We start from the raw sequence: 60948 nt of genomic DNA on the forward strand, positions 1-60948 counted from the left end.
CAAAACATATCCACAAGCAGTAAAAAAAACTTCAAAACAATTTGCACTTCGTTTGTTTAGCTGAAAATGGAGCACAAACATCGTTAAAAGCTCCACAAGTTTCGGTTTTATTTTGTTCCAATACTATTCACCGGAAGTTATTCTAGCTGCAAATCTAGGCTCTCCAATCATCTTCTTTGTTTTTCCTTCAATATAAAACCAACAATGATAAAGAATACCGTCGCATTGGCATGTCAAAGAACTGGGTCTTATATAAAAAAGCATCACGAATCCAAACTCTCGTTCAACATTATTAAAGGAAAACAAGTAATGAAAATAAGCATTCATTCATCACAAAAACGATTCTAAGAATTCCGAAAATAAAACATTTCATCTCCAAGAAATCCATACAAGCGAATCGCACGTGGAGCAAGAGCAACCGATTACCTGCGCGAGCATCTGGGACTGCAGATTCAGATGGGCAGCGGTCTGCCCGGGCAGCATTGGCAGCTGGCCGGCCTGCCCCAATGTCCCGGCCCTCGACAGTCCGGCAGCAGCCATCTGCTGCTGCTGCGGTTGTTGCTGTTGCTGCTGAATCTGCGCCGCGCCAAAGTTCACCTGCCCGCCATACATCCCGGTGTGCTGCCGCATCGCGCTGGCCGCTGCCGCCGCGCCGTACTGCTGCTGAAGCTGGCTTATCCTCGGCATCGGCCCCGATCTCAGGAGGTTCTGCTGGAGCTGGAAGGTCGTGGAACCTGGCATCAGGCTCTGCTGCTGGCTCGGAAGCTGTTGTTGCTGGGCTTGGAGCTGCTGCTGCTGTTGGGATTGGGGCTGCAGGGATTGCTTGGAAGCATAATCCAGGGCGGCGGCGGCGGCGGCGGCGGCGGCGGGGTTGATTTGGGTCTGGTGTTGGGGGATGTGGGGGGAGGAGATCTGCGATAGCTCGTTGATGGAAGGGGATGGGGTGATCTGGGGGGAGGGGAGATTAGGGTTTTGGGTGTTTGGGGTGGGGATGGGGTCTCCACCGCCACCGCTCGGGGTGCCGAGGGGCTTCTGAGGGGAGGAGGAGGTGGAGTTCTCGGCCATTGCCGTCAAGGTGGAGTGCGATCGATGAAGGGCATCACAGAGGATGGGGAAGAGAAGGAAAGGGGACCGTCCCTCGGCCGGTGGTTTTGAGTTACTCGTTCGCGAACAAAAATCACGAGGGCCGGGCACCGGACGGAAATATGGTACGCGCTTGACACGCCTCCTCCAGTGTGTAAATATTTAAAAAGTGTTTTATTAATGTAATCATTAATTTTACAATTAAAAATGTAATATTTTTTATTTTTAAAATATATTTTTTAGCTATTTACATTTCTGATAAAAATATATATCAAATAAATTAATATATATTTTTATATTAAAATGATAAACAATTGATATAACATAGGAATTACCGGTGCATAACAGATGATATAGACCAAGCAAATTAATTATCAAGTAAGCTAATAAGTTCTTTAGATAAATAGTCGGACGATATACATTTAGTATTAATCACAATATAATGTACATATTCAAATAAATTGATACATAATTTTTAAAATATTATATTCACTGATATGCACTATATAAATGGATGATACACACTCATCTATATATTGTAAGCTTCTCTGATACACATTCAGCAATGATTCAATGTATATCTTAAGGTAAAAAGCAAGTTCTGAAAACTGTGTATTGATTTTTTGAACATGTGTATTAAATTACTACGGTGGACGTGCATCAAAAAAATTTATAATATATATCAAAAAATCGATAAATTTGTATCACTAGATTAGGTAGTATGTATTGATGAATATAATATTCAAAAATTTATATATAAATTTATTTAAAAATATATATTAGATTGCTAGATGATTGTTCTGTTAAATATATAACACATGATTATATATTATGTATTGTTGAATTTTATATTTTTAAAATTATATATCAATTCACTTAAAGATATGTATGACTTATTTGATAATAAATTTGATTGATGTATATCACTTAACAATGTATTATGTATCGATAAAAAATATGTTTTGAAAATAAAGAAAAACGAGAGTGTCATGCTTATTATTTTTAATCACGTAACTGACTATTTTGTTAGTAGAAGGGTCCTTTGATTTTTAAATTTTTTTTAATATTGGTATTGGGAGAAAAATAGGAAGCCCACTTTTTTTTTTTTTTTTTTTCCTCTGGTCCCCGCCCGTTTGACGTTTCACCATTCAGCAAGAATCCGGGCTTGTGTCGTGGGAGTAATTTTTTCTTTTATTGATGAGGATGTTGCTCTCTTACCTATGATGATTTATTATTCACTAATAGTCATCGTGTATTCCTTTATTAGACCTTGAGTTTAAAGGACAAGCCTCCCTCTTATCAAAAAGAAAGAGAGAGAGAGAGAGCAAGCAGTAGCACCATCCGAGCAATTGCTTGATGGTTTGAAGCATGGGTGTCGAGCTTAGAGTTTTTAAGCCCTTGATCTAGAAAATTAGTTTTGTCCTCTTTTGATCCAAACACTACTAAACCAGATATTGTTAACAAACCTTAAAATCCATTCGAAGCTACAATTGGCTCCAAAAAAAAAAAAAAGGGATGGAGCTGATAAACAAAGGAACCAATATACGTGCTAAATTTTGCTAGGATAATTCATGATAAAACAAGTTTGCTAGATCCAGTGGTCTGGATTGCTCTGTCAAAGCTCACCTTGATCACTTAGTTGCAATGTACATGTTACATGATTAACTAGTTTGTTACATCAGAAAATATACGAAAAAAAAGGAGAACTTAGGAATTATGTTTGTACTATTAGCAACCATGTAAGTTTTTTTAAAGAGTGAAACTTATTTGAAGAGTTCATGAGAATGAAGATGTTGCCCTTGAAGCAATTTGAGGTTTTCTTCCTTTCATAACTTCCATATTACTCAAGCTGAAGTAGAGCATCGTTTCACTTGAGTTGGCTTTCAAACTTCACTACAACATTGAGACAGTTTATCTAGCCTTGAATTTCTTAAGGAATCAAATAAAGATATAAATTAAACAATTCTGCTACATTATCATCCACATACTGCATCATCAACGTAAAAATTTTAAATCGTTATATCATATTATCGTCTATATGCTGATATTGGTATTAGCAAGAAAAAGAGTGCCATCTATGCATTTTTCAACATCAAAAAGTGATCGGAAATAACTACATTCAATCACATTTGAAAGTTGAAAAAATTAACTAAAATTTATAAATATAAATTTATTTAAAAATATTTATGAAAATTTAGAGAATTAAAAATATAATTTAACAAAAAAATATATGAGAATTTGGACACATTTATTAATTGAGCATCAAAATTGCTGTACATCAACCCTGGCACTTTCTACAATTTACAACAAGAAAAATTTTTTCTACATAATTTATATATATATATATATATGATCAGAAGCATGATATATTTCGTTGCTACTCAAAATCTGGTCTGCTACTCAAAATCTGACCCGACGAGATGGATGGGTAAGTGGTGATGCTTGATGGAGATGGAGAAGCATAGCTCGTTGTTGGATTGAATTTGTAACCATAGATAATAATTAGGGGTAAGAATTCTCCGATGTCTAAATCAAACAAATTTTCAAAAAAAAAACAAAAATTATGAAAGTAAAAGAAGTATTATGTATGAATTTTTTTTGTTATATCTAATAATCCATTGTACTTGATATTTATAGAGATAAGATTGAGAATCTTCGTGATTGAGATCATAAGGTTATCAGATGAGTAGTTGAGCTCTTTCTTTATTTATTATTGGAATGACGAAGATATATCTTATCACATGAATTATCATTCAATTGCTTGTTTTATCTATTAGTTAGTTAATAGTTACGATATGTCTTTCTGAGCAAATTGAGATCACGTTGGGATATAATTGTTCGTTGATGGTTCAGAGATCTACTTGATTGCTGATTTCATTAGATATATATCATTGTCTGATTCAACGAGCTAAGCTGTGAGAGCAAAAATTTTGGGGCAGCAAATCCCAACAACCTCATTCTCATATTCCTTGCAGCACATGAAGCGCAAATCATCGCTGGAGTACAAACTGGCGAGAGCACGTCCGTTTAATCAACATTGCCGACACACGATCTAAGAGTGATTTTACCGTTTCTGGATCGGGTCACCACCGCACTTACCTGCCTTTCGGGAGCCAAAACCGCGTCCGCCGTTTAGTGGCCTTCTCCCTCCCGCACTCGCTCGCTGGCTCTCATAAGGCTGAGAGTGAAGAAAGGGTACCCTCTCTCAGATCTCAGATCTGGCGCTAAGACCTCCTAGATCTCGCATTCCGGCTCTCCAATCCTGAGGTGTTCTTCTTGTCGATTATTCGACTCCGTACCCTCGATCTATATTTTTTTTTTGTCAAAATCCAGCATCTCTCGCTTAAATCTTCGATTTTCTGTTTTCCTATCTTTTTGAGCAAGTGGTGCTTTTTGTCGAGTGATTGTCTACGTATAAAGTAGACGTGCTCGTCTGAAGGAGCTTTTCGATGAATTCCATGGAAGGATTTTTTTTCCCCCTCTCTCTGCTAAAATTCAAGCTTTTACACGTTTTCTTATGGATTTATGGTTCTTACACCGTTTTGGCTTGTACTTTTTAAAGATTGCCTGCAATTGATTGCGTTTTTTAGATACTACTTCTTTACTGCTAGCTTGTCTCGATTTATGGGCTTTGATCGAGACCATAGAGCAATTAATGAGCTTTTGATATGTTTCTTTTGTTTCGATCAGTGTAAGTGCTTGTAATATTGTCGGTGCATAGACTGATGGCGGCAAGGAGAGCAATAAATCCCTCTCGACGATTGGCTGATAGCGGAAGTGTTCCACTCGTCAGCTCACTACATCAGAAGTCACGAACATCTCCTTTACTATCGATTGGTTTGGTTCTCGTGGTATGTTAAATTCATATGCAATCATGTTTTGCTTTTGAATGGAATTGCGTCCGCTGCAAGGGATTAAAAAAGCTTGCAACTTGACTTGCTTGCTTGGTTTTGTACTTTCAGGGCGCTTTTCTTCTCATTGGTTACTCCTATAGAGGCTCAGGTCCGTTCAGATCCCCTGTCAAATATAGATATCGGAAAGGAACTCGTCTTATTTTAAGATGGAATATTGCTGAATTTTTTTTCCCTCATTTAACTGCTTGTTCTGCATAGATCAATTCCTCAGATCTGCTGTATGTGAGCTGAAGTTATAATTTTTCAATGACCAGGTGGATTTGTCAGCGACAAGGAAGCTATAAGCAGGGGTGGAGGTAGATGTCTTTATTTTCTCATCACTATTGATTATTGTCCATTGAGTTACTATTTCCTAGCTCAATGGTTCTCAAGGGTGTTACTGTTGTCCAGCACACTATATGGAATTTGTTTCTTATAGCTACATTGGAGTTCATCTTGATTTCATTCTTACAACATTAATTATAATGTTTGGGGCTAAAAGCAAATTTTCGCTTCCTTTTGTGTCAGCGATATCAACTTTAGTCAAGTTTACCTCAGAGACTCCAAAGTAATGCTAGAGTGTTCCTATTGTAAGAAGTAACAGGTGTCACTTATTTAGGTTGGCTGAGATATCCAATCATCCTTGCATGTGTATTCCCTGTTGCGGTCAAAGACTTAGATGGCTCTTATGGGTGGCTCTTTACGCCCGCGTGTGTGAGCTATTGTCCACTTTAGCCCATATCAGGTACCGCACGGTTTTGTCCCATATAAAAGATGCTGTCCTTCCACAACAGTAGCTCCTCCAATCAAGGGGACTCTATGTGCGTGGGCAGGAGATGGTTCCTCAAGGGCTCGGATGGTTTGTATTGGTCGAATGGCTCAATCTCTGCACCTGCGTGCGTGAGATATTGTCTACTTTAGTTCATATTAGGTATCGTACGGTTTTGTCCCATACAAAAGGTGCTTCCTGGGGGGAGAGAATGCCCCATCCCATATAAACCAGAGTTTCCTTTGATTCACAATCGATGTGGGACTAAAGATGCTGTCCTCCCACAACATTCCCAAACTTAAAGCTCCTACTTCTTCTACCTCCTTTTTCTGCAAAGCATAAGTTCACAAGGATTAAATTTTACCAAAATCAATCTCTTTTTCAATGCTTAATGCACAATTATTTACTTTTCATTCTTTCAAGAGGCAAACTATCTGTTGTGTAAATGGAGGTTCTTTGCATTTGCTGTCACTCATGTTATGTACATTTGACACTTTTATTCTACCTCTCTGATCCATATTCCCCAACCAAATCTAATTTGCAATAAAAGGATACACACTTGTGATGTAATTCTGTACAATACACAAATCTTTTAAAGCATCTTCAACCCTATAAAAGACTTGCCATGCTTAGCAAATGCACAACTCTTTCTTATTTATCCTTAAGATAATTCCTCATCATTGTTTATTGACTTTCACCTGTACAAATATTATGAATCAACACCATACACTGAAAATTGGCTTGCCAACTATCTATGATTTTCTCATTTAGAAAGTATAGACAATATTTATGGGTTTAAAGCTGAAGCAAACTGCAGGCCAACTATAATATGGGCTCAAGAGAATCATTATCAGTAGCTATAACAGCTTGCCACAAACACGTATGTTCCATTGAAGGTAGAAATGCTGACTGTACTGCCCCATACCTTATGTTGTACTGCCTTGTATTGCATGCTATATCGAGCCGTGCAATCTTATTGATATAGGTGTATTGTTTGTGCCAGTGAATTGTGAGTAGATATGAGGGGCATTCCATTTTTGCCCGGGTTATTGGTACTTGATTGGCATGCCCCCACACCACAGAATTTTAAACATTGGTTTCATCAATGTTGCCACTAAGTTTATGAAGGATGTCCTTTTTACCCCTAATACCTACAAGATTTCCTATGCTGTTGCTTGTCATCAAGCTATTTACAATGCAAGACAATGTACATTACTGCATTCTTTCCATTTTATTATTAAATCATATATCCTAGTAAAAAATTGGTTCAGTTGTAAGTTGTAACCTTCCTCATCTTATATCCAACATGTTCTTCACATCCTTTTATTGGCTTGTTTTCTGTATGATGGGTTTCTTTAGTGGCTTCACATATTTTTAAACTAAGCAGTGCTGAAACTTTTGAACATGCTGTGGCATGTCAAGATGCTTATTAGGATGTTCTGCTCTTAAACGTATTGCAACTTTAGCAACTATTATGTTAGCAATACAGATTATTTAATCAACTAACTTTCTAAAAGAAATTGATGCCTGAAGTGCTTCTCAGCATGCAACAATCTTTCATACGACTTAAACAAGTATTAAGCACATTGTACCTGGAGTCAAGATATTTTTTGTGGTGTGAGAAACTCTGAAATATACATGATCTGATATTTCTATGACATGCTGATATGCAAATGCTGATTACAATATGAAAGGATGCAATTTGACATTCTCCAAATTTTAGGACTAGGATATACTGATGTGTAAAATGGATGAACAATATATAATCACAGACATGTCAACAAGTTAATGATTTAAGACATGATCAAATGGTTGTAAGTAACTTTTTTCCAGAGAAGTTGACATGTGTATGTTTATATCTTATCATGGATAAAGTACTTCAATTTGCCATTTTCAAGGATTTCTGTATATGCAATGGCTTTAGATATTTGGTCACTGCACATGCTGAATCATTTTGAACACTGAATCTTATAAAGTTTAACATGTAACCAATGATACAGTGAACTCAGGTACAACCTATGTTACTTGATTGGGTGGTGGTTGCAGGTGCCTAAGTGTTGGACCTTTCCAAAGAATTTTCTCTTCCAAAGTCGTGTCCAAGTGTCATGCCAGTGTCTGTGTTCAATTGCCAGGTGTGGCTACTTTAGGCGAGATTGAAGGGTCTAAGTAAGATAGGGTGCAATGTGCGGTGCAAGTGTCTAAGTATCTGGTAGGTCACATTGGGTGTGTCATGATAACTGGCAGCATAACCCTTTCTGAGTGCCCTTATGGCCTAGGTACAAGGCCAGGACCCTAGACTGCAATTCATAATTATCTGTTACCAATTTATCAGTGTTCAAACATTTAGAAAAATGTGGAGCTTACTCCTTGGTTCCTTTTATCGCATGTGGATAGTTAATGGTCTATAGTGGCACAGCAAAACTACTACAGATTGTCCAATTCCAAAATTTTTCCAACATTTATGTATACTGGTGTAAAGTTTGCTATATTGTTATTCTGCAGCACCATTATCATTGTTTTGATCGGTCACCTGCTGGCTACATAAGCCTGATGTTGTGGGTTATGGATTATGGATTCAATCTGTTTTTCTAAGTTCTCTACATTTACAATTATCTGTTAAAAATTCATGGACATGTTATACTATTCTATATTCTGGCTGGATCTAGGGACGTAATTTTTGGTGCTACAGCATCTTTCATTATGTTACAGATGTATTAGTTCTGTTCAAATGGATTGACCTTCTTTTCCTTACAAGTTTTCAATAAATTTCTCTATATCTGCAGGTGGTTCCTGTACATTAGAAGTTCTACAAGCAATTCCTATTCTGAAGAAAGCATATGGAGAAAGTATGCGTAAAGTTTTGCATGTAGGCCCTGACACTTGTAAAGTGGTTTCTAAGTTGTTGAAAGAAGATGGCGTTGAAGGCTGGGGTGTGGAACCTTATGACTTGGAGGATATTGATGCAAGCTGCAAGACCCTTGTGCGCAAAGGCTTTGTCCGTTTAGCTGATATCAAGTTTCCTCTACCATACAGGCCAAAATCATTTTCCCTTGTCATAGTGTCAGATGCACTGGATTACTTATCTCCAAAGTATCTTAACAAGACCCTTCCAGATTTGGCAAGGGTATCCTCAGATGGTCTTGTTATATTTGCTGGTAGTATTCAGTTCATTGGCATCTTTATTCATCCATTCATATTTCTCTAACATTGTCAAAGTTAATGTACAGCTAATCACATAAGAAGACATTACACTTTTGGTATAAAACCAATTTGAGCAAGTGATTAAAATAAGAGATCTAAAAACTGCCCAATTTTGGGGGATTTGGCTTGCAATGGAATTGATGGCAAAGTGGAATTGATTAAAGTTTAAGAAAAAGCTGCTTTTTATTTATATTTCAAGCATCAATCTGACTCCTATAAGTGTTGCATGGTTTCCTTATTTCAAGCATGAAGTTACCTTTGGTGCTTCGAATTTCCATGTTTTGAATTGGTAAACGGAGGTAAATTATCTTTGGATCATTATTTCGAGTTTATAATGTAGGGCTACCAGCCTTGGTTATGTTGCCCTTCACACCAGAAAGTAACATAGTGGAGAACTTGTGGTGAGGAAAAGGGTTGCTTTGACTGAGGTTTCTTGCTCATGTAGTAATCAGGATAGAGAAAGATTCATTAAACAGATTCTGCATGAATGGGGCTTACTATTTTTTGGGTTCTGGTCATGGTTGTGGTCCATTTACAGGAAAAATTACTACCTTGATGGAAGGATTAGACATGCCTTATCGTTCATGTTACAGTTCAAAAAATGGGTCTTTTATGATTGTCAGGTTCATATATGCCTTATTTTTCATGTTACACTTCACTACTACATGTTTGTGGGTGGGCTGGCATGTTGGGCATTCAACTGGTGAAGTTATGACTGACTTTTATTGCTTCCAAGATGCATTAGATGCATCAGGACATGTGTATGTATCACATGCATATGTGTGCCTTTGGGCTAAAATATAAGATGGGCTAAATTGAAAAATCTACATCATTAAAATGTGATTTTCGATATTTATAATTTCTGGAAACCAAAAAATCATTGTTTTTTATAGTTTCCAACTTCTGCATCAGCTGGATGCATATTGCCCATATCCTTAATTGGAAACAAATCGTGAAGCCCTGCTTTATGTTGGTGTATTAGTTGTAGGCAGTTTGCTGGGGTCTGTCAGCTCCCACAAGGGTAGCATATTTGCTAGTTAGAAAGAGTGAATGAGCTTTATGATCTGCCATGATTTTCTATTTGTATGTCATAGGCATGATGGTGGCCTATGTTCATGGTTGCAGAGTATTTTTTGTTGCACATACTTTATTGAGATGTATTACCATGCTTGGGAGCAGGGTTCTAAAAACCGTCAGAGCAGGATGATACGGCGGTACCATACTGTTCTGGTAGAAAACTGGCCTTGGTACGCAATGTGTCAATATGGGATGCAGTCCTGCACCATGCATCCGTACCCTGTACTATAGCAGTTTTTCAAAAGACTGGTATGCCCTCCAGTACTGGTTTTTGAAAACCTTGCTTGGGAGTTCCATATTCCCTTTAAGAGGTTTATGTCCTTCACCATCTAGGTTTATCACTTTGATATATTTAGCAAAACAAGTGCTAGTGGTGATCACCTTTTTTTCAGAAGAAAAGTTTAATCTGGACATTTTTAAGCTATGGCTCCATTAGTGAACTTATTCTTTGAAAACCAAAGAAGTTTGTGCGAATATTCAAAATCTCGATTCTATCATTTGGCATTGGTATTTTGGAAGTAACTATTCTTTGTTTAAAAGCTTGTGAACCCCTTCTGATCCTATCATCAGGCTTGATATCTGCAAAGCCATGTAAAATTATCATTGTGTACTTTAGCTATATTTCAGAACATTTGAGAGGATTAGGCCAACGTTCCTTTGAAAGAGACAGAAAGATAAATTCTTCAGTTGTCTCATTCTGGTGTATGATTTTAAGAGCCATAACTTGATGAAATATATTGAAGTGTTGGTATAGCCTACTTCTATTAAGCTGACAATGGATCAGGGAATTCTGAGTTCACATCCATCATGTCAACATTTTGATATAGTGGAATATGTGGAACTCCAAAAATAGATTTGACTTCAATTCTGAATTTCGAGTTCCCTATTACCTACCAGAAAAAAAAACTTGAATGTTATCATGTTGCCTGCTTAGATTAGTCATCAGCATTTACTATAGCAGTGGGTGAATGTAATCAATGATTGCGCTTAAGGATTAGGTGTCCGCAATATTGTCAGTGTCAAGGCAGTAAAAGTTTCCTCTTTTTTTAATCAGGTATTTTCTTTAACGAAAAGGATTAAGTAGTCTTCCTTTCCTGTCATTCTATTTGCAGGCTATCCAGGTCAGCAGAGAGCTAAGGTTTCTGAGCTGTCCAAATTTGGAAGGCCGGTATGTACTTTAATTAATCCATATCTGTTTGCTGCCAGGTGAATTTATTAATATTCATGATCAACTTGATAGTTAGGTGTTCCCACCTGTGGATATAGTGATTATCGTTTTAAAACTCTCTTTTTTATTTTCTAGACAAAACCTTGTATTTGATTATTTTCTAGTAAAATCACTTTTTGACTTGCCAACAAATTCATCTGCTTCTGTGTTGAATGTGAATTTCATAATCCATAATTGATTTTATTGTTAAAGGTCCTGTTTCACTTCCAGCTACATCATTATCATAATTACCTTTATGCTTGTATCATATGGTAACATAATTCCGTTCATCATAAAACTAATAATGATAACTATTTGGAAACCAAGGTTTTCATCCTGGTCATTATCTCAGTTGAGATATCAATTTGTATCGGAATTGGGCAGTCACAATATGATGTAACTCACATCTCAGCCCTTATTATTTCAACCGATATAAACTGATATAGCTCGATATATCAGCTGATTTTTATATCAAAATGATGACCAAGATTTCCTAGTTTGCCTTTTAGAATCTCAAATTGCTTTTTGTAATTAAATATTCAAATCACTCTTTAACAGGGAACTTAAGCTGGGTTTACTATAGTAACTGAGATTTCGGAAATTGCATTTCCTTCAATATTGCCCACCCTATTTTCAAGACTTCTATGTTGAGCAATATAAACTAGGATCTTGGTCTACCTCATTATTGAACAACTTTGGAGATGGTTGAGATCTCCATAACCAATAACATTGTCAGAAATGATGATTGGACATGACAGCTGGGTACTTGATCATGCTAAGAAAGTCAAAGCTAATGGTACTAAATGATCTCTGGATTTTTCCTTTGGACTGAATAGATTTCGCTACTCAAGAGTTGTTTTCTGCCTCCTCTCTCTCTCTCTCTCTCTCTCTCTCTCTCTCTCACTCACTCGCTCGCTCTCTTCTCTCTTCTCCCTGGCTGAGGAGGGGGATCCAGTCTTGCATGTTCAGGAGTCACCATGCTACTAGCTGTGGTTTACAATACTACTAGAATGGAACGCTACAAATGGTGCCATACCATTCTAGCAGGTTTCCAACACCAGTGCACAGTGTATTGTTAGGGGACTCAGTCTTGTACCATGTGTCGGTACCCAGTATGGTACCATTCCCGTAAAAACAGGTACAAGGTGTAGGGTAGTTCAAACCTTGCTGGCTGCCTCTCTCTGTTCCAGTCTCTAGCTCTTCTAGCTCCTTCCAATTCATGAACAGGACTGTCTTCTCCTCCTCCTCCTCCTCCTTCTCTCCCTCTCTCTCCGTGTGCGCATGCGCGGTGTGCGTGTGTGTGTGTGCGTGCGTGGGGTTGGGGGGGTGGGGGTGAGGGTGGCTCTAGGCTTGCATGTTCAACAGACCATGCTGGCAGCCTCTCTCTGCCTTATTCTTTAGCTAATCTAGTCCGATATCATGCATGAATAGGACTTGTAACTTCTTGCAATGCACCGTCATTTGTTAGTGGAGCATTCTGGAGACTGGATCTGGAGACAAGGTGATGTGTGCCCGCTGGCCCTATGGGATCTTGTGTACACTGACTTTATGAGCTGTGCACACACTAGAGTTGTGTGACCGCCCGTTTGTATCACAAAAAAAAAAAAAAGAAATCTACTCCCTTAGTTTCTTCTGACAAATAGACTTCCAATCTGGAACTTAAAACTCAAAATTGTCAACCTCTTCTTCTATCACAGGGGCTGTGAGTTCCAAATTTTTATCACCCTCTCTCCCCAAATCTTCTAGAATGGCCAGAGCGTTAACTCTACAGTGTTGTCATTGTCAAAGTGGTGACACTGATATCATTCTGCTGTGACTGATTATTTTCGCACAAAGAATGTTACTCTTTCTGCGTGTGCTATTGCAAACTCTAATGACACATTGAATCAATAAATCCTTTTCTATGACATTGTATTTGTCTAAGCGATGACAGTTTGGGAGTTTACATGTAGGCAAAATTACGGAGTTCATCTTGGTGGATACGATATTTTGTTCAGAATGGCTTAGAAGAGAATGAATCTGTCATGAAGAAGTTTGAGCAGGCTGCAAGCAAGCGGTCATACAAACCAAGCTGCCAAATTTTCCACCTCAGCTCATAGTATTCATTTTGGCATACTTTCACAAAAAATCAGAGCACAATGAGGTCACTTTAAAACTCTTTTGTGTCAGGCATTTTTCATATACTTCAGGTGGTTTGCTGCCTATTATCATTTTGTGTTCTGATTGTAAGATTTTTGCTATTAATTGATGGAATTACTATGAAAATCTATGATTTAACCTGTTTTCCTGGTGCATTAGTGTAATTAATGTTTGAATTCCCTGTGATGTGGTCGCAAGACTCATCTCAGTCATGTTTTGGTCTTGTTTTAAAAGAAATGCTGTTTTTGGTGCTTGTATTTCTGCTCTGATTCTTTGCGCTTGATAAATTAAAAGGCTATGCTACTAAGGCCACCAATTTCAAATATTCCAGGCTGCTTGTTATAACTTCTACCAACCAACAGAATGACCCAAGTCCCTTAATGGACTGGCACAGTTCCTATATTTGAGGTGAACAAAATGATAAACCCTGTCCACTTATTTCAAAATTATGGTTTATTCCTTCGCATTATGTAATCCGTTGCCTTGGGGAACTGAACGGTCGGGCACCTGTTAAAGCCTGCTGTTTTTTAAGCTCCAGAAATTTGGTCTTTCATCAGTTCATGATTTTTTAGAGGGTGTTTTGAAACATGGATCTTGACCTTCTGTCTTTTGACAGGAGCCTTTTTGGAGGGTGTTTTGAAACATGGATCTTAACCTTCTGTCTTTTGAACAGGAGCTTTCAGTTGTTAAGTTCACATGAAATCAAGTAGTGCAGTGGAGCATTGTGCAGTGGAGCATTTGCACCAACGGTCTCATCTCTGGTTATGTGGTACCAAGATAGCAGAGAAGTGTCTGCACTTTCACTTGCTAAACATGATTTTTTGAGTTAGTGGGATTATTCTGGTCACCGATCTATAGTGTTTAGAATCAAAATATATCACTTCTAGAATATCTCACACGTTGTTAGTACACAAATAATCTTTATCTTCAATAGTCAGAGCAATCGGTCACTTGGATTTCCATCGCTGAAAGATCCTCGGAAGGGGATCGGTGCACCTCTCAATGGTGGCTGATGATTGTCCTATATGGAATTGAAACCAACCTAGCTGATAAAAGGGAGCAAAAACTTGAAGCCTGGGATGGATCATGATTTCTACGAGAGAAATTTACTAGTTCATATTTTATTCTGGTGATCCTCAAATCCATTCTGCATAGCGTGCATCCAGAGCTGACTTATAGAGACGGGTTAGAGAAGGTTGGGTTGACCCCAGCTTTCCTGCTTCTAATTCCTTGTTTTCTGCTGAGAAATTCCTCCTCTTAAAATTGCTGTTGCTAATTCCGGGTTATCACTTAATAAGGGGTGGAATAGTCCCTTAATCTGGGCTGTTCTCCATAATGGTCATTTGATGAAATATAGTTGTCGATGGTCTGTAGATTCTTGCTGTAAAGTTATTTCAGTTAACCTGGCTCACTATTCACAAACCGAACAATGCTTGAGATGCCGACATAACTAGTATTATGTAAATGTCTTGCGAATCAAGGAAGGGTTGTCAAAAAGAGGCTGTAATCTGCCTTGAAGTCGGCAATCCATCTTAGGATTCATATCCTTACGGAGGCTGAGTCTGATAAACAACCATGAATGAATGATGGATTGTTATTTTTCTCTGACTTCCACGTTGTTTAGTCTTTACTCATGATCCACGGATGATTATAGTGAACAACCTCTGCCTACTGAAAATATCATCAGAACCTCCGGTAGCTATGGATTCAATGAACTGTTAAATCATATCTTTCCTCCTTAGAAGCAATATACCAACTTGCAGTGATAGGACGTACATTTCAAGCATTCTTCTTTTGAATGTATTCATGTCTCCTGTGGCAAACTGTATGTTGATCCGAACCACTTAGATTCCTTGGTGGACTGTCAAATTCGTCCAAGATTCTGGTTGGTCTGTGTTGCTTATGCATCAAATCTCTCCCAGCCCACCAACTTGTACTAACTTTGGTGTTAAGTACATCCGAGACCATGCTTCAAAATGGTTGCCGTCATAACTGCAATAGCTATTATTCTCTGTTCTAAAGGCCCCTTGTCCTAACAATACATAGTACAATCTAGTACTAAGTTTTATCCGGGAGACATGCATCCCTCTCCACCATCCACAGACTAGCTCCATGATCATCATTATATTAGTTTCATGTTGGTACTCAATCTTTTCCTTATGTTGAGGTCCTACGTGTGTTACTTAAGTTCTGTTGCCCTGTCAAAACTGGAGAGCTGTTGAATTGATGACTGGGAGACAAGGACCTTGGCATGGCAGCTATTGAGCCCACGGTATTTGCGATTCCCACGTTCTCTTCTTCCACTGTCAGGTTCCAACGGCCAAGAAAATTCAAATGGTCTCACTCGATGGGCATTCGCCAGCTTCAGAGAACTTTCCTTTAGCTAACCATTCTAAAAGCATGACAATTATGCATAGGAGGGTTGTCAAGTTGTCTTCCTCTTATAATTTTAGATTAGAAGTTTAGCTTGTTTTAGACTATAGTTTGGTAAGATGTAACATCATCTGGTCCAGTCCGATATAGCTGTCATTGGTCATTATGTGAAAGAGCCCAGCATGAAGATGCTAAGAAGGCAGGCATCATGATCGTTCAAACATGAGACCACTTTAGTACTCCATAAGAGATCTCTGTTTCTAATTCTTCAATAAGAAACACGTGTGCAGCGATCCTTCAGAAGTTCACAGCTTTTGCTGGTGGTGCCTGCAGGTATTACTTCCTTTTCTTCATCCCATTACATGTACATGGCCTGCACCATCAAATTGATACGCCAACATCATCCCTACTGACATTTGACCAGCTTTGAAAATTTGAAACGTTATTTTGGATAGCCTGACTTCCTCAATAACCTGAAATTTTTAAGTATGGGTTGGCCAGGATTAACTCCTTTCTTTAAAGAACTAATGATACAAATTGTGTTTGTGAATTTCTTTTAAAGTAGATTATAAGTGATGTTACGATGCTCTATACGCAAATTAGGCAGCTCATTAAACATTCATGAGTCTAATCTACAAGAATAGTGGAATGTCATATCTGAGACCTTGTAAGATGAGCTCGGATTTTGCAAGTAATCTTCCGATATGACATGATTAGATTAATGACAGCAAAATCCCCTTGTACAATTCAGAATCCGCTGTTAAACACAGTAAAGAGACAAAAAAAAAAAAAAAAAAAAAAAGTGCAACAAATAGAACTATCTGGACAGTGACTGACTTTTCAGTCAACCATTTCCAGCCAATGCCAGATTTCTTGTTGATCTAAAGTTTTGTGTTGCTTGCACGACAAGTATTTTATTTGCTCGTTCTTTTCGGCCATAAGATATTAGATGCAGTTGACTCCATGATTGAGTTCAACCCATGAACTTCACTGTATTTTTCACCATAAGTGACCAAATTTATCAGATTAATAGTCGTCCCCAACGCATATACTCCACTAGATTCTTTTGGCCCCCCTAATCTTAAAGACTTTTTACCTTCTAGCAGAAAGCTGCGTTTTACCAGAATATGGAGCAGATAAAATTAAACAGTAATCCAACGGTGGGAGTTGGTGAGTGGGGACGGGCAAGTGAGTTGAAACTAGATGGGAGCCCCAACGAACCACGCCACTATACATGTATAAAATTTACCAAAACAAAGAATTAATACAACGTCACCGGATTTGGTGAGACGTTAATAGCCAGAAAGCTACGTCGGATATATCGTTCTAATTAAGTTCCACATATTTCTTTCTCCAAAGACCAAGTAAATTTGGCTTCTCCCTGCGAAAAATCTAGCTTTGGATAACACCCCGCCATTCCAACGTCATCCAACCTTAATTAGAGTCTCCCCTTTTTATATAAAGCTACCCCTCTCCCTTTGTTTCCCCTCTAAACAAGCACAAACCTTTCTTCAACTCCATATTTTTCTCTCAAGCAAGACAAGGAGAAGAAGGTTTCCAATCTCGCTAAAAAAAAGCTCGGTCTTCTTGCTGCTCTCATCATAGTAATGGAAGGACTCATTCCATTCGTTTATAGGACCATAGTCCAATACAAGAGCGGTGGCCAGACTCCTCTGGGGGCTCCATGGTTGGAGGACTCACCTTCGGCTTCTTACATGCGGTTGCCCGGTGATTCTGGTAGATACCGGGCCTCGGAGATGCAAAGCTTCTCTTCGTCATCGGCCCCAACGGTGTCCGCTCCCGGTGCAACGCAGTCTCCTCTGCGGCGGTCTACTTCGCGTAGGCTTTCCTAAAGATCACGAAGGTGATCTCGAGGTCCATGCCCCAGCCTTTTGTCACGTAAGTGGAAGGTGGGGGGTCTTGATTGGGGGTTAAAGATCCCTATCGTCGTGGTCTTGACGACCTGTGTAGTATTGGTTTGTTTCCCTATAATTTGTTCCAATAAAGGTATGGGCCTGCCAAAGTAGCCCTGCCCCTTTGCTCTGGTGTCGGTGGATGTATTGGGAGTAGATAGATGAGGAAATCTGGTATGTTTTGGTACCGTCAAATGGAGGTTTATGCTTCTACATTGCAGAGAGAGTATTTTTTTCCTCTTCTCTCTCTATCTCTATTATTATTATTAATTATTATGGTAGCTTTTCTCTTTATTATTATTATTATGGTAGCTTCTCCTCATGCGTAATCTCTCGTTTTCTTGTTCCCTTTTATTTTGCCCTCCACAAGGAAGACGGCCGAAACCTCCCCACTTCTGAAAAGAATTAGAGGTGCGACATAATAATCAGAAACCTCCCCATGATGCAGGCTTAAGTGCACAATTTTAATAGGATCCAGTGTCCTATTGCTAGCATGATCACAAATCTTTGCAGAGGTAGAATCATAAAAGATGATTAAAATTGAAGTAGTCTGGGTTTGACATGTTGATGCCATCTTTACTTGCTAGAATGGTTGCTTACAACCACAAGCCAAAAGCATTGAGGTTTTGAACGGGTCTTGGATTTCATTTTCATGATGGTCTTGGATTGAACGAGTAAAACACCATCCAAGGATATGAAGCATCCAGAAAGACTAAGAATTCAAGACTTCAGGATGGCAATTGGCCAAAGTTGCTATTAGTAAGAGATGGTTTGTTTTAGCAAAATTGAAAAGAAGAAGAAGAAGAAGAGAGAGAGGGAGAGATGGTTTGCAACAATCATATTGTGACTTTGCAATGACCAGCACAATACTGTATTTTGTATTTATTAAAAAGACCGACCGTGCAATTTTCTCAAGGAGAAAAAAGACCATGCGACCACAAACAAGTTAGCTTACACGCCCTATCCAATTATTCTTCTTTTTGCCTATTTATCTATTGACGATGTTTTGCATGACATGCATTCGATTCCAGTTTAATTAGCATTCTCATATGACCTTCAGAATGGTGTAGGATACGGTTGTCGGAGTAGAGATACTCAAATTATTTATATTGAAAACGCATCTCGTAAGGATTTGGTCGTCGAACGATAGTAACATTCCACGGAAGACGAGCATGATCTCTAGATAACATGTTCATGTACCATCAAGGTGACATTACAACACCCAACAAACCACTACAAACTCATTCACTCCATCCACTCATTTTCTAAGTAATCAAAAAATCTTCTATCAAACCAGCACTGATCAATATATTAATCCAAGTCTACCACCGTTAAAATACTTGCTCTCCTGATCAGTGAAATGGTGGAACTAGAAAGAAGAAGAGGCCAAAAAGCACTGGGAATTTTTTCCTAGGAAAAAGTCAAAAGAGAAATATCAGCACATTTCCCCAATTAGAAAGCATAAATAATCCTTGCATCCGAAAAGGGGAAAAACATGTGTCCGAATAATAAATGAAAAAACTTGACATCTTCTATGCCTGTATCATTATTATTGCATTGTTCATGTAATCTGCAGCAAACAGTGACTGTAGTGGCTTGGAAGGAAGCAGTCCATCCTACAAATTATAATGTCCAACGGAACATGTAACATTATGACAGTCAACGATGGAAATGATCACTAGCTTCAATTGGCAGTAAGAGTACCAAGCAAAACTTAGATTGAAGTTCTCATAGCATTTAGAACCTTTAAACATTTTGCAGGTTTTAAAGCAAAATTGGAAATCTGAGAAAAACAAAATATGCTTCCGTCTGAAATCCAAATAACTGAAGGGACACCGTAAAGAGACCAATTCTGATCAGGCCGAGTAGCTCACTGCTCACTCAGGGTAAGATTATCATTGCCATAGCAATTGAGATTTTCAATGACACTGGAAAAACAATATATATACATATATATGTGTGTGTGTGTGTGTGTCAATCAAAGCATCAACTCCGGTCTCATGGTTAAGACAAGCATAAACACGATTTAATAGCCATATGGCCGAAAATACAGTAGAGATGGTATTTACCGGGCTGAATCTAAATCTACATCAATGTTCAATCAATCAGATCCAGACATCCCACCGTGATCAATGTTCTAGCCATTAGAAAACTACAAGAGAAGAATCTTGGTTAAACACCACACGCCTAAACGAGGTAGGGCTTCATACACTATATGTAATGGACAGCTGTGATCTCCCAATCAATTATAGATTTATCAAAATTAGATGGCTTCTCAACATACCTACAACAATAGCTAAGGTTGCAAATAGGTCGGGTTGACCAATTATCCAACTTAATTTGACCAGCTTAGATCCTACCTGAATCCAATTTAACAACACATGAGGCTACATCACATTCCAAATTTGTACCCATTTCACATTTTGGATCAGATCCCGATTTATTGAGTTCTAACCTGATTAGACCTGACATAGCATAAGTTATGTGGTTTTTGTGTTAGCATCTAATTGGACATATTTCAATTGTGGAACTATTTAGCAGGAAAAGTAGGTCAAAAACTCGAAAACCATAAATGACCTATCTTTAATTAACTTGTTAGATTCTTTGATCTTGTTTCTTATTTTACTCCATGATTTATAAAGCACTAACCTTAAAAAAAGTCGTACAAGTTTATTTTAATTGAATGTTTAACCCACATACTGATCTTAGGATATAAAAAATTTGTAAACTACATTTATAAACTTCATTTATGCACAATATGGTAGAAATGAAAGCATGGTGCTTGAAAGCACTAGGAATTGTCTGCCGTTCATCCATCGCCAATTAATTAATTTGAAATAAATGGTGTCACTATCCAACCAACCCAAGCTTTTTAACCTGATTTAATTCATGACAAAGGGGATATTGTGACAAACTAGATACCTGAGTAACATAATAGCATTCTTGGCTAGAAAGTTTAACTTTCAAATTGTAGATTATTAATATGACTGACTTCGCATTTTATCCATATTCTGTTTCACTCAATGATATCTTTAAACATAATAATTCATTTAATCCATATGTAATGCTTGACATTTGAAATTCTTTTCAATTGTTTTCTGAATATTATTGAAAAAAATTATTATAGTAAACATATCACAACATACTTTCAAAAAGATATTCATATCTTATAATGAATCTAGAACTTCTTGTCCAAATTTAACTCTTTCATTTTAAAATTCCACACACACACTACTTTCAAAAAGATATTCATATCTTATAATGAATCTAGAACTTCTTGTCCAAATTTAACTCTTTCATTTTAAAATTCCAAAAAATTAGAGATCTAAATTTTTTTATTAAGATCAGATTATTCATAAACCCAACCTAACTCAAATGATTCATTAGATTAAAAATTTTAACAATGAATCCAACCCGATCTTTTATTGGATTGGATCTAGATCCAACATTGGGATCCAAACAAAAACCCAAGTTAGGTTAGTGTAACAGCCTAATTTGACCCGATCCATTTGCATCTCTAACTACAACCATTCAATTTCAATACTTTTCACCGAAAGAAATAAGGACGATTCAATAAGTCCTATTTAATGAAGATGGGGATAATGGTTCCAGGCCCCTAACCAGGTGCCCTGCATGTCTGGACGATGCCACACATGGCTAAGAAACTTTATTAGAATATTTCAAATAAAGAAAACAAAAGAAAGTAGTTTCAAGTGGCAAAATTATAATTATTTCAGATCAAAAAGAAAACCTTTATGAAAAGATCTTTTAAAGGTGCGAAAAAAACATTGATTTCCATCATGTTCATTGATGCCATTCAATGGCTGCTAAAGCCTTATAATCCTTCAGCAAGACACTGAAGCGAGGATGCCACATTCACCATCCCATGCCCTCACATAAATACACTGCTCCCAATGCCCCACAAAACAAAAGAAACAAATCTACATCGATAATACATTAAAAGAAAGCACATACACAAAAAAATCATTGTATTTTCTGTTCAATTTAGATCATGTGCATCATGTCAGTGTAAATACATCCAACGACCTACAAATCTTACACCTCATCTGACATTAGATTGCTCATAACATTTAGGGTTCAAATGGCAAGGCCTAGCTACAACGGATAATACAGAACGAAAACAAATTGATGTAGCCAACCTTGGATAGCCCAGTCTACCAGAGTGTGATATTATAACCCACAGATGGTGGATATTGATCTTGATACATTGAAAGTGCTGGCGTTTTGGTGGCCTGCTGTACTCCAGTTCTTTGAACTTTCAGCATCTAAACCTCATAAGACTCAAATGCCGAATTGGCTGAGGATCTGCCATCTCATTCTTCTTTGAACAAAACTGAAGAATCATTACCAAGAGACTCGATGCACCCAATAATTTCTCCCAGGCTCATATGCAGAATCCAAAAACAGCCTGGAGTATAAAATCTCCATGAACAAAACTAGAAGGTTCCATCAGACCCCTAGAGAAAATAAGCAACCTCTGAGGTGTTTTTTAATTAATTTTAGAAGTGTAATTTGCTCTGGAATTGAAAATTAGTAAACTGGGATGAATGATAAAATTTTCAAACCTAGAAAAAGGGAAAACCGGTGCGGCTAGCAAATGATGCACCAAATTGCTTCTTTACTTGAGCTTCAGGCTCTTTTTACCTTGCTTCTGCTCATAACGATGGCCCTGAAAAAGACAAAAAGCTGTTCTAAATACAAGGAAGCCAAGGGCAACACACAACTAATAATGATAGTATTATTTTTATGCCACAAAAATATTTCAAAGGTGACAACCTTAAATAACCGGTCCCACCATCTAACAGATTTTTCTTGTGAAAGAATCCAATCCATGGCCATTTCATATTCAATTGTATTAGGCTGGGAACAGTGTGAAGTTGACATAGCCCTTTTCTGAAAACAGAAACAACTTCAGCATACGGAAAGAGGAGAACAGAAGGCCAGAAGATAATGGCTCTAGCTTAATTCAGGAAAAGCAACAACAATCACCATTTCCTCTCGTTGCAATTGGGGCTTGAGCTTGACTGAGTAATGACCAGTGAATGTGGATGATTTTGGCTGTGGCATCTGCAACATGCCTTTGCTGCAAATAAGGGGTCTGCAAAAACCAATAGTTTGCACCAAACCAGAGGAGGGAGGAAGAGGAACAACTGTAGTCATTATAATACCTTCAAAAATTGGGAGAAAAGTGGGGAAGGGGGGCGGCTTTAGTGATCTTGGATATATAAAGATGTTGGCTAAAAAATTCTAATATCCACGAAACAAATAAAAAAATAAAGTTACAATTATCAAAAATTATGAAAAGGCATTAAGTTGCAATTATCTCATATGCAGGGAACTAAATGATTAGAAACAAAAAGGAAACAAGAATACATTACAGTGGAGGAAGTTTTTCAACTGAGATATCCCCCACATTGTGGGGCTACCTAATTTAGTTACTTTAAAACAGGGTTAAGCTGAAAAATGAATTTTTATTAATGTAACTAGGGCTGTTAATGGGCTTGGCTTGTGTTGGTCCACTTCAGGCCTAGGCCCAGCCTGGAATTACAATTATAAGCCCAGGACTAGCCCAAGCCAAGTCATCAAACAAGTTATTAGACTCAGGCCTGACTCAGCCTAGCGTTGACCTGAAGATATAGGCCCAGGCCGAGGCCATGGCCGAATGACAGAGGGCTTCTCTACCCCATCATGCACATCACAACAAGATCTTCAGATCTTCTGCTGCCCATCCCCATCCCTATCGTTAAGGACCTCCACCAACCCTGCCCACCATTTCCTGTCTTCTGCTGCCCACTATCCACTGTTCACCTCTCACTTCTCTCCACCACGCATCACTCCTCTCTTACCCTCTCCCTGCCCACTACCCACCATTCCTCCTCAACCAATCACCACAATCCTGTCCTTTAACATCCACCGCCCATAGCTTGTCCCTTCTGCTGCTGAATCATGCTGCATCGACCGATTTAGGGATACCAAACCAGACCAGTTAGAGACCAGTATGGTTCCAACTATTAAAATGGTTCAACCTCCCATTCCCCCTCGCAACTCAATTCAGCCCTCCTCCCTTCACTCGCAAACACCGCCGCACCCCCACCCCACCCCCTTCGGCTGCTCGCAATTGTCCCCCTCCCCCCTCATGCCGCTCATATTCTAGTAAGCTCCCTTTTGCCCCATCTCTAGGTTGGGTTAGGGTTTCCCCCGCCCTCTCTGGCTCACCTTACATCAGTACGCTCCAAAACGGCATGGCACGGACTCATACCATGCCGAATCGGTTGCCAGTCAGTGCCTCTTCTAGTACCAGTTTAGTGAACCTGGGTTCAAACTCACCAAAATAAAACTAGCAATAGGAGGAAAAATCGGTGCGAGATTTACATTTTCATGGGCCCGATTAGGCTTGGGCCAACCCACCATCAAGCCTATAGGCATGTGGACCTCTTTTTTTTTGGTGGGGGGGGCGGGGGGGGTGTCAAGCCTAGGCCCATGGGCCATTGTAAGCCTGAACCTCTATTGGCCCAGCCCAATGGGCCTAGGTTGGCCTGGGACAATTATCGACCTTAAATGTAAACCCTAAAGAACTTTAACCCAACAAATAAAACTGGTCTCTAATATTTATCCACGGATTAACTCATAAAGCTATATGAAGTAAGCCCCGGTTCACTTACCTTAGAAAGGAATGAAAACATTAATAAGTCAATTGCAATCATGCATCTCTACGAATCACAACATACCAAGTAATAAGTTACCATATCGAACATTTTCCATTGCACAAGCTCCTACACAACTTTTGTCCAAATATTATTTTTCAGTGGATAAATGGTCTCCAAGGTGCATTATACTAATAGTAATTCAGCAAGCAGTTGCTCATAAAATAATTACTTTCCAATAAATTGAATGGATTTGCGGTTCAACCAATGTTGTCAAAGACAGTCCAAGCACCCACTCAGGTGCTTAGGCAAGGTGAGAAAGACCCTAACAACCTTTATAATCCTAGGTGGGGCAAGTTTACTAAGACATCGCTTACGTGAGCAGCCAGGAAATGCGAGAGGCATCTAGACAAGTGCTTCTCAAATGGTAAGCAATATCATTCCTAACCCTTTTTCATCTATTCTTTTAGAGCTTTGCAAGCTTTACTCTGAGGGTTATTGTGGTCTCTAGGAGTTCTTGTAAATAAAAGGGCTACTCTAGAATGTTCAATTGATTTTCCTTTTTTAATGATTTGCTTTATTTAGAAAGATAAAACCTTTGGCAAGTAGTATATTGTTACCGTGTTTGAATTTTTGCTACCAAATATGTCAATTTATTTTTGCTGACATTGTATTTCAATGTGAAATTTAGAAAGCATTGAAACACAATATCTGATATACAAGGCAATTATATTTTATGTTAAAAACCTAAATAACTAATCTTATAATGCTTGTATTATTTTCAGATACATATAGTATTTTTTTTCTAATATATTTATTGAACTTCTCTTGAATTAGCACTTTGCATTCTTTAGGCGAGTGCCTTGTTGGTGCTTAGCGCCACATGATATAGGATTCTTGTCCCCTTAAGGGCCTGTTCTCTTGTAGGTAAATATCATAGGAAAGTTGATCAACTTTATATTGACTAACTTATCCATATTCTCAGATTTTTCAAGATGGATAAGTTACTTTCTTATGCATAGCATTTATCCATCAAATGGAGAAAAACCTTACCCACCTGGAAGATGGCTAAATCATTTTCCCATCAACCAAAAAAATAATATTTTTAATTCATTCTTAATATACCCTTAACCTTATAATAATAATATAATATATTATAATATAGTATATCATATAATCAAGATTTTTAGAACCAACTCGAACCGGACGGTTCGGTGTGTGCCAAACCGAACCAGTGAAGAACCGGGACGATTCTGACTTGAAAAGCAGCACACATCTACACCGAGGAAGAAAGAGAAGAAGAGAGAGAGAGAGGAGAGGAGAGGAAGAGAGAGATGTCGTCGAAGGCCAGCGGTGGCCCACTGCAGTCGCCAGAGGGCCGCAGAAGCCTCCGCAGCTGGATTCGCCCGATAGCACCATTAAACAAGAGAGAAAGAGAAGGGGGAGTGACTCATCGAAGGGAGGTCAGGACAATGGAGGGATTGTCGGAGTTTTCGGGGGGCCGATGTGACCAACGGGCAGCAGAAACCATGCAGGTAGAGTCACGACCGTGAAACAGGGGCGACAACTTCTGTTCACACGTCAACTTTTTTTTAAAAACAGAGATGAATAGTGAAGCTGGCAAACCATTTGCCGGCTTCATTGTTTAAGAGATTTTTAAAAAAATTTAAAAATGAAGTCAGCAATTGGATTAACGACTTTATTTTTTTTTAATTTTAAAAAAAAAACAAAAGCAGCGAAGCTGGCAAACCATTTGCCGGCTTCACGTAAGTTTCGATTTTTTAAAAAATCCTGTGAAACAGGGGTGTCGCCCCTGTTTCACGTCTGCAGTGCCGTGCAAGTGGACTGCGCCGTCGGGCAGCAATGACGGCCAGCCGAAGGCCATCTGACAACCCCTCCGACTCCCCCTCCTTTTCTTTCTTTCTCCCTCTCTATTTCTCTTCCTCCTTCCGATTCCCTTGTTTAGGTTCGTGTCAGTCCGGTATGGTGCAGACCCGTACCGCTGGCCGACTGACACGGGCTCCGATACCGAGTCCACTAACCTTGCATATAATATATTATTATATATAATAACATAAAATATATTATTATAATATAATATACTATATTATATTTTAACATAGCATATTCTAATAATAATATAATAATATATAATAATATAATATATTATTATATATTAATATATTATAATAATAATAAAATAGTACATTATATTATATTATTATATATAATAATATAATATAATATATCATATTATACTATTATATATAATAATATTTATATAATAAAAGATATTATGAAAAATATAAATAGATCTTAGCAACTTATCCAGAAAATTAGTAATGCAAAAGAACATAGGTAACAGATTCCCGAGCCATTTTTCAATGTATAACAGAACATGGACAAATTATATTCCTATCTAAATATTGTCTGAAAAATACTTATCCAAAAAATATAGATTTTTGGATAAATTTTTTATTGTCAAAAGAACAGGCCCTAAGGGTGCTCTTTGCTTTTGACAACCTTGACTTTAAGTTAGTTGTCATAAAGATGTGGTGAGGTATATGAGAATGTTAGAGATTTTAACTAATGCCAATGAATGATGTCCCACAATAAATGCCACCAAATACTGTACCATGTATAGGACTCAACCATGCACTTGTAGAATTTGATACTGGATTAAACAATTTTTATCCACATAATTGCATCAAGAATGTGCCTACTGCATACTAGGTGGTACCCTAATAGAGGGATGGGAAAGGTGCCATTAAATTGTTGATCACAGACTATAAGCTCATGTAGGGACCAAGCTTGACGCACATCTATAGCAATTAAGGAAAAGGAGTTTTCCACTATCAAAGATTTAACAAGTATTATGTCATCTAACAAATATTTATTGCAAAAAAAAAAAAAGAGGATACCTTCCATCTGGTAGCATCATACATCTCGTGTTGATTTTTGAAACAGCATGATCTGCAGCCTCCTTTGTTTTAAAAATCACATACGCTTGACCTATGATGCAAGAACATTCATCACTATTGTGCTACTAGAAAGAAGGAAAAGCAGTTTAGTGGTGATGCATCTAGCAAAGCAATCATAAAAAATAACCATGTAGAAATGTTTCCTCAGTTGTCATTCTATTCTTTTTCCTCCTGAAGTGTCTAAAATGCAAGCACCACTACCAAATGGATTTGTGTGATAACATACCATAATTAGGATCTTGAAATGTAGCCTGCTGAATGACCCTTGCTCTGCAACTTTGTTTGAAAGCATGATAGAAGATATCCTATATACAAGACAGATTACAGAGGAGTACCATAAAGAATCTTATGTATTAAAACATCTAATACTGATTCATTCAAAGCAAAAAACTAAGGGTTTGTCTGGTTGGGGGTAATCTAGCATGGAAAAACATCCTGTTGGTACAAAAAGATGAGAGTGATGGTAAATGGTGGGTCCCATGCCTATTTTACTGAGAGAAGCTAAAATAAATACCACTAGGGAGGCGATACTTTTCTCCCATGCCAAATTACCAAGCGGAGGTAATCTAAAACTATCATTGCTTGACAGAAAAGCCCCCGCTTATACAATATTCACATTATATTAATTTTATTATATAATTAATACATTAATTATATTAATATATTATAATTATACAATTATCTTAATTACTATAACTAATTAATATATTATAATTATATAATTATCTTAATTACTATAACTAATATGTATTTATACTAAATATTTATATTTATAATTAGTTTATTAGCTATAATACATTAATAAATATATTAATTATATATATATGATTTATTATAGTTAACATATTTATTAATAAATATATTAATAAAACTTATAATTAACATATTTATTAATAGATCAAAAATATACTAGAATTTATTCATAATAAGAAATATATTTTTCTAATATATGTATAATCAATTTAAAAATATTTATTAACTCATGTAAATATATTTCAATATTCGAAATGGCCCATGTTAATAGCCTTCATGTAGGTGGACCGTAAATGGCCAACAAATGGATTGAACAAAAAAAAAGGTCATTACTTGAATTGTTTATCCAAGGGCATTGTTAAAAATTTAGTAATATTCCCATATAAGATTACCTTCCATCAAACATAGTAATCTTTTTCTAGTACTATTTTTCAAAATTATTTTTTTACCAATCAAATGTCGTAAAATTTATTTACCCCCACAATCATTTTCCTAAATAAATGATTTCCACAAACTATCAAATTATGAATCTGACATACCCGAACCAAAAAAAAAAAAAGAAACACAAGCAAAGATCAATTGCCAGACAACACCCAGAATATAATATCGATCTAAATATAGTGCATCAAGGATTCTAGTTGTCATCGTGTTAGACCACTGCAACTTGAACTTCACCCTTGTAGCTTAGCCAGCTTTTGGGCTTAATCTCCCTAACTTCATTGCAATTTTCTTAACAACTAAGATCGTAAACTATAACTTATGAACTCGCAGTATCATTATTAAGAAGATCAAAAGACAAAGCTCACATTCAAAATTCATAGTATAGAAGGCCACAAACAAAGGCAGAAGAGGAAGCTTCATGAGTATTGGACACTTGACACATGAACTAGGTACTGTCGAAATTAGCAATGATTTACCCAGAACAACTAAATTTTCTGACAGAATGTGTTCTCTATCAAAGAAACAATCATCCAAATCAACTGCATCCACTTCCTCCTACACTCTAGGATATCAGGGATCTAGCTAATGAACCACAACATCTTGTTCACCATAAGCTAGCCACATTATGTGAAGTTCCATCAGCCCTAGAGGTCACAAACCACACCATACCTATCATTCGTAGGAGAAAGAGCTCTAAGAGGAGCAAACCACCTGATCGTCCTAGAAATTATCGAGTTCACTACCTGCTGTGCAAGGTTTTACATGCCACACTGGAGCCACCCAGCATCTAAAGATATTTTCATGACAGGACATGGTAAAGTATCTAATGCCCATCAACCATAAAGGCAATTGTCTCCTACTCTTCCATGCAAGATCAGTACCATCCTAAGCCGCCCCCTTGCGGCCTCCCCCCCCCCCCCCCCCCCCCATGCAAGATCAGTACCATCCTAAGCCGCCCCCTTGCGGCCTCCCCCCCCCCCCCCCCCCACCAAAAAACCCAACCAACATATTTTAAAAATATTCCCCTGATGATTCTTTATCCTGATAGTAGCTTTCTTAGCTGCTTTGCCGCCCCATAAGCATTACATAATATTTCTCATGTGCTCCTTGAATTGTCAAAGCTATATCTATATATTGTCACCCATAAGCTGCACCTATTATTTTCTTATGAGCATTTGCTTCAGTCCTATTTACTTTTTTATATGTTTGTGTCATATATGACAAGAAGATCAATAACAGGATGCATGTCTCCTTTTTTCTTTTTTTTCAATTTCTCAACTTCATTGATATTAGAAGTGATCTTTATTGTTACCAATCCTGATTTTCTAACAACTTGCCCAATGTCAACATCAAACTAAATTTAATTAATACAGGACACCAACTGTAACCATCTGGAAAAAGTTTAGACCTTGCTCGCTAGGGGAAAAGAACAGAAAAAAATACAATAGCAAGAATGGAAAGGGAAAATCGCACCAATTAGTTGACAAACAATACAGATCAAGTTAATCAAAGTTAGAAGCATACCTCTATTTCTGATGATGCATAATGTGGATCAAAATTCTCAATAAACACAAGGGTTCCTTGCTCATCAGCATTCTTCATCCTTACTTCCCAAGGCTGAATAATCGAATAAGAAAAACCAATAGCTCAAATACACATTATTAAAAAGTGCTTTTAGCATACATTAAATACTGAGGAACAAGATCTGAATTTCTTGCTTTATTTCTTCATTGCTTGTCAAATAGAAGAGAGACGATCTGTCAGAATCTCAAGAACCATGAGCATGGATATACCTAACCTCACAAGCTAAATTTGTAGTACAAATATATAAATAGGACTAGCACCTAATTTAAACACCCTAACAAACCAAAAGGTAGGTTGAACTTTTTCAGCATTATTAATAGAATAAACTCACAAAAATAGCTCATAACACGGATTGACTTCTTGTTAGATGTGATGTTGCACTCCTGCCATTAGATGACTGTAAATATTGTTTTTCTATGATCAAGAAATATCGGTACAAACCTTCGTTACCAGAAGCAGGGGCAAGTGTGGGGGTCGGGTTGGGTGCATGCAGGGGAAGTCAGTCTCTTTAAAAAATTGAACGAAATGTTTAAGAAGCGGGTGTGTGGCAGATGAGTTTCTAGTGAGATTCGAAGCAGGTTCACCACCCTAAGTGGATGGTGCCATACTGCCATCAATTATGGCAGTACCACAGTAATTATTGACAAGCAGGCAGCCATAACTGCAGTAAACAGAATCTGAATATGTTCAAAGCCAGAAAGACAAAAAAAAAAAACAGAATAGGCAAAAAAAAAAAAAAGCCCAGAAATGGTAAATATATATTGCACTGCACAAGGATGACTAAATTAGCTGAATTGCACTGGATTAATAGAAAATCAACTAGCAACGCAAGATGTGTACAGCTAACACAATTGACTGTGATTACTTTGTTATGGAGAAATCATGTGAACGAATGAAAAGAAGAGAAAATGGTGGTAAAAAAAGGCTACTTACAAGTCCCTTGAACCACTTGCTTCTATCCTGTTAACATGAAAATTTAAAAAAAGAAAAAAAGAAGTAGATCAGCACTGAAGTTTTCATGGTTTTGCACCGAAAGTAACTTTTGACACAAAATATAAGTTAAAAAATACAAATAAAACCATTTCCAGATGCCCGGAAAGAAAGGCCTTCAACTAACATGCTGAAGTTACATTAGCTCAATCCCAGTGCTCAAGGTAGATAACATGGTTATACACTGTGTACTTATTCATTCCTTTTATTACCCTTTGTCAATGCAATCATTTGGACGCTACAACCATTTTTCATGTACTTCAAACAGCCAAGGTATGGACTTCTCCCTAACTGCTTGACTTTTTCCTTTTTAATCTAGAAAAAAAACCTTGTCCAAGGACAATGATATCACCAGTTCTATATTCAAGAAAAGACACTTGACCAAACGGTTAGAACAGATTAGCACATACAACAGCATCAGATGAGATAAACTATCACTTACCAATCAAATTTGTTCCATCAAGTAAAGAAGGGAAGGAAGAACCAAAAACAATTAGACTTATACTAAATCAGGTCAGGTGGCCTATTAGATATCAATCGATATTTATAGGTAACAGGTAGATATATGGTTGATAAAGTTGAAACCCAGAATTCCCCTTGCATAGATGTGAATACACATAAAAAATGCTGACTGTTCTAGGCCTATATCTATCTCGTCACCCGATAAGCCCAATATAACATTCCAAGAAGGAACATTATTACCAATAGCCACATTTTAAAGTTTCAGTTTCAAAGTCCATCCTCACTTTTAATAGGACCTGGAACGCTATGGAATAGATCAGCAACAGAGAGGCAAAACCAAAAAGACGTTAAGGATATTAAAAGATGAGAGAGCTGGACAGAAAAATTCTAATCATATTTGAGCTTAAGTGCATTCTTGTGTAACATGATGATCGCAAATGACAAGAATATGTTTGCCATGTTACATTATGTTATGAATGGGTTACCAGTAAGAATGTTTAAATAGATTCAGGATTGTGATGTCCTTCTGCCAGTTAAAGGCAGTGCGGCAATTAGAAAACCAAAACACCAGAAGAATAATACAAGAAATCAGCATTTACTGATGTGTATATAATTGCGAATATGTTTCTAAGTAGCCAAGCGATGCTATTCACATATACACCATCATAGAAATTTTGACCGTAGCATGTATCTTCACAAATAGGCTGATAAAGCCTATCAGTGTGCTTTTGCCGTTATTTTACTTCTAAATCTAGAAAGTGAATGTTCTGCTCCAATACTGGATAACATTGGGCCAGTTAATTATCAGCCAATTTGGATGAATTATATTCTACCTGTTTGTCACTGTTGTATGTTCAGCCATACCATGAAAATCAAGTTTGCATGAAAATCTTATAATCTCAGAACTAAAACTCATTCCATACCATATCCTCTGTAGATTTTACCACAAAAATTCTCCTACGATTCGTGCATGGATAAATATAATCTATCATTAATAGTCACAAGTCCATTCACCATTTCATCCCAAGCACAACAAACTGTTAAACAGCCAAGCGGATAAGAAACCTGGTATTCACATAATTTGTTTGCACATGTGCTTGTTCACAATTACACTTTCCTGCCTACACGTGATCAACATGGCTGTGACTTGAAAGCAGATAGAAAAGAAGAAAGACTGAACAACCATGCAGCACAATTGGCATGAGACATTACTTTGACACAGTTTGATAAGAAAAAAGCTAAATGGTTGCCTCGACATCATTAACATGATCACTTCATTTTCAGTGCATACATCTGCCATGTATGATGTAAGATGGTTCACCAGGCAATAACTTATTTGTTGTTTTAAATCCATATATAAACCATAACCAACAAGCCGCATTCTCTTATTCTAAATTAGTGTGATCAATTTCTTTGGCTTTCTTCCTTTTGACACTACTCCAACTTTATTATCTTTATTGAGGAACAGGTCTATCTTTTGGTAAATCCAAACTTCTACACACTTCATCCTGCAAATCTCAGACTTTTCTAGATCCAACAAAGGTTTCAAGACCTATCAAAAACCTCTCTTTCTAAAGACAACCAATCTTTTACAAGATGCACTAAGTTTTACATCTAAGGTTTATCATGTTAGAACATTCACCTTAGCAATCTTGTCTCAAAATCCCATAATGTGTTCAATTTATTGCCACCAGTTTGAAGCTTGCCATAATGTTGACATTATTGCTTGTCTTAGATTACAAGTATCACATTATATCACCAGGCAATGTTGATCAAGATTGAGATGACAAGAGAACGATACAAGAATAGCAGAAAACCTTTCACCAGAAGCATTAAATAACAATAAAAAACCATCAACTAGATTTCCAAACCGAAGGCATAATAAAGAAGTAGGAGGGATATAAAGAGTATATTGAAGGCATATATGAAGGATGATGCACAGATCGGTCCACTCATGCTCATCAATTACCACCTACAAACAATAAGCATCAATGTGTATAGTAAATCTTACTATATCACGTCTTCTGGTTACTTCCGATGTTTGAGGGTCAGCTTTTTTATCTTTCTCCACTATTACAGCAGGAGATGTCTTCTTCAAGGAGTTATCCAAAGTTTTGGTTTTCCTTTCACCAAGCTTCAACATATCAGAAGATGCCTTATCTATGGATTTTGTTAGGTCATCAGTCAATCTCATTTTCTTCGAAGGTTTATCTTCTGAATTTGGATCTACAACACTGGCTTCAAACTTTGGCTTCTGATCTTTATGATCAATTCCTTCAAATATTGCTCCAGGCTTTGGCTTCTGATCTGGTCTTCTCTTTGCACCCACTGTTTGAAGGTCAGCTTTTATAACTTTGTCCTCCGGAGCAGCAGGAGATCCCTTCTTCAAGGATTCATCCAAAGGTTTGGCTTTCTTCTCGCTAAGCTTTGCCTTTACAGAGGGCAACTCATCCAAAGGTTTTGCTGGGTCATCAACCAACATCATTTTCCTCAAAAGCTTATCTTCCGACTTCTGATCTCTGCCAGAATTTGCTTCGAACTTTGGCTTCTGATCCTCTTTCCAGTTTAAAAGATACTTAACTGAAATATGTTCAAACATAGGAAGACCAGAAGAACATGAAGTTCCAAGTTCAAATTACAAGAACAAACAGGAAACGACAGTGAGATACTTGCCTTCAACATCAGCTATCTTATCTGCTATCTTTTCAGATATTTCATAGCTTCCAACATCAAATGTGCGATAAAAGATGTAATCAGCCATAGTCAATTCTTCGCTGGAAGGTTGTCGATTCCTCTCATCCTTTGAAGTGCAGATTACATAGCATTTGCCAGCTATAGCTTCCTATTTTTAAAATTTATAAAATCTCAAGATAATTTGGCCAGATAATTACTTTCTCGAGAGCATTAAAAGAAATAGCAAGAACAAGTATAGAACAAAAAGATACCATAGATCCAAGCAAATAAGGTACAATAACATGCTCCCATCCAATAAAACACAAAAAGTGCACCAAGCAATCAGATATAAGAATGATTTTGGCCGAAAGAACCTTTCTAACATTAAGGGAAGATAGTTAGAATAACAGGTCAAATTCAAAAGATTGCAGCACAGGACATACAAAGGAGCAACCTCAGATGTAGCACTTGGGAATATCTCTTGCTGAATCAATGTCAGACTTACAGTGGCCATGCATATTCCTTGTGGATAGGTTACTCGATCCTAGAGCAACCCAATAGAGATGCAAACAGTGGGTAATCATAATTCTTTATATCTATTGATTTAAATGGTTTTATATAAAGCTAGGTGCTAATTTTAGGGTAAACTAATCCACCCATACTGAACATTAGGAGATTGTAAGATACATGGAAAAAATTCGTTATCAATTCACAGAATAAGTAAATTTTCTAGGATTAGATCTTGTCTTATGATATATCCAAGGTGGTGGACTCCTCCCCTACTTCATTCCCACCACAAAATTTCCATCCATTATTTATCCTTCTTTTTCTGTCCTGACTCCTATGCTGCATCAGCATTACATTATTGTATAGCATAATGCATCTCAAAATGTCCACTATATAACAATAAAATATGTATAAATAAATTTATTGCTTAAAAAAGCTCAAAACTTTCTCTATGCATATTGTCATAAGAGCTACTTGGATGTTTTTTCAATGCTATGATGTTGTTAAGGGGCTTTTTGGAAATTTGGAGTTGCGCTACAACTCAAGTTGTATTGCAGCTTAAGTTGTAGTAACTAACTTACAAGGAAGCTCACTTCTTGTGTTTCAAGGAGAGTTTGGGGGAAAAAGCAACATCTTTAACAAACATTCCATTGAACATATTGCGAGCAAATGCTAGGTCAGACGCTCGATATACATAGAGAGGAGGGTGTTCATGAAGAGGTCAAAGATGAAAACCCAATGGCAAGGGCCTAGGCATGGACTTGGGCACCCATAGAGGGGGAGTTGGTGGCAATGCAGGACTTGAGGAGGGCAGAGAAGGTGAAAGAGAGGGACCAAATAGGAAGTCAGAGGCAGTGCATAGCTGCATAGAGATGGAGGTGGCCGATGATGGCAATGGAGGAGGCAAAGTGGAGGAGGTCAGAGGCAGAGAAGGTGAAAGAGAGGACAAAATAGGAGGTCAAAGGCAGTGCATGGCTGCATAGAGATGGAGGTGGCCGATGATGGCAATGGAGGAGGTAGAGTGGAGGAGGGTGACACTGTGGATAAGGATAGCCTAGAAGAATGGCATCGGGTAGGAGACCTAGGCAAAGACGAGGAGTGGGTATGGGAGTGTAAAGATGAAGAAGCTGTTGCAGTGAAGTCCAAGGCAAAGAGGCTGTTGTGGGCCCCTTCGAGGTGGTGGAGGCTAGCGATGGCATTGACAGGTAGGAGGGACTTAAGACCAAGTAGGGAAAAAGAAGGGAAAGGAAAAGAGAAGATTCCTTTTCAATTAAAATACCTGTTCGAGTGGCTGCAACTCATTCTGTAGGCAACTTGATGGAAAGTTGACCTACCACAAAATAACCCTGAGTTGCAGCCTAACAAGCAACTCAACTCCTTGTGCAATTTGAGTTGCAAGTATCAAGCTGGCTTCTAGCCCCCTAAGTATAGATCATGTGGCTGATCATTGTTTCTAATAATGGTTATTAATTTGCATACTCAAAAACAATTCTAAAATTGATGCTAATAAAATTTAAGCACATCTTATGAAATTTTAAAGCATGAAAATTCCACTTTAGAACTATCTAAAACAATGTAATACTTAGGAGGAAGACAAAAAAAAATTGAACGACAAAAATAGTACAAAAGTATAGTAAGTCACAATATGTAAGTTATTTTTTAGGACTTTGCTTCTAAGTTATAAATTTTTCTTAGGTTGTGTAAGGTTCGCTTACATGCGTTGATTCTATTGTTTATTGGCCTTCACATGCACATACATCATCCTCATTAAAGAATCCAATCTTGAGTTAATACGGCCAGCATGCAACAAAGTCAATGTTTTTTTAGACATGTTAACATTTTGATTGTTATTGGTCTTTTCTTTTGAAAATGCTGAAGTGTTTTTGATATGTAGTTCTGGAATTTTGTGAAACTGCAGAGGGTAGATACTTGGTGGAGTTCCGAGGAGGACAGAGACGATCAGCAGCACATTCACACCTCCGTCCCAATGAAGTAGCAGCATAGCGCAAAGCAGTGAGCTCCAACCCTCCGCAACTGAATGGAGTGAAAAACTTCACCAAAAATGCAAGCAGGCATGGCTGCTCCTTGACTTGACAAGAACCTCATTTCGGAGACGAGGACCAAACTCTTGTGAATCAAACATACCTCTTTCCTTCAAAGCGTTAGTGAGAAGCCGAACTGGAATTCTCTTCTCATACCTTTGTTTTTGTTAACTATGCCGCTGTTTCAAATGAAGTTCGTTCAACCGATCGATTGATCAGACAGGAGAATTCCCTGCTTTCGACTTTTCTTTTGTTAATCCCTCTTCCTCTGATTTTTTTTTTTTTTTGCTGCTGCTGGTTTTACTTGGACTAACAACCTTTGTACTTTTCTTTCGGCTTTCAGACTATATGTATGACTTCGCTTTCCCTTCTTTTCCTACTAACAGCTCCCTCATGCATTCGCATGAACCACTAGAAAATGGTGAGATCATGAGATTTTTAGCGAAAGAACCAACAACGAGCCTATCCTTAAGGAGGAGTAGCTTTCATTGAAATAGGGCTTCTTTGAAGATTGAGAAAAAATAGGACAATTATGCCACTATGAAGAAGTTTGGAGCAAACGTACCTAGGTCAGATTGCTCCTCTCCCCTTTTATATATAGCACATGCAGTAATTATTAAACACTCGGATCAGGACCTGCCTGAATGGGTGGAAGCTGGCAGCAGGGCTTGCTTAACTAGATACATGGAATTGGGATCTCTCTCGCATGCAAATCTTTCTATTGAGAAACCCTAGAAACTTGGATGTTCATTGGTAGGAGCGGCAGGATCAGGATGTAAATTGCAAAACATGATCATATATATGAAAGGACTTAGTTTTCACTATTATTTAGTGATTTGTCCAATGGCTAATTTCCATCATACGTTCCACTCATTGGCAAGATAATGAAATTATCCAGTATTATTGGTGTTTTTGATCATCTAAGCCACCCTAACACAGACACCATGCATACCACTTGATATTTTTAGTGATTTGTCTAATGGCTAGTATTCGTGATACATTCCATCGTGGGTAACACTATGAAATTAGCCATTATTATTGGTGTTCTTCATAATCAAACCACCCCAACGTGCAAACTATGCATACCACTTGCAAAAAATATCTTCAATTCAAGGCATAAAGCATGTATATTACTTCCATATTGCTTAGGATTGAGTATTGGATGCATGTATCCTACTATGTTGACCTTTTGGCTCGAATTTACACGGATAATCCATGGTCATGTGAGTAAATCCTCCATAGGAATCTCAAGTTGAGTATTTTTGCTCTGTATTATACTCTCATCCTCTTAAGCAAATTGTTTTGAGAGAAAGGGAGGGAGATCGACCAACACTGTAATTGCCCAAGGCCCGAAGCTTATATGCTCAGGGATGCACCGCCCAATAATCGACCCAAAACCCCCAAACAATTAGGTAAAGCCCCAAACTACTTTAGCAAGTCATTGTTGCCGCATCAATGTCTTGTGAAATTGAGTTTATATGGATGAAGCATCCGGGGATTAAGTGTAGGATCTTACCTTCAAGTTTAATTTGATGACCAAAATAACAATTGGTCAAAGAATTTTACTCTACCACAAGTGGTTTCCATAATAACCTAATTAGGGATGGCCCATCTCTCTTTTGTTAGGTCTTTCTCTACCTCTAACCTCTTTTTCTATATGGCTATGTATCACCAGTTCTTCTCATAACAACTCCAACTCCTCAAAACCCTTATTTTATTGCCATGTTGTGCCTCTTCATGTGATATGCCTCATGTAATAATCCCATGCCCGCTACTCAAGGCTTTTTTTTTTTAAAGCCTCATCTCGAGATAGGCAAAACATGCTAAGGAATGTGGAAATACGCATGCAAGGAATGTAGAAAAAACATTGTGAAACAACATGCTAAGGAATGTGGAAATACACATGCAAGCGACTAGCTCAACAAAAAATATCAAGCAACACAATAAGCGGCGGTGGCAAAGTAACATTCATCAAAAACAAAAAATTGATTATCAAATATAACATGCTCGCATTTTTTAAATCTCTATCCAAAACGAAAAAAGTTACTTTCATCGAATAAGAATGTTGGAACTATATTACATCAAAATACAAATTTTTTTGGTTCACTCTCCTTGTGTCAAATATTTCCCATTTTGAATGTAGTCTATGATGTTAATATTTATAATTTTGATCTTACAGAGTTGCAAAATAATTATGAAAGGGTACGAAGTGAAACAAAGTCCAACGTATCGAGACAAAAGACATGAATCAAATTTACCAGTGCATTGATATTGGAAAGACCAACACCTTCACCGGAAGCCAAAAAGATCTCCTTCTCCGATGGTGCATGATCTCCCAAATAATTTCGAATTTCATTTGGGCGGAAAAACCATAAAATCTTTACTCTCTTATGGCCCGATTGTTCCCATATCTTCAATATCTTTCCGATATAAGGCTCGGGCTCACCGTGCTTAAAAAGGTAAACACAATCATATAATGAGTAGTTCACATTATCAAATGTGAATGACTCATAGAATTGATAATCCCTTTTTGTAGCACCAATTCCTCTTTTTTTACCCCAATGAAATTGAATATCATCATTACTTTGATCCCCCGAATGAGCCATTGCCTGAATAGCTTCAGAACAAAGCAATTATGGCTCAAATTGGTCGTCTTTATGAGCCTAAAATAAAAAGAAAGATAAAAATGTCAATGACAAACAACAATTAGAAAGGATGAAGATATTAAATGGAAAAGTAGATTTATTAGTTCAAGGGAAGTTGAGAAAAAAAATGAGTGGTACAATGAGGCATTGTATAAATTTTTTTTGAAAGTCTTCGAAGAAAGCCTAGAAGACCTTGAAAAGGCCTAGCAAGCTGAAAAATGTTTGTTCAATGATCAAAAGAAATCAATAACATGTCATCCTATTGAGATAACTAAATTTTTAGGATATGAAATAGTAAATAAGCAATAATGAAATATAAGTTAAACAAAATGATCCCACTTAACTCTTCCAACAACATCTTATAAGAGGATACATCACATCTATCTTGTATGTATATATATGCTTGTAACTCCAAAAATAGAAATCGAGTCAATCATACCTAAAACTTCATATTCACCCAGTTTGACTTACAATGCGACTCTTGAGTGCACTTGAAGACATTTCCATTTGAATGGAAATATATGCCATGACAAATTAAATAGAGTAATTGAGTAGGGTATATGGAAGCATCAATAATTCCCAAAAGATTGACGATCTTACAAGACACATAAGAACACAGCTTATTGAAGCCTCCAATATGCAATAAAAACCCAGTAGCTTTTAACTGCATGCCCGCTAGAAATAAGCTATGTTCAAATAGCAAATAAAACAATGTTCCTCATATCACCCCAAATCACTCGATTCAGGGCATACTAAACCAAACTGACAGAGAACCAGAATGGTTCGCCCAATCGGCCTAGTAAATGGGCCGAAACCATTAAATATTGCCCACATAATATTTATTTCACTCGATCCGCTTGCTATCCCCCCCCGACCTCCCACATGCATTTCGAACCCTCCCCATGTAGATCCCCCTCCTCCGGCCCTTTCACCTCCGTCGCTTGATCCACTCATGATCAAGGATTTTGGTCCCTACGGGATATCCCGCAGGACACTGAGATAAGATACCATCCTATATGTCGAGACAAGACCGTCCCACCAACATCCCAATCGGGATGTCTTGGGACATCCTTTGTCCCAAGTGTCAGGACGGGACAGGATGGCGGCCCCATTCCATGAAAAAATCGGAACAACCCCACCCCACGAGATTTAAAATCTTGCTCGCAATCACCCCTTCTGCACCCTTGCGTCCTTCGAAGCCTTCGAACCCCCTAATCACGGATGCTTCCCTCCTCTGGCCTCTCTATCTCTCTCTCTTGCTCCCTATCCTTCCCCAACTATGGCCGTCGGACTTGGGAGGCTTATCTACGGATCAATCCATGCAAGTGAGTCCCCCGTTCTCTCTCTCCCCCCTCCCTCTCCTTCTTCCTCCCCATCTTCCTTTGTCGGTACTCCTCAAAACTGCATAGCACAGATCCGTACCATGCCGAAATGATCGCCAACCGATACCCCTCTCCCCCCAGTACCAGTTCAGCAAACCTTCAAATGAAACAACATTACCCCCTCTTGAAGATGCAAATAAGATCTTCCAAGTTAAGCTTTAATCTTGCAAATATATATATATATTAAAACGAAAGCATTAACCTTCATCCACCACGTGTGCATGTTTTTCGAAGGCCCTATCTGCCACGTGTCCACTATTTTTTTCTTTTGCATCCCGCCTCTCATCAGAAAGATAGGTTTGCTGATAAACTGCGATGATTGAGAGCAACAGGTAGAGAAGAAAGGCAGAGAAGGTACCATGACTTCGCGAATGATCGTGGGAGAGACGCCATCGCCCTCCTTGGATTGCTTAAACTCCCAGCAGAAGATTAAGGATGACATCCGCCGCCTCCGTCGCTACCGCTCCACCCTCAAGATCGTCGAGGATGCAGTCACCACCAACCCCTCCTCTACCGCCGACCCACCCCCCCTCCCCTGCCAATTGCAGGTCCCACTGTACCTCCTCCCCCTCCTCCCCGTCTATTCCGGGCAAAGCACCCTCCTCGCCCTCCAAGTACTCCCGCACGGAGAATGAGTGGATCTGGAGCTTTTCAGCGTTAAAATGAGCTAGAAGGGAGGAACACAGCATTGCTCATCGTCAACTGTCGGATCCCGACCAGATCTCAATTGGAGGGCTGAGATCGAAGGAAAAGAAAAGAGAGAGGAAGAGAAAGGGAGGACAAAGATAAAGAGAGAAGAGAGCAGCGAAGGGCTTCACTCGAGGCAGAGTGCAGAAATTATTTTTTCTTTTTTTAACTCGAGGAAGAGGAGAAGGGAGATGGGCAAGATGGGCTGGCACGGCGAGCTCGCTGAATGGTGGTTCTCACCGCCCATAGAATAGGTGAGGAAGGACAAGTGGGGATTAGAAGGCGTATTAATTAGCATAAGGCTATAAAAAATCCACAGTTTTGGATTCTTAATGATACCTTCTTATCGAAGGTTCTCTGGAAGCTGCGGTGGGCCCCACAAACTGGGGTGGGTCTAGGGGAGTAAAGAGACTAGTGTGGACGAGAATAGGATTCCCTTGCTGCTTGGCTTTGGCTTACTATTTTGTTAACCATGGTTAAGCAATGAGGATAAGACTTGAGGTGGCTAGAGTGAGTGGAACAGGTTTGTTTTGGTTTCTTCTATTTAGGTTGAGTACTTCTCCAATGCAATTAGTTTCTGATTTAACAAGATGTAGATCTCATCCAAATTAGGGTTCAAGACTAAGTCAATGTATCTCGTATTATTTTGCTAACTTGCTAGATCATTAAAGAATTCTATATCAGTGTGTTCAAATACAAACAGGTCTTTAAGGCCCTGCCAAGTCTTTCACTATCATTCCTTTTAACCTTTTCTTTTGACCTTCCTGAGAAGATAAACAAGAAGGTATTTTGTTTGCCGCTCTGCTGGGGTTGGCTGTTAACTTTCGTTGTGGTTTACTTAGGTTAAAATCTAGATTTGGTCGTTGCAGGAAACCCTCTGCATTCTTTCCATTCACGTAAATGTCCTTTTCTATGGAATCGTGATTTTTGTCATTACAGCCAACCTTAGTTCTGGTTTACTTAGGTTAAAATCTAGATTCAGCCGCTACAGGAAAGCCCTCTGCATTCTTTCTATTCACGTAAATGTCCTTTCCTATGGAATCGTGATTTTTGTCATTCTAGAATCGTGATCTTCTATTGGTTTAACATTGGCTACATTCTTGAGCATATTTATGCGTGCCCCAATGTCAAGATTAAGCTCTCAAAACCTCAGGGGAGTTAAGAAACCCCTCTAATGTCTCTCAATTGTTCTCCTTTCCCACAGATCTCTGAAAAAGATAATGAAATGAAAAAAAAAGAAGTGACAAAAAAAAAAGTTGATCATCCCACGCATTGAATAGGATTATAAGCTAGTATAATAAAATGTCAAAGGACAAACACGAGTAGCCTACACTCAACACAAGCTTAGCTCAAAAACAAGCATAACTACCTCATCTTGGCTTGAGCCTCAACTTAAGCTAGTAAGTGTAAGTCAAGCTTATGTAATTAATTTCAAGCTAAACTCCAACTTGCTTTGGTTAAGCTTGAAATGAGCATAAATTGATGCTTTTGATTGAGACTGATGTCACAATACAATGCCTAGGTTTATGTTCACCCCTTCGACGGCTTGGGACTTAGAAAAGGAGAACAAAGTGGGAAAGACAAATTTATCTAAGATGGAATGATATAGTTTAGAATCGAGAATGTATGTCAAAAGTTGATTGCTTTGAACTCGGAATAAGAATAGGCATTAGAAAACAATGTATGACTTTGGGAGGTGTGATTGCCCCTTTTCTTGAACCTTTAAGATAATAAGGTTGTATTTGGTGCATTTTCAGACAATCTTAATCTGAATTATCTAATAATCTGGATTACTGTAATCTACATAGATTGCCAGTAATGTTGATTACTATGTTTGGTACACACAAATGATGTTGCAGTAAAATTACTGAGAATCTTGATTGACATGTTTGGTATGACAATCAAATTACTAGTAATGTAGCATCAAATTCCTAAAATACACTTAAATCAAATTATTCATTTAGCATTTTAAATTATTTATTTAACTTTTTTAATGATGAAATTTATTTTCATACTTATTATTATTTTTATTACTTTTATTTTTATTTTTTTATTTTCTCCATTCCTTCTCCTTCCCCCGCACACCACACCTCGACACCCCCCCCCCCGCGGCACCCCGCCCGTCGCGCCTCCGACATCACCCCCCAATCGTCCATGCCTCCTCCGACCCTCCCGCACCACCCCCTGTCTCCACCCTATGTCAAACAGCCGCTACCGATGGTGGCGGTGTCGATGGCGACAAAGAATGGGGCGACGGATGAGATCACTCCGCCCAAGATTTTTCATACCGTGCCGAATCGGCCGGTACACCCCGTATCGTATCGGACCGACGGAGAACCGGCACAATTCGATCGGTAAATTTGAGACACGGGCGGTACGGAAGAAAAAAAAAGAAAAAGTGAGAAAGAGAGAGGAGAGAGAGGGAGGTGGGAACCGCCGGAGGCTGACGGTGGCCGGTTGCGGCCGTCGGGGGCTTCCGAGCCCCGTATCGCCCGATAGGGCTTTCAAGAGAGAGAAAGAGAGAGAGAGCTCGAAAGGGAGCGAGGGACCTACCGGACGGATGGCGCCTCTGTCGCGAAGGCCCCGATGGCCGACGAGCCGACGCCGACAGCCTGAGGGCGGTCGAGCGGACGAAGCCCCTCCACAGCTCCGCCCTCTTCTTTTTTAAAACAGACGACCATCTGTTTCGCTTTTTTTTTTTAAACTTATGAGGCAGCAACCTAGTTGCCAATTTAAGAGATTTTTTAAAAAAAATACAAAAATCATGAAGCCGGCAAACTATTTGTCGGCTTCACTTAAAACTAGATTTTTTTAAAAAATTTGCGTAACAGGGGCGACGCCCTTGTTTCACGCTTGCGGCGCCGCGCGCGTCGACTGCACCCTCCGACGACCACGGCGGCCAACCGGAGGCCGTCCGACGGCCCCGCCGGCTCCTTCCCCTCCCTCTTTTTCTTTCTTCCTCTTTCTCTCTCTCTATTTCTCTCTCTCTCTCTTTTCTTCTTTCGATTTGGATCCGCTTGCCTTCGTTGGTTCGGTACGGTACGAAATCATACCGAACCGTACTGCCGGCCGATCGATACGGCCAGCAGTACCGGTTCAGCATACCTTGGCTCCATCCCTTCCCCCCTCTTCAAATCCGGGTCCGCCCCCGAACTCCCACTGTGATAGATCTTCAAATCCCTACTCAGAAGCCTCCTCAGCAACAGAATCCAGCTCGCCGACGACTTCATCCCCTGTCCCTCCGACGATCCCAACTCGAACCCTAACCCCAACTCCTCCGACACCCTAAACCCCTCGCCCCTCCTCGCCGGCACCTCGATCCTCAGTTATGGACCTCCCGAATTAGCTGAAGAAGACTTGATCCCCTCCTCCCCGCCGCATGACCTTCTCCCCCTCCTCGAACTTGGCCAGGCACGCCGCACACTCCATGACCTCATCCCCATCCCCGTAGCCGATGGCAAAGAACAGAAAGATGGAAGAGGAGGAAGCGGCGGAGGAGGTTGAGGAGAAGGCCATCGGGGAGGAGAATGACAAAGGAGGGTGGTTTCGTCCAACTATTTCATTTCAGATTACCAAATATTTGGTAATCTAAATAACCATCCTTCTCTTAGGTAATCCAGATTACCTTCTGAGAGGCAATCTGGATTGCCAAGGCAATCCAGATTACAATCCAAAGAATGTACCAAACGCAGTAATCCGATGGGGCCTTTTTAAATTGCCAGCAATCTGGATAGATTGCCAACTACCAAACGCAACCTAAAAGCAAAGAGCTAAAAAGATAAAGAGTTAGCAACAAAGATTCTCTAAAGACTGCCATCTCACCTTTTTGGAGATTAGAAGAGAAAAGAATGGGAAAAATGAGAGGGAATGAAAATGACATTGTCAAAAGGGCTAGGTACAAGCTTGAGGGATTTCTTTGGGTCTTCTTCCCTTCCCTTCCCCTTCCATTGACCAAGAAAAGCCATTTGATCTTGTATCGAAGGGCTTAAGGGTTAGTGTGAATGTTTATTAAGTTATCCATTTGATATCCAATAGAATTTCAAGGTTTGTTGTACCAGTCGGTACCAATGCATACCATACATACCGTATTGGTACCAAACCAATATATAGTACAATCGTACTAAGTGTTGTTACTCCGAATCGACCCCCCTACTAGGCATAGCAACATAGTAATAGTCTGATACTAGTACAAGATCTAGTATCGAGAATGCAAACCTTATAATGGAAAAGAATTCTTGCTTGAGAGGAAAATTTTGGCTCCTAAAATTTCAATAGAATCAATATACTAGAAATCACCTTTTAAAAGGAATCAAAGATCCTGATCTTTGGAATTCTTTGATCTGCGACCGCCCTATTTGTGCCCATCTTTCTCATCGGCACTACCCATTCTCTCAAAGTTTAGTTGCATTGGAAATTATCTCAAGATAACCTCTCCAGCCATTGGAATAGGCCCTAAGTGTTTAGTGTAAATAAATTTGAAACTAGTAGATCTAAGGTCTAACAAAGTGCATGCTATTAAAAAAACTTAAAAAGTATTTGAAAGTAGATGTAAAATAATTAAAATAACTTTAGAACAAGCAAATAATAAATACATTAATTAAACTCAAGCTACAATACCCCATGGGCAATCCAAAATCAAGATGAGAAAGGTTAAAGGTTAACGACTAGCTGTAAAAACTTGTCAAATAATGCTAAGATGGATTCAAATATAATATGCATGAGTATTTGGGCATTCCTTTCACTTCAATTTATGTTCAAGGATGTACATGGGAAAGACCTGAGATCAATTGATGGAAGTTGTGAGAAAAAGAAGGAATAGCCTGAAATTACAAGAAAGATAGCCCTATATAGGAATTCTCAATGAATGAGGATCCATAAAACTAACCTGCAATAGTTTGGAAAAGGCTTTACATACATGATTATGGTTATTCAATTAGCCATACTAAGATGAGCACAAGCAAGCTGAACCTAACTCATACTCAAGCTCATTTATTTTTCAAGCTTAAAAACTTCGCTTATTTCAGCTCATTTACTAATCAAACAAGCAAATAAGGCTCACAAAAAGCTTGTCAATTTGATAGCCTTATGTAGTGTTCCTTGTATAAGGGTGAAAATGGATAGGATAATATCCATCCACATCTATTTTCATAAGTAAATCTATCCAAATACATAAACAAATTTGAGCATCCACCCAATATCCATATTCATCTCTATATTGTCAAAGAAAAATGAATATAGAAATGGATAAACAACTATCTAATTCATACCTAAATATGCGACTATGATTGTTGTTGGAAAGGGAACAGTTTCCCTCCAGAATGCCCAGATTGCATCTAAAAATTTTCTCTAATGTTCTACTTGTTTATGAATCAAATCCTTACCTGAATCGCAGCGAAACCAGGGATCAAATTCCAAATTATCTGATATAAACCTTCGCGGAGGCCTGGATATGCAGACCCTCTACTTCGCATGCACGTCAGACGCCGCAGGAAAGCAGGATGAACTCCAATCCAATTGACTTCGCAACTCAATTAATCGAGGGATGAGATGTGATAATATGACACCTCACACCAGCAGGTAGGATGCTCAAGAAGGATCCACGCCCAAGGAGAGGAGGCGGCAACAAAGGGAGAAATGTAGAAGATGAAGGACCTCTCTCTTCACACGCCTGTCCCTCTCTATTTATAGATGATTCTCATGACCCAATGAGAGGATGACTCTTTATTCAAATCTGATTTGAATTGGTCCAATACTCATGAAAGAAGAACTCCTACATGAGACATAATTGCCATCACTTATGACATCCACTTTGCACCCACTCCCATACCCACTTGGGACGCCCCAAATAAGCACCAAACCAATTTTTGATCATGCTTCATGAGTGGGTATTCCCAGTGCAAGTAGGAATATGCTATCCCATCCAAAACAAGTCTGATTCGAATCCGATTCGAAGCCGGTTCGAAACAATTTCGAAAGACTGTCAATCCTAAACTCTTTAGGATTTTTATACCAAGTCTAACTTGGATTTTGGACCTATTTAAGTCTAATTAATTCAGATCTAATCTGAAATTAATTAGTACTTAAATCCAATCTTTCATATGTTTCATGGATCATAGATAGAAATTGTTCATCTCCGGGATTGAACCTGAATCTCATATATAGTGCTAGCTAGACATAGTCAACTCTTCAATCCCGTTTGACCCATAACTCAATTCTCAATCAAGTTAGCTTATATGTTCAATCAAGTCAAGTACTTCCAGATTGGACATATAAACATAGGTCAATTTCTTCCTACTTTGTCTGATTTGTGTGCGTGACTCCATAGATTCAAACACTAAGCCGGTAGCACAAGAATCAATTCATGCACTAATCGAGATACCATCTAGCAATGATTCCCAACATCCAGATAGGTCGAATTATCGCAAAGAAATATTCCAAAATCCATACTCATGATTACCGTATAATTCATCCTTTTGACTCTGGATGCTCTAGGATGGTCTCAGATTCACTGTCAACCGAGATTGCTTCATCCACATTGTATTTCAACCTTTCAAATCCATCTCATGGATTACCCTGACCAAAACTTTACTAAATTAAAATACAGCGATACATCAACTTCAATAATCCAGAGAAGTCAATCCCATCTTGATCCACACACAGACTTCGCAAGTACTTGACTGTACCCAGTAGCCTTCCGTCACTACATTAAAAATCCAGGTAGTTCGGCACCAAAGCACAGTGAGTTGCTTGCAAGTCACTATGGTGATCTCAGGTCTGAAAGATATTTATACCCATTGTTTCGTGAGCAGCTCTTGACAGCAGAACGCTCAGCAGGTGAGTCACTTGTTCAGTGACGATGTACCCTTACATCTCATCTGTATGCCATACCAGTATCACCACACTCCTTGGTTAAGAGGACAACCAACCCATATGGCACACAACGACCTTCACTCAATAAATATCATCGTCCCGTAATAACGTATCATTTGGTCGCGAACTTGTTTAAGAACTATACGATAAATCTTCTCTTTATCGTACACTAGCATAGTTCTAGGAACTTCATCACAGTACAAGAGTTCAAAGAAGATGTCATTTTGTGATGAAAAAATATCAAAATAACTATTATTCAATAATCAATAATTCATATACAAGGATGAACTCAATCGTCACATGATTGATTTTAGGACACAATTCTCAACAATTGTAACCCTGTTTAATCTTATATAGCATTCATGAACTTTTAAGAGATGGATGACCATATTAACATGTTATTAACTTAATTTACCTTCTACTTAGTGATATCTTTGATTTGATGGTCATAAAAATTAACTATCTAATTCATGGTCTGTCATACCGTCCCATACCACCTAGCACCAAGGTTGTTAAGGGCGCCAGCCACCCTCAAGGCGCTAGACCCTGTCTAGCGCTTGAGGCGCTAGGCGCTGAAAAAGCGAGCGCCTGATTGAAGTCAGATGCCAATTTTTTAGAAAAAATAAAAAAATATATAGTCTATTCTGAAACTATAAGTCTTCATTACAGCCTATTGTTCGAATGATCTAATCCAAAACTAAAAGTCATCATCAGATTTTTTTTGTCTAAACACCATATCCAAAAGGCAAAAACTTTTTTGAGTTTTTTGTTTTCTCTGTTACTTACACAGGGCAGCCTACTGTTCTATTCTAAAAGTCTAAAACTAAAAGTCTTCATCAGATTATATGCCTAAGTTGTCATAATGATCATCTCCCCCATCATCGGATAGGTCATTCTCTACGTTCTTCTCAATCTCTTCTTCTGAACTAGAACCAATCTCTTCATGATTTAAGTTTAGTGGCTCTAAATGTGAAGTTGAAGCTGCTGCTGATCTTGATCTTGCTTGCAATCTAATATTTTTTCTTCCTTGTCCAACACCTGCTGCCCTAGCTACCGCACCCCATGTCAAGTCATCATCATTACCAAACATCAAATCGCCCTGTTAAATTGGAAATTGAACAGCCAGGAAAACAAAACCAATTTTAATTGAGCGCCAAAGGCGAGCACCTTGCGCCTCGCTCCAGGCGAGCGCCTAGGCGGCAGAGGCACTCGCCTGGCTAAAGAAGCCTCGCCTGGAGGAGGCTAAGGCGCTTTCAGCCAAGGATGCCTCGCCTGAGCACCTTAATAACATTGCCTAGCACGAGGCGTACGACACCGGTCTCATACCATGCCGACACTGAATATAATGTCCCATACCGTACTGACCACATACAGACACTGTAATATGATGATATCGGTACGGGGTCCAATACTGAAATAATGAATTTTGATCTAATTTATATTCATACTTTCTGTACATACTTTGAATCTGTATCCCTTTAAAACAAATATGGATATAAATTTTTGCATCTGATTAGTATCTGTACTCACGTTGATATTCACCAAATGCAAATATGGATATATGATATTAGATCCACATCTGATCCATTTTCAGCCCTAATCTTGCATGCCACATACATCTTATGTCAAATAATCATGTCAATTATACAAGCAAATGTAGCATATCAGAATCATACATTAGAAATGGCACATTACCCACAAATCTGGCCACATTCAAAACTTATAATGTCCAATAAACTATTTTGCACCCTCTCTTTTTTATGTATTTTAATAGCACACAAAGGTAAATGCTGCAGTAATGTCCCAATAGTATCATATTTGTAAATTGGTTTATATGTTCTATTGTCTCTTCAATATGAACCAAGCTGCGAAAGCTAGGGCATGTTTGGTTACTTGTAAGTGGGCATCCAAAGTCACTTCAAGTATGTAGGAAGTGACATGTGGCTTTTGGTTTTCTTGAAGTAGCCTAAAGTCACTTCCCTCTCGAAGAAGAACTAGTCTCAAGAATGCCCGAAGTGCCTTTGGTGCCAGGGCATTGAAGGCACTCTGGCAAAGTGAGTTTTGTCCCAGGCAATCAAATACATACCTAAAGAAACTACATGATGAGAGGCATAAGTAATCCAAGTCCTCCAAGTCATCTAGGTGACATCGTAAGATCATTAAGGCAAATAGGGAGGACCTCCAAATGCCTAAATGAGTAAGTTCTCTTTGAATTGCTTAGGCAAAGTCGAGGCCAGATTGTTTGCATCTTCATGCTCATATCAGAACAATATTCACTCAAGAACTTCAATCCTTAATCCACGCATGATCATACACCAATGTGTTGGATGATGAAAGTAATATCAATTATCAAGCATCCTAAGTATTTACATATAGCAATAGACAATCTAATCCCATTAAGGCTGGCACATGCCCAACAAATATGCAAGTCTCTAACCACAATATGACTACCTTCTTCAAATTAATTTCAAGTGGCAAGTGTTGCATCCTTTTTAGTGTTGGCATGCAAAGATGTATTAATTTGGAGCTATTGCATATGCGTCTAGGTCACTCAAGAATCTGCAGATCAACTAATTTTGTATCACCAACTAAGGCTAGCTTAAAGGAACTAAGCAAAGACAATAAAACCTTCCTCATTGACATTTATATACACCAAAATAGCACTAAACTATTTTACAAACATACATAAAAGCACCTAAAGGTGCCTTCAAAGTTGTCAAAGATGGCCTAAACAAGAAATATCAAGGTCCGTATCTAGCTAACTTGACTCATTTAAATGCAAACATGGAAGCTACTAATTTAGAGGGCATGAAGGCACAAACAAGGCCATGTTCATCAACATGGCATCGAGTACATTGAGTAAATAAAATAGTAAAGTAGCATTACTAATACATTAGCTTCCATATGAGCAAAATTTGGATTGTTGACTTATAAGCTAGTTATACATCCCCTTGTATTTACACCATAATTTTGAGGTCATTTATGTTATTAAAGTGTAAACATCAAGATTTGCCATATTGGTTGGTGTCGTACCATACCGAAATGCAGTCTCGTACCATACTGATACTCGATATGCCTCACAGTCTCATTCCATACCGACACTCAATACGCCACACCTTCTCATACCATCTTGATGCTCGGTATGTCTCGTCATCTCGTACCATACCGTATACCGATACTGTAATAGGATGGTACCAACATGGCATCCAATACCGAGACGATAAGCCTTGGTAAGCATAATTTCAAAACATTAGCTTCTATCATAGGTTATTTGAAACTATTCAATGCATGTAAAAAGCAACGACCCACGAATACCTTGAAATATTTGTGAACCTAGATTTTGGTCTACCGATTCACAACAAAGTTTGTTTATTAAACACATGTACACTAGTATAAAGTACTTGAATTGATTGAATGAATTTGAAATTGATCGACATATCTCAACATGCAAATAGCAATGTTCTATCAAATCATGTATCATCTTGTCAGAATGCCAGTGCTTACCATCAATTGGCAAACTATGGATGGCATGATCATAAAATTAATTAAGTAAACCTAGCCCTCATCCAAACTCGTAATATGACAAATAACATAACTGAATAAAATCCTTCACCCCAAAAAAGAAAATAAAATAACTTTCTTCACTTGATCAAACGTATATATCATTATGTAATCATTTTTCTCATAGCATTCTTGTCATAGGTTTGAGCCAGTCAAATGAGAGAACATCACCATTAGATGCAACTCTAATCTAACATGCTAATTATGTCTGTCAAGATGATTTGAGAAAAATATCTAAAAAGAAATTAAACTAGCAATATGCAAGGATTGAAATGCTTGGCAACCAACAAATCGTGCAAATGATGTTCGACAGATGTGAAATACATGTACGATAAATTTTTAAAAAAAAAGTGACAAAAAACAAGAAATTCTATTAGACAATGTAGATATGAAAATGGAAATGAATAGGCAAGTTAAAGAACAAAAAAGGGGTAGAACTAAGATTAGTTCACTAAAGTTGATGAGGAAGAATGAACGACTTCACCTGTGAGGGAGCACATGCCTAAGTTCTAAGATCCTACTTCGACAAGTTTGATACATCTAGAGGGGCTCCATGCATACACTGAACCATTTAATTGGAATGTAGGTTCAAGTGAAACAAAAATAAAGAGTCAAATGGTAAGATGACAATAACTAAGATTGAGAATCAATAGTCAAAGAATAAAAGAGTCATGATTCACGGTCATTTTAACTTGATTAATTCCCCTCTCTGCCAAGCTAATCCTTGGAGTATGAAAGAAAGTAAGGTTTCGAGTTGTACTTAATTGGATGATCCAAACATTTGTGTGAATACATGCAAATTATTGCTTAAAACCCAACTAAAGCAACTATTTTTGTTTGCTTTGCACATTTTGGCTGAAAATCAATTATTTCTAATAAAATGGGAAAAAAGTTTCCTACAAAACATGCAAACCAATCCTTATAAATCTAACATAAAGGAACATGACCCCCAAGCTTCTGCCATAATCGGACGTAGAGCACCATGAAATGTGTTTCCTTTGCATTTTCGATCTTGGAAAGCTAAAATTTCAATAGCTTCAGCTTACAATATACCTTCCATATCCCAAGATTCCCAACATTCTAAACAGTTTCACTCCAACCAAAATACAAGGTTGCTTTGATGAATCAACCGGAGAAGCACCTAAACAATGTAGGTCATACAATTCTACACCTATAGCCAGTGCTATAAACAAAATACCCTTTTTTTGTCATATCTTGAACTAGATCAAAAGTACTGCATGTAAGAGTGCATCACATACTTCACTTATTTAAAGCATCCCTGACTTTAAAAAAATCATGTTTTATTTCCTTGAAAAAACAATGGAACGATCAAAAGTAATTACAAGCACTTTACTCTAAGGGCAGTAAAATCACATGATTAATGGAAAATTTAAGTTCTGATTCCAAAAAACACATTTTTCTTTCCACTTAACACCAAGTATCCCATGAATCTGCAAGATGAACATTTCCCCTATTAGCCTACAAATCCTTGACCATATACCATGCTGAACAGAATCGCATGCCTTGTGCTGCAACAAGAAAACCATGCAGAACTGTATTTCCTCGACTCAAACACCTTTCTTATTACCACAAAACATATGGAAGGAAAAAAGTCACACCATTGACCTACAACTCTAAGCCCAACCAATAAGACATCAAAAGGCAGCAAGCAAAGAACATGACTTAGAAAACAAACCAAGTACTATCAAAAAAGATCAAATCAAGAAAATCAATATAAAATGACCAAGTGCTCCGGGAAACGCATAAAACAAACCCTAATACCACCTGGCAAGAACATGAAAATGAAAACAAAGGGAGATGATAATTATTTTCCAGCCCTAAAACCTGTCCACTGCATCAATATACAGCAAATATGAAATGATTTATGGGGGGAAAAAGCAGCTCAGAAGAACAGCGATTCAAATATCCATTGCAGCAAATCCAAAAACAAGCCCCAATGCCAGTAAGCAAAAACAAGAACAAGAAAGATATAATATTACGAATTTTCTGCACCAGAATACCACGAATACCAAATATAGTTCAAGAAAAGAAAAGGGAAAGAAAGAAACCCTAGAAGCAACAATGTGGATTATATACCCTTCCGGAGGATAGACGGAACCATCTCCAGGAAAATCACTCCAGGACGAACGGAAAGCACAATGCAGCACATGTTATCTTCCTGAAAAAGAGAGAGAGCCATGGAGATAGAAAACAAAGGAACATCAGGGTTTCTTTCCACGGAAAAAAGATTGGGAAAAACCCAATGTAGAGATTAGGTGAAGGGAACAGAGGGTGGGAGAACTCACTACCACAAGAACAGAGATGGAGAAAGAGAGACCGCGAGAGTTTGTGCACGGCTTCGATTGAGCGGAAGGACGGAGAAAGACGACGAGAGAGAGGTGGACGATGGGACCGGGGACATCGGAACCCTCGTCGCCGTTCAAAAACTCGGAGTGTGGGAGCGGAAGAGTTGCAGGTGAAAAGTTGGGCCCACCTACCTTTTTATAGAAGGCGATAAAGGAGCGGGGCTCAAGTCATCTACCTTTTTTGATATCTATTTCAGCCGATATAACGGTCTGTATCAGTGCCGGCATCGTTTAAAATCTCGGACGTTATAACAGAGGCGGCGGCAGCGCTGCTCCGAACCGGGTTGTATCTTTGGCGCGAAAGAATGAGTCATGTTTTTTGCGACGTTAAGATCACATTTTACACAGATTTTAAAATATAATAAATTTTTTAATCTATAACACAGACCACGAAGCTGATATCATAGTTTGAAATATATGTAAAAAAAAAATCATTTGATGATTAATACCACAAAAAAAGATCAATCGTTCATTCTAAAGATACAATCCAAATCCTAGGAGATCTCATCTACTTCATAACTTCTCAAATCTTGCAAGAAGCCAGCAAGATGGCTGATCGCATTGCTGGGAGAGCAGTGGTGTCCACTCCACAAAGCTTCATTTGGCAAGATAATGAAACTCTTCCTAGCTATCTCTATAATTTATGTCGATGTTATTGGATGTTGTTATTTATAAGGCCTTGGCTCTCTTCCTTGGAAAAAATGAAAAAATAAATGAAATCCGATGGAAAGATGGAAGGATGATTTGAAAATAAGGTATATTTGTATCTTCCTTAGATTTTAAATTTTGAAGACTTCCCTTTTAAATGTATCCTAAAAAGGAAAAGAAAATAATATAACACAGAGATAGATTAACTGAGATTCTCTCACATGCTATAGAGCTTGGTGTCTGATTGATTGCAGTAATAAAGCTATAATAATAAAAAAATAGTAATGTTATATTATTAGTATTATAATAACCTATTATAAATTTATAATATAGAGGGAGGATATTATTTGACATTTTTGCTATTCCTGGACGGTATGTATAATAATCTTTTAAACTTTTTCTAAACAGCTTGTAGCACCTAAAAACTTTAAATAATTGTTTGAAGAATGATATACCATACTAACATTTATTTTTGAATAATTACTTGAGAGCATGCAAGATGGTTGAAAAAACACTCATTATAATTATTATAAATTTATAATTATCGGGAATGGTAGTTGTTATATAGACAACGAAATTTTTTGATCTCAGGTATTTACCGATCTACCTCTTCGATTATCTATAGATAACTTTCTTAATTTTGATTATTTACCAAAATTATTTTTTGGTCATTTACCAACTACTGATAAACTAAGGGTTTGGCTCCGATGAAATTTTTCAGACCATTTTCTTTATTCATGCGGATATGGGACAATATGTTCGTCATCTTGGATAGAATAATTATCCACGATGGTTATCCCATCATGGATGTAGTAACTATTTACATTTTAGGCCTATTAATGCCATAACTATATTTGAAAGATTCAGCATAATAACCAACAAATTCTTCTCTATATAAAGAGAAAAAAAAAAATTTAGATAACCATCAAGATGGTACGGATCGTTAGTTCTACGTCCTCACGTTTGGAGTTCAATTTTATGATAGTGGCTTAGCTTTAATTATTATCGCAATGCATCCGATATTTTCTAATGGAATGAGGGTCCTCATGATTCCTTCTCACTCTTTTTTTTTATATCAAAAAAAAATTTACATAAATTTTTTTTGTTCAAAAATTATTATTATTATTATTTTTTACTATTTTCTGTGTTTCATCTAATTTAAATGTTGAAGAGTTCTTCGTGAGACAACCTAAGGTACGTAAATTTGTACGTTTCCGTGATTTTTTTCGCCTCATCTTTCAACCGACCTCCAGCTTGGCTGTCTCCCAATCAATGCCATCTGAAGCTCAACAGCAACAGTAGTATAACTGATGTCCCGGTCACCCAAGACACACATCTGCTCGCTCCTGACACTAACGGAAGTTTTCTAAACCAGCCACTTTCCCTCGCCCTGTCCACTTCCCCTCACCGGCTCCTACACATCCTCTCAATTATGGAATCTAAGATGCGCACCAATGTACATAAACATATTCAATAGTACAATACAAAATACCAATGATATTTGTAAACAGTATTAGATATACAAATTAAGGTTTTTGTTATAAAATATTCAACTGGTTCTCTTGAATTAGTAATTAATTTGGAGAAACCATGACAGCCAAGATTTTATCTCACTTCTTACAAAATCCACTGAAATCTTTTAGAAATCTCAAATATGCTCGGTTGATTTTCAAATTTTAAAAATCTTAGGAGAGGGACCTCTAATTTGATTTTTTTTTTCCTTATTTAAGATTAGAAGGGCCTAATGTTTACCTACCATATTCGCAATCCACTCCTCGAGTGCCGATACCAACCAGAATCGGACCCTGCCCCCTTGCCTAAGTAGCAAGGCAAAATAGCACATGATCTATGCTACTAGTGATTTATAATCGACAAGTGCGCAGTTTATAGTGACCTATGTTTTAAAGAATTATAATAAGATCGATGCCAAAAAGAACAGAGAGAGAGAGTTAGCAGGCATAATCAACCACTGGCACCTTGGTAGAGAAACCAGATTTAATTTAATGAGAATCGGCAGATCACTAGACCAACTGAAATATTTTAATGAGAGCATTTTACAACTACTAATTACAGTGTGCATAATGCATTATTTCATAAAAAAGAAAAAAGAAAAAATAAGAGAAGAGATTTCTAGGACAGGTCATTTGCAAGGAATTTAAATTTATTTTCACCAACATTCATATATAATAGCACGATGGAAATTATGACAAGTTGGGAAAGATTGGGTGAGTACAGCCCTGTTCAAAAATGCACCTGTTTTAGGAAACGGGCAACCGAACACTTCCTTGATTGTCGCCTTTTTTCTTCACCAAGGAGACCCAATCTCCATTATGTGCTGCAACCGAATGCCAAATAAAGCCATAGCAGTTGTTTTGGTGAAAGGATTAGATCGTGGGTGAGTAGCATGAGTCCTAAATTTTCAATGTACGATCGTCATGTCATTTATCTTTATAGTATGTCTTTATATCATGCTAAAAAATAATTATTCTTATGATAAATAAGAGCTGTCGGTCTCCGAGATGGATGATTTGATGGACGATTCATGAAAATGTGGGACTCAACAGTACAAAAGTTGCAGTATAGAGAATCTGAACTCCCAGCGAAATCCAGGAGAAACATGTGGGCTGCCTCAAATTTATACTTAATACTTTTGGGTACATGTTGGAATTGAAGGTTGAGCCGGATATCCCAGTCAGGTTGCGGAGGTCCCTTCGATCCTCGCCGATGGAACAAAGGCTGCTTGAGAGGGTGGAACAAAGGCTGGCATTGCAAGGGTTGTTACAGCCATCTGGAGGCCCCGTGTCGTATTATGGGTATACGAAGGATAGGTTCTTAAAAAGGACACATATCATGTGTCATTCATAAGCATGGGTATTTAAGTGATTGTTTAATAAAGTGTATGATGGCTGTTGAATGACCTTGTCCTCGCATCTAGTCAGAACAAAATTTTTCAAAGTTCCAATTGTTGTGTCGATTCAAGGTGCTTTATTTTGTAAATGGTGACATGATCAATTAAAGTCATGATTTTACCATCTTTTTCTTTTCTGTGATGAGTGTTGAGTTCATTTTTTCAATGTTCAGTCGTCCATGCGTTGTTACAGCACTTCCTTTCCCATGTGAAGACAAAAGCGTTGGTGAACCGATGACAAAAAGAATTATGACCTTGAAACGGCGTCTATTCAGCCCATGGTATCTGTGTTTCCCATTACAAAGGGTCTCGCCTGGTGCAGTTGACGATCAAGCACGTTACTTGAGCTTATCATTTTACAATAACGAAAATTATGCATTAACACCAACATTTGCTGTGATGTTCTCTCTCTCTCATGATTTTTAATTAAAAGTTGAGTTTTCTGCTCATCCCACCAACTACCCAAAAAAAGTTTTGCTTGTTCTAGACTCCAATATGGTACAATTGAACATCATGTGGCCCATTCCAATATAAATCTGTCTTAGGCCATTGAGTACAAGCAAAGAACTACAGGATTACAGATGATAAGAACGCATCATGTTTATTGAAGCCCATGGCCAGGCCACTTTGCTCCACAAGTTATTTGTCTTGTTAATATTTTCTACTGCAAAACAAACACAAAACTGTCAGAAGTTTTCTGGTTTCTTTTAGTGCTGTCTGCAGGCAATACTTGTTTCCCTCTGTCATAATATGTACAAGGTCGGCACCATCAAATTGACATACCAACATCATCCCATACGACCCTTTACCGGTTTTTTGTTCCACTTTCTTCCCATGAACTTACGTCTTAGGATTTCAGGATACTGAAACATTATTTAGATACCTTGATGACCTGATGGCATGATTTTTTGAGTCCGGGCTGGCTAGCATTGACGCTTGTCTTTAATGTTTAAAATAATAAAATATTCTAATATCCATATTAGGCTGCATGTAATGAAAAAATTTAATTATAATTGAAGAACGATAGCTAATTATGAGTGATTAGCAGGACATCTGATGAAGCCAATATAACAGTGTATTGCCAACCAGAGGAGAGAAGTAAAAAGGCCTATTGAACAACGATTGGTCTATTCTACAGGACGAGCAGCATGTCATCCTTGAGACTTAGAATGCATGAGCTCAAACTTGTGAGGAACCTTTGGACATAACATGATTGAACCACTTGCAAGAACAAAGAGGATCCACTGTTCGATGACAACTGAGAAATGAATATTTAACATGTGCAACAGTGATAACTGGAAGTTGCCAGGTTCTTGCTCATCCTTTTCTAGAATGTCAGATTTCTTGTTCGTCTAAGATTTTGGACTGCTTGCATGACAGGTACTTCAGACCTATAGCCAGCCGACTTGGTTAGTTATGATAACCACATCAGCAGCAATATAAAATTGTTAACTAGCTATCCGTTACATCAATAATCCATTTATGATTCAAGATATGATTTACCTGGTCATAAGAGGAGTTTTATATGATTTGAGTAGCTATAGGTTGCAGTCATATCTTTTGACAACCAGTGCACTCTGAATTACAATAACCAATCGAATCAGAGGCTATATAATAATTCATACGCTATTATACTCCTGCACCATGTGTTCCACTCAAAAATACATCATCATATATTTTTGAGCATATAGTGTTAGGTTGTAGTCTTCTTCAAATATCTATTCTATTATTAAAAGCAAACTTCTGAGCCGTGCATGAAGATCCTCTTTAGAGATTTGTATGCCTTCATGGCACGCGGCATGCTTTAGTAATATAGATTTCCTAGATTGTTAAGTTTTGTATTTCAAGTTAATCAGCTTCTTGAGGGAAGATTTGATGATATTATGACATATATTTTTTCAATGTTCCAGTTATTTGTCCCCCAAATTATCCTGCTTTTCTTTGAAAAAAAATTTTGTGAACTTTTTTTTTTCCTGACGAGCCGATGCAGAATTCAGTTTTTCCAATGATTGAATTCAACCCATGAACATACTGTACTTTTATATTAAGAACGACAAACAGTATCAAACCAATAACTCCCAAGATTTCTCTCTGAAAGTACATTCTCAATTATATTCATCTGTCACCCATCTGAAAGATTTTTCACCTTGTTGCAGAAAAGAGCATTTCACCAAATTAAGGAACAGATAAAACTAGATAGTATTCTATTGGTGGGAGTTAGTGAGTGGTGACGAGGGAGTGTGTGGAAACTGGATGAGAGCCCCAACCAACCATGCCACTATTAAGATAAAAAAATCACCAAACCAATGAATATATAATATCCTAAGTCACACTCAGCATGGATCCTCTGTGGCGTGCGGATTACACCACAGAGTACTATCCAATGTCCATGATGGTTATCAAAGAATGGACGGCTATCAAATAAAATAATTTTATACATAATGTGTCATTGTTGGTGGAGCACTGTATAATTTACTTTATCATATAATTTATGTGCTATATTGGAGGATAATTTTAGTCGATTTATCGGATATCCAATCCAATTGAAATCTGATGAAGATATAAATTTCAGAAAAAATATCCGAAGTGGATTCGGATATAAATAGTGATATGATCAAACTCAATCCAATATTATTTTAATATATATTTTGTAAAAAAATTATAATAATTTTATATTATTTATATATATCCAATCCGATCAACCTCTCTTATCTATCCGATTTGATCCCATCCGTATTTCTATTTGATGCGATCCGAGATGTATCTAGAGTAGATATAAATATGAGATTTTTATTTATAGAGTGGATATGAATAGGATATGGGTATGGACCGATCCAATCCGATAAATTGCTATCTTTAGCGCTGCATAAGGTCCTGATTAATAGCTAGAAAGCTTCTAAGCATTAGATATAACTAGCTAGAAAGCTACTGCACATGGGATTGGGCTCTTTCCAGTTCATTCTTCCACAGGACCTGGTTAGTCTGGCGTCACCCTTGCTGACTTATTTTACCTAGCCTCCCCAAAAAACAACTGGATTCACGTCATCCAACCTCGACCCTCCTCTTTTTAAACAAGCAGAAGCCCCTCTTACGCACCATTTCTTTCAGCCAACCACTCCTTCCTTCCA

The 60948-nt window shown here is 38.0% G+C and overlaps 3 protein-coding genes across 8 annotated transcripts in view; 1 reads left to right on the top strand and 2 right to left on the bottom strand.

Annotated features, from left to right (window-relative positions):
• Positions 1 to 1215, bottom strand: part of LOC105046359 (transcription initiation factor TFIID subunit 12b) — a 12974-nt gene extending 11759 nt beyond the window's left edge. Inside the window, exon 1 of one of the 2 annotated variants that reach the window (XM_010924927.4) lies at positions 427 to 1215. In XM_010924927.4, the coding sequence (XP_010923229.1) occupies positions 427 to 1065 (639 nt within the window). In that variant the 5' untranslated portion in view covers positions 1066 to 1215. The remainder of the gene's footprint in view (positions 1 to 426) is intronic. The other variant, XM_010924928.3, reaches the window with a different exon arrangement.
• Positions 1216 to 4104: 2889 nt separating this feature from the next.
• LOC105046358 (probable pectin methylesterase CGR2) lies at positions 4105 to 13533 on the top strand. Of its 2 annotated transcripts, XM_010924925.4 has the most exons (7): positions 4105 to 4350; positions 4774 to 4934; positions 5046 to 5085; positions 5252 to 5293; positions 8529 to 8900; positions 11136 to 11191; positions 13183 to 13533. In XM_010924925.4, the coding sequence occupies exons 2-7, from the start codon at positions 4809 to 4811 to the stop codon at positions 13327 to 13329; spliced, it is 783 nt and encodes a 260-aa protein (XP_010923227.1). In that variant the 5' UTR covers positions 4105 to 4350; positions 4774 to 4808; the 3' UTR covers positions 13330 to 13533. The 2 variants fall into 2 exon arrangements, with proteins under 2 accessions (XP_010923227.1, XP_073114711.1); XM_073258610.1 differs by lacking the exons at positions 4105 to 4350; positions 4774 to 4934 and adding an exon at positions 6563 to 6641.
• Positions 13534 to 21627: 8094 nt separating this feature from the next.
• Positions 21628 to 54386, bottom strand: LOC105046357 (protein ANTI-SILENCING 1). Of its 4 annotated transcripts, none has more exons than XM_073258612.1 (13): positions 54208 to 54386; positions 53996 to 54077; positions 39012 to 39416; positions 34205 to 34373; positions 33543 to 34111; positions 31013 to 31039; positions 30020 to 30112; positions 27528 to 27606; positions 27242 to 27332; positions 22666 to 22774; positions 22453 to 22569; positions 22242 to 22345; positions 21628 to 22133 (listed from the first exon to the last, which is right to left on the bottom strand). In XM_073258612.1, the coding sequence occupies exons 3-12, from the start codon at positions 39357 to 39359 to the stop codon at positions 22295 to 22297; spliced, it is 1653 nt and encodes a 550-aa protein (XP_073114713.1). In that variant the 5' UTR covers positions 39360 to 39416; positions 53996 to 54077; positions 54208 to 54386; the 3' UTR covers positions 21628 to 22133; positions 22242 to 22294. The 4 variants fall into 4 exon arrangements, with proteins under 4 accessions (XP_073114713.1, XP_010923225.1, XP_019705977.1 ...); XM_010924923.4 differs by having other exon boundaries at positions 54205 to 54386; XM_019850418.3 differs by having other exon boundaries at positions 22666 to 22844; positions 54205 to 54386.
• Positions 54387 to 60948: the final 6562 nt, after the last annotated feature.

This window comes from Elaeis guineensis, chromosome 5, assembly GCF_000442705.2.
Source record: "Elaeis guineensis isolate ETL-2024a chromosome 5, EG11, whole genome shotgun sequence".
NCBI lineage: Eukaryota > Viridiplantae > Streptophyta > Magnoliopsida > Arecales > Arecaceae > Elaeis > Elaeis guineensis.

Coding starts and splice junctions, on each gene's coding strand:
- LOC105046357 (XM_073258612.1), bottom strand. CDS start 39,359: ATGGCTCATTCGGGGGATCAAAGTAATGATGATATTCAATTTCATTGG. Junction 30,113..31,012: donor GCAAGTGGTTCAAGGGACTT/GTAAGTAGCCTT, acceptor TCGATTATTCAG/CCTTGGGAAGTAAGGATGAA. Junction 22,570..22,665: donor AATTGCAACGAGAGGAAATG/GTGATTGTTGTT, acceptor TTCTGTTTTCAG/AAAAGGGCTATGTCAACTTC.
- LOC105046358 (XM_010924925.4), top strand. CDS start 4,809: ATGGCGGCAAGGAGAGCAATAAATCCCTCTCGACGATTGGCTGATAGC. Junction 8,901..11,135: donor TGGTCTTGTTATATTTGCTG/GTAGTATTCAGT, acceptor TTCTATTTGCAG/GCTATCCAGGTCAGCAGAGA. Junction 11,192..13,182: donor TGTCCAAATTTGGAAGGCCG/GTATGTACTTTA, acceptor GTTTACATGTAG/GCAAAATTACGGAGTTCATC.